The sequence below is a fragment of the Octopus bimaculoides genome, chromosome 23, assembly GCF_046866305.1.
Source record: "Octopus bimaculoides isolate indiv1 chromosome 23, ASM4686630v1, whole genome shotgun sequence".
Taxonomy (NCBI): domain Eukaryota; kingdom Metazoa; phylum Mollusca; class Cephalopoda; order Octopoda; family Octopodidae; genus Octopus; species Octopus bimaculoides.
The window spans coordinates 38,688,281-38,760,369 of record NC_142950.1 but is presented as its reverse complement, the minus strand read 5'-3'; the positions used below and the strand labels follow the sequence as shown (position 1 = coordinate 38,760,369).

The following is a 72,089-nucleotide window of genomic DNA, read 5'->3' as shown; positions in this document are numbered from 1 at the left end:
AACCACATGGTTCTGGGTTCAGTCTCACTGCGTGCCACCTTGAGCAAGTGTCTTCTGCTATAGTCTCAAGCCGACCAAAGCCTTGTGAGTGGTTTTGGTGGCTGGAAACTGAAAGAAGCCCATCGAATATATATGTGTGTGTGTCTCCTCATGTCTGTGTGTCTGTCTCCCATCACTGCTTGATAACTGGTGTTGGTGTTTATGCTCCTATAACCTAGCAGTTCAGCAAAGCAGACCAAAATAAGTGCTGGATTCGATTCATTCGACTAAAACAGAATTTTTCAAGGCCATCACTTAGGGGCCGGTGTCGGTTTTTTGACATCCCTATAATGTAGTGGTTTTGTAAAAGGAGATTTATAAAAAAAAGAAAGAAACACCTCCTGTGTTCATAATGTCTACATACATACACACTCACACAAACATGTATATGGGCATACACACACAAACATATATGTGCATGTACGTACTCATATGTATACACATATCCACACTCCAAACACTATTATGACAACTTACTGATTGTCCTCCAAGTAAATGCATAAACTACGGTTTAAGCAACATATTACCTGCCTCTGGACGCCCTCTTCCCATGACGGTACCCATACAGGTGATCCCCAGGAGTGCCTCCGGATTTAAACATCGCCTGGTTGCTTGGATGCTTCAGACTACCCCTGAAGGATCGAGGCAAACCTACCACTTACCTATATATATATATATACATATATATATATGTACATACATACATACATGTTTGAGCATGTATTGTACACGCCAGTAATCTAAAAATGTATTCCAACAGACAAAGTAACTCTCATGGAAGTAGGCAACCAAAATATAATGCTTTCAAAAACTAAACCTTTTCCAGGTGTCTTTGGACAAACTTAATCTTCTTGAGACGAAGAGACTCTTAAGGAATGAAGAGACTCTTAAGGAACTGAGAGAGATGAACACGAATTTGAGACTTTTGATTAGCAACACTGATGAACTCACTCGCTCCACACAAGAGGAAAAGAAGAGAAAGAACAATCCCTGCAACAGCTCAATCAACATTTGTCCAAATTATGCACCACTCTTCATTCTTTACCACATAATAATTGCTTAAATGAAAATCCACCTAAAGATGATACACAAGATAGAAGCCCATCCCCCTCCACTAGCAACTAAAAACCGCATTATACACATATAGAATGAAAAACTTAAAGCCAGAAAGGTTACTTTCTGGAACATGATCAAAAACAAGCACAAGGCAGAAATTTATGAACACTGGTTAAATTCTGCCTCATAAACTCCAAATTAAACGTATTCCAAACGAACAGGACCAACAAAGACAATTATGGGAGAAACTAACACTTGGAAAACATGAAGACAGAAATAGAACTGCTTAAGCTTAGAGCCCTGAGCAATGAAGAAAAATTGAAGGACATAGATGAGGAAATCTACAACGAATTAAAGAAACATTGAGATGGTCAACGCTTGGAAAGTGTCTTTAAACTGTGGCAAACAACTTATGAAGCTGAAGAAACAAACTCGCTACAAGGCTGGCAAAGACAAAGCAATTTGTTTATTAACTACGAAACACAGTTCATCGTAGAATAGGCATCGGATAAGCCCTTGCTGAAGGAAAATAAAGCAAAAACATACACAGAAATGAACCCAAGCTTATCGAAAACAAACCAGGGACGGACAAGGGGATACAATTGCACCTCTCTTACATCCCCAAATAACTTAGAAACAACAATCAGGAATTCAGCCGACAACAGAGAATCTGGACGGAATCTTCTTGGCATCCTACAAAGAAATCAAAGATTCCATGGAAACGTCGAGACGAAGCAAAACTTTTGCGAACCAATCCACCCCCCCATCATCTCACAATAAATGGAAGAATTTACCTTCGAGACTTGGTTACTTCGATCAGAGAGGGTGGGTCGATTCTGGATTGTCGAATGCTTTTCATAGACTTCGTTTAAATATATCTTGCTAGACATCAATCCGTCCCTTGTCACACTCAATCAGTAAAGCTAGCTGCGTGTCTTTAGCCGCAGGTATACGTACGAAATGTATGGGGGTTTTTTTCTCATGTTCCTTTCTTTCTTTTACTTGTTTCATTCATTAGACTGCGGCCATGCTGGAGCAGCGCCTTAAAGTTTTTTTTATATAATATATACTAGCCTCCCTCTTTCACACGATGCTACACACAGCATATATGTTTGTATATATATATATATACACCAGCTGCCTTAACTCGTACAAGTCAGTGGATCAGTGGGTATAAGCAGGTGTGAAATGGGCTAAAAAGCTTGGTTCATCTGTCACATGGGTCCTCTCGCAACATTTATACTGTCCACTTAGGATACACCGACCTAACCTCTGGCCAGAACCTAACGCCAATTTCCCTGAACTCTTGCGGGGTCACCATGTCTGTCCCAAGCGAAAACCCGAAAGCAAAAGTCATACGCACTAGTTGTCCTTCTGCTCACATGTCTGTCTTACTTGCAAGGCCCCTTGACCGTTCATACGTCATCACTTACCTTATACTTCCAGCCTATCCCACCATCTTTGTCATATATTATGTGTAGTAAGAGGCTTGCTTCCCAACCACATGGTTCTGGGTTCAGTCTCACTGCGTGCCACCTTGAGCAAGTGTCTTCTGCTATAGTCTCAAGCCGATCAAAGCCTTGTGAGTGGTTTTGGTGGATGGAAACTGAAAGAAGCCCATCGAATATATATATGTGTGTGTGTGTCTCCTCATGTCTGTGTGTCTGTCTCCCATCACTGCTTGATAACTGGTGTTGGTGTTTATGCTCCTATAACCTAGCAGTTCAGCAAAGCAGACCAAAATAAGTGCTGGATTCGATTCATTCGACTAAAACAGAATTTTTCAAGGCCATCACTTAGGGGCCGGTGTCGGTTTTTTGACATCCCTATAATGTAGTGGTTTTGTAAAAGGAGATTTATAAAAAAAAGAAAGAAACACCTCCTGTGTTCATAATGTCTACATACATACACACTCACACAAACATGTATATGGGCATACACACACAAACATATATGTGCATGTACGTACTCATATGTATACACATATCCACACTCCAAACACTATTATGACAACTTACTGATTGTCCTCCAAGTAAATGCATAAACTACGGTTTAAGCAACATATTACCTGCCTCTGGACGCCCTCTTCCCATGACGGTACCCATACAGGTGATCCCCAGGAGTGCCTCCGGATTTAAACATCCCCTGGTTGCTTGGATGCTTCAGACTACCCCTGAAGGATCGAGGCAAACCTACCACTTACCTATATATATATATATATATATATATATATATATATATATATATATATATATATATATACATACATACATGTTTGAGCATGTATTGTACACGCCAGTAATCTAAAAATGTATTCCAACAGACAAGGTAACTCTCATGGAAGTAGGCAACCGAAATATAATGCTTTCAAAAACTAAACCTTTTCCAGGTGTCTTTGGACAAACTTAATCTTCTTGAGACGAAGAGACTCTTAAGGAATGAAGAGACTCTTAAGGAACTGAGAGAGATGAACACGAATTTGAGACTTTTGATTAGCAACACTGATGAACTCACTCGCTCCACACAAGAGGAAAAGAAGAGAAAGAACAATCCCTGCAACAGCTCAATCAACATTTGTCCAAATTATGCACCACTCTTCATTCTTTACCACATAATAATTGCTTAAATGAAAATCCACCTAAAGATGATACACAAGATAGAAGCCCATCCCCCTCCACTATCAATTAAAAACCGCATTATACACATATAGAATGAAAAACTTAAAGCCAGAAAGGTTACTTTCTGGAACATGATCAAAAACAAGCACAAGGCAGAAATTTATGAACACTGGTTAAATTCTGCCTCATAAACTCCAAATTAAACGTATTCCAAACGAACAGGACCAACAAAGACAATTATGGGAGAAACTAACACTTGGAAAACATGAAGACAGAAATAGAACTGCTTAAGCTTAGAGCGCTGAGCAATGAAGAAAAATTGAAGAACATAGATGAGGAAATCTACAACGAATTAAAGAAACATTGAGATGGTCAACGCTTGGAAAGTGTCTTTAAACTGCGGCAAACAACTTGTGAAGCTGAAGAAACAAACTCGCTACAAGGCTGGCAAAGACAAAGCAATTTGTTTATTAACTACGAAACACAGTTCATCGTAGAATAGGCATCGGATAAGCCCTTGCTGAAGGAAAATAAACCAAAAACATACACAGAAATGAACCCAGGCTTATCGAACACAAACCAGAGACGGACAAGGGGAGGCAACTCCACCGACCTTACATCCCCAAATAACTTAGAAACAACAATCAGGAATTCAGCCGACAACAGAGAATCTGGACGGAATCTTCTTGGCATCCTACAAAGAAATCAAAGGTTCCATGGAAACGTCGAGACGAAGCAAAACTTTTGCGAACCAATCCACCCCCCATCATCTCACAATAAATGGAAGAATTTACCTTCGAGACTTGGTTACTTCGATCAGAGAGGGTGGGTCGATTCTGGATTGTCGAATGCTTTTCATGGACTTCGTTTAAATATATCTTGCTAGACATCAATCCGTCCCTTGTCACACTCAATCAGTAAAGCTAGCTGCGTGTCTTTAGCCGCAGGTATACGTACGAAATGTATGGGGGTTTTTTTCTCATGTTCCTTTCTTTCTTACACTTGTTTCATTCATTAGACTGCGGCCATGCTGGAGCAGCGCCTTAAAGTTTGTTTTATATAATATATACTAGCCTCCCTCTTTCACACGATGCTACACACAGCATATATGTTTGTATATATATATATACACCAGCTGCCTTAACTCGTACAAGTCAGTGGATCAGTGGGTATAAGCAGGTGTGTGAAATGGGCTAAAAAGCTTGGTTCATCTGTCACATGGGTCCTCTCGCAACATTTATACTGTCCACTTAGGATACACCGACATAACCTCTGGCCAGAACCTAACGCCAATTTCCCTGAACTCTTGCGGGGTCACCATGTCTGTCCCAAGCGAAAGCCCGAAAGCAAAAGTCATACGCACTAGTTGTCCTTCTGCTCACATGTCTGTCTTACTTGCAAGGCCCCTTGACCGTTCATACGTCATCACTTACCTTATACTTCCAGCCTATCCCACCATCTTTGTCATATATTATGTGTAGTAAGAGGCTTGCTTCCCAACCACATGGTTCTGGGTTCAGTCTCACTGCGTGCCACCTTGAGCAAGTGTCTTCTGCTATAGTCTCAAGCCGACCAAAGCCTTGTGAGTGGTTTTGGTGGATGGAAACTGAAAGAAGCCCATCGAATATATATATGTGTGTGTGTGTCTCCTCATATCTGTGTGTCTGTCTCCCATCACTGCTTGATAACTGGTGTTGGTGTTTATGCTCCTATAACCTAGCAGTTCAGCAAAGCAGACCAAAATAAGTGCTGGATTCGATTCATTTGACTAAAACAGAATTTTTCAAGGCCATCACTTAGGGGCCGGTGTCGGTTTTTTGACATCCCTATAATGTAGTGGTTTTGTAAAAGGAGATTTATAAAAAAAAGAAAGAAACACCTCCTGTGTTCATAATGTCTACATACATACACACTCACACAAACATGTATATGGGCATACACACACAAACATATATGTGCATGTACGTACTCATATGTATACACATATCCACACTCCAAACACTATTATGACAACTTACTGATTGTCCTCCAAGTAAATGCATAAACTACGGTTTAAGCAACATATTACCTGCCTCTGGACGCCCTCTTCCCATGACGGTACCCATACAGGTGATCCCCAGGAGTGCCTCCGGATTTAAACATCCCCTGGTTGCTTGGATGCTTCAGTCTACCCCTGAAGGATCGAGGCAAACCTACCACTTACCTATATATATATATATATATATATATATATATATATATACATATATATATATGTATGTATATATATGTATGTATACATATGTATGTATATATATATATATATATATACATACATACATACATGTGTGAGCATGTATTGTACACGCCAGTAATCTAAAAATGTATTCCAACAGACAAGGTAACTCTCATGGAACTAGGCAACCGAAATATAATGCTTTCAAAAACTAAACCTTTTCCAGGTGTCTTTGGACAAACTTAATCTTCTTGAGACGCAGAGACTCTTAAGGAATGAAGAGACTCTTAAGGAACTGAGAGAGATGAACACGAATTTGAGACTTTTGATTAGCAACACTGATGAACTCACTCGCTCCACACAAGAGGAAAAGAAGAGAAAGAACAATCCCTGCAACAGCTCAATCAACATTTGTCCAAATTATGCACCACTCTTCATTCTTTACCACATAATAATTGCTTAAATGAAAATCCACCTAAAGATGATACACAAGATAGAAGCCCATCCCCCTCCACTATCAATTAAAAACCGCATTATACACATATAGAATGAAAAACTTAAAGCCAGAAAGGTTACTTTCTGGAACATCATCAAAAACAAGCACAAGGCAGAAATTTATGAACACTGGTTAAATTCTGCCTCATAAACTCCAAATTAAACGTATTCCAAACGAACAGGACCAACAAAGACAATTATGGGTGAAACTAACACTTGGAAAACATGAAGACAGAAATAGAACTGCTTAAGCTTAGAGCGCTGAGCAATGAAGAAAAATTGAAGAACATAGATGAGGAAATCTACAACGAATTAAAGAAACATTGAGATGGTCAACGCTTGGAAAGTGTCTTTAAACTGCGGCAAACAACTTGTGAAGCTGAAGAAACAAACTCGCTACAAGGCTGGCAAAGATAAAGCAATTTGTTTATTAACTACGAAACACAGTTCATCGTAGAATAGGCATCGGATAAGCCCTTGCTGAAGGAAAATAAACCAAAAACATACACAGAAATGAACCCAGGCTTATCGAACACAAACCAGAGACGGACAAGGGGAGGCAACTCCACCGACCTTACATCCCCAAATAACTTAGAAACAACAATCAGGAATTCAGCCGACAACAGAGAATCTGGACGGAATCTTCTTGGCATCCTACAAAGAAATCAAAGGTTCCATGGAAACGTCGAGACGAAGCAAAACTTTTGCGAACCAATCCACCCCCCATCATCTCACAATAAATGGAAGAATTTACCTTCGAGACTTGGTTACTTCGATCAGAGAGGGTGGGTCGATTCTGGATTGTCGAATGCTTTTCATGGACTTCGTTTAAATATATCTTGCTAGACATCAATCCGTCCCTTGTCACACTCAATCAGTAAAGCTAGCTGAGTGTCTTTAGCCGCAGGTATACGTACGAAATGTATGGGGTCTTTTTTCTCATGTTCCTTTCTTTCTTACACTTGTTTCATTCATTAGACTGCGGCCATGCTGGAGCAGCGCCTTAAAGTTTTTTTTATATAATATATACTAGCCTCCCTCTTTCACACGATGCTACACACAGCATATATGTTTGTATATATATATATATACACCAGCTGCCTTAACTCGTACAAGTCAGTGGATCAGTGGGTATAAGCAGGTGTGTGAAATGGGCTAAAAAGCTTGGTTCATCTGTCACATGGGTCCTCTCGCAACATTTATACTGTCCACTTAGGATACACCGACATAACCTCTGGCCAGAACCTAACGCCAATTTCCCTGAACTCTTGCGGGGTCACCATGTCTGTCCCAAGCGAAAGCCCGAAAGCAAAAGTCATACGCACTAGTTGTCCTTCTGCTCACATGTCTGTCTTACTTGCAAGGCCCCTTGACCGTTCATACGTCATCACTTCCCTTATACTTCCAGCCTATCCCACCATCTTTGTCATATATTATGTGTAGTAAGAGGCTTGCTTCCCAACCACATGGTTCTGGGTTCAGTCTCACTGCGTGCCACCTTGAGCAAGTGTCTTCTGCTATAGTCTCAAGCCGACCAAAGCCTTGTGAGTGGTTTTGGTGGATGGAAACTGAAAGAAGCCCATCGAATATATATATGTGTGTGTGTGTCTCCTCATGTCTGTGTGTCTGTCTCCCATCACTGCTTGATAACTGGTGTTGGTGTTTATGCTCCTATAACCTAGCAGTTCAGCAAAGCAGACCAAAATAAGTGCTGGATTCGATTCATTCGACTAAAACAGAATTTTTCAAGGCCATCACTTAGGGGCCGGTGTCAGTTTTTTGACATCCCTATAATGTAGTGGTTTTGTAAAAGGAGATTTATAAAAAAAAGAAAGAAACACCTCCTGTGTTCATAATGTCTACATACATACACACTCACACAAACATGTATATGGGCATACACACACAAACATATATGTGCATGTACGTACTCATATGTATACACATATCCACACTCCAAACACTATTATGACAACTTACTGATTGTCCTATCTATATACATATATAAATAATGCTATATTTACCTAATATTGAGGTTTCATTCTTTTGTTGTCACTTTATTATTATCATTATATATATATATATATATATATATATATATATATATATATATATATATATATATATATATATATATATGATCTTTTTTAAAATGGGGGCCACATTTTTCATTAATGTTTTACGTAGTGTTTTTGGTACCGAAAGACTTTCAAACTTCGTATACTTATCTATTTTGTGTTATAGAACAGAAAAATATTTTTGTATTCGAATTTATTTCATGTAAAAAATTGTCTTATTTCGATAATTTCAACCAATCACTGACGTCCATTCAGCCGATATACATTAAGTGCCGACTACATAAACAAACGATTCTTCGTTTTATTTGCTTTTTTCATTTTAAATTTGCGTTTAACCCTAACCCTAACCCTAACCGTAGGGTTAGGGTTAGAGTTAGGGTTAAGGTTAGAGTTAGGGTTAGGGTTAGGGTTAATTGTTTCAGAATCGTTTCTTTATGTAGTCGGCGCTTAATGTATATCGGCTGAATGGACGTCAGTGATTGGTTGAAATTACAGAAATACGACAACTTTAACATGGAATAATTTATGGATTTCTTTTTTTTTTTAAGAAGATTAAGAGAAAAAGATGTTTTATATGACACATTCTACCAGTGTTCCAAGTTTCAAAGTGTTTCGTTAATGAAAAATGTGGCCCCCGTTTTAAAAAAGATCCGTTATCCTTGTATTAGTGTCATATATATTTGTATATATGTATGTGTGTGTGTATATATGTGTATATATGTATAGGTGTAGTGATGGATAAGCGTATATGTGTGTATACCTTAAGATTATACGTATGTGTGTGAGTGACAATATGATTGTGTGTACTTGTATATATGTATAAGCAAGGTTATATATGTGCATATATGCATACATTCGTTGTATCTATTCACCGTTAGACGGTGGTGAGAGGGACAAACTCACACAGACACACATATATGTGTGTGCGTGTTTACATACGTGTAGATGCATATGTGTGTGTGTATATACAACCTTCAACAAAGTAAGTCGCGTATACAACTTGAACTGACGCACATATCCGTACATAAACATACGTTCACATGAACACAAACACACACACACACGTATCTCTATCCGTCTATATGTCTGTACTTACACCCGTGCAGTTGGCACATGTGAAATTGCATTGTTGTTATGTAGTCATCATTACGTATAAGCTACACAGCAAATGTACGTAAAGGGAAGCAAGCAGACCATGTTGATATATAATAACAACGTAATGTTAGTATTAGTTATGTTAAAGCAATGGGCATATATACACAAATGTGCCCCACCAATTTGCACGTACACAGATGATTACGCGATATAAGTATATGTGTGTGCCTCTCTCTCTGTGTGTATATATATATATATATATATATATATATATATATATATATATATATGGGAGAATATACAAAAAATAACAACAATATGAACATTATATATACATTCACGTTAAATATACAGATACTTAAATCGTCAAATATATTTACATATTTCTACAAAATGATATATCTAAAGTTTGATGATAAAACTACATTAAAAAAAAAATTGTGCTCCTAGCGAGTTTCGACCTCAGAATCTCTGTCTAACTTCAATGTTGATCTTCAAGGTCGTACCCACTCAAATCTATTTAATCGAAAGTATAGGTATATGTATATACACACAAGTGCATGAAATATATCTCTATATACGTAAATGGTCAACTGTCATGTTTACATATATATATGTAGATATAATATATTTAAAGATTCACGGTAGAAAGACACAAAAAAATTGTGCCCCGGGTGAGTTTCGAAGTCACAACCTCCGCAAAACTTCCGTCTTGTGGTTTGAAACACAAGAAAGGTACTGTCGTTAACGTATCGAGTGTACATAGCTAAGTGCATAGCTAATTTTCCAGAGTGCTTTGCGACCCGTAACATCCACTTAGCTATGTACTCTCGATACGTCGACCACATTAACCTCGTCGTGAAATGTAATAATAATACAGATACACATACAGATACGAACACTCCCCCAAATGAGGAACAGGTGATGACAGCTATACAACACATGGCTGATCCTATCCATAGCAGCAATAGATCGGCTACCGTAGACTACCGCTCTAAACACCCCAGTAACAGTTACCCGTCCTAGATACTGAGCTCTGGAGAGAAAATACAAGAATTGACGGAACTGTTCAACCCTGTCTACTCCACTCACACTACTCTAAACCTGTGGCTGATCCACGGGTAACCCGTAGTGACTCTGCGATGTCAAGTACTGCCAAGGTCAACATCCTCGTAGCAGCCTTAGTTGGTGTAATGAGGAAAGTATCGCCACTATGCCAACCACAACAACAACACATCCAGCACCATATATTCCGAATGCAACGTTCCGGATACACACAGCATTATAGAATCAGGGTGTACAATGGAGCGAAAACAAAATTCGAACGCATCCTAAGAGATGCTGAAAACGGTATATGGCCCCTGTACCGCAACAAGTTCTGGAATAGGTTAGAGGGGGAGGCCAACAAAAGAAATAAGAACGATACTTCGTATGATAACAAGAAGTTTCACAGTGTAATGTTTGTTGATGATACACCTAAGAACGTATTAAGTAAGGCATTCAAGAAAATCCTGCACACAACTGGCCTTAAGATCAAAGTTGTAGAAAAGACAGGTAGGACTATCAAATCTGTATTATGTAGATCATATCCGTTTGATAGAATCATCTGTCAAAATAATTGTGCAGTATGTCCTACAAACCCACACGTGAACTGCAAAACCAAGAACACTGTATACCAGATCAAGTGTCAAGAAGGAGACTTCTAGGAGTATCAATGATAGGTTCAAAGAACACCTGAGACTTCTAGGTGTATCAATGATAGGTTCAAAGAACACCTGGACAACTACATTGAAAAGAAACCAAACTCCATCTTCTACCAGCATGCTGTAGACTGCCACAAGGGCTCGTTAGGGAGACTTAATTTAAATATCTTATCCACACATCCCACTGATGCAATGCTGAGACAAGTCACTGAAGCTGTCTGTATACAGGAATACAAACCCTCTCTCAACCGTAAATGCGAGTGGGGTGACATCCAGATTCCACTCGGGAGTACACCTCTATAATCACCCTCCTCTCTCTTTTACATGTGGAATTTCATTCCCTACATACATGTTGAGATGCATAATACATACATATATGTAGTTATATATAACCGTATGAGCGTATATAGTTTGATATGTATGTACGTATGTGCAGATGCATATGTGTGTGCACGTGTGTGTATGTGTTGCGCGTTGTGTATATGACTATGTGCGTATGAACATGTGTAGATATGAGTATGTGTAGATACATCTATGTGTGGCATGTTTATGTGTGTTAAAAAAAAAGGTTATAATAAAATAACAATATTAAAAAAATGTATATTTGAATTTTAACCGTTATCCTTGTATTAGTGTCATATATATTTGTATATGTGTATGTGTGTGTGCATATATGTGTATATATCTATAGGTGTAGTGATGGATAAGCATATATGTGTGTATACCTTTAGATTATACGTATATTTGTGAGCGTGTGTGAGTGACAATATGATTGTGTGTACTTGTATATATGTATAAGCAAGGTTATATATGTGCATATAAGCAAGGTTATATATGTGCATATATGCATACATTCGTTGTATCCATTCAAGAAAAGAACCAATTTTCAAGAACTCATCGATGAAAATCCACTATCACATATAGAAAAATTAATAATATATTTCTACATATCTTTTCTCTTTTACTTGTTTCAATCATTTCACTGCGGCCATGCTGGAGCACCACCTTTAGCTGAGCACAACGACCCCAGGACTTATTCTATCGGTCTCTTTTGCCAAACCACTAAGTTACGGGGACGTAAACACACCAGCATCGGTTGTCCAGCAATGCTAGGGGCACAAACACAAACATAAACACACATATATATATATATATATATAGATACATAGATACGACGGGCTTCTTTCAGTTTCCGTCTACCAAATTGACTCACAAGGCTTTGGTCGGCCCGAGGCTATAGTTGAAGTCACTTGCCCAAGGTACTATGCAGTGAGACTGAACCCAGAACCATATGGTTGGTAAGCAAGCTACTTACCACACAGCCACCCCTTCGCCTATTCACATAGCCACCCCGGCACCATATATATGTTTCTTTATGTTTCTTTATATTTTAAAGTTTATTTTCATTATTATTCTAATTCTTCATTCTTTTGGGTTTTATATACTTCTAATTACCATTTACATACATTTACATATATACACACATACTTTTATCTTCTAGACAAGTGGTATAGACAAATAGAATAAAAAATCTCTCTACTTAAATTGTAATTATCCCATGGATGACCAATAACTCCAGGGATATCATATTTCAAGTTTAATGGAGCCTGACACTATCTGTCAGACACACCTCATGTATGTCTGTCTATTCATACATACATACATACATATCTACATACATACCCACACTCATTTAATCATACATACATGCATTCATACATACATATATATGTATATATATATATATATATATATATATATATATATATATATATACATACATACATACATATGTACATACATACATATATATATATATACATACATATGTATATATATATGTATAGATGTATGTACGAGTGGATTTGGTAGACGGAAACTGAAAGAAGCCCGTCGTATATATCTATGTATGTGTGTATGAGTGTCTGTGTTTGTCCCCCAAACATCACATAACAACCGATGCTGGTGTGTTTATGTCCCCGTAACTTAGCGGTTCGGCAAAAAGAGACCGATAGAATAAGTACTAGGCTTCCAAAGAATAAATCCTGGGGTCGATTTGCTCGACTAAAAGTGGTGTTACAGCATGGCCACAGTCAAAAGACTGAAACAAGTAAAAGAGTAAAAGAGTATACATGTATATATATATATATATATATGTATGTATATATATATATATATATATATATATATATATATATATATACATATATATATATATATACAGAATCCTTTCTCTTTTGTTTTTATTTTACATTTCCAATTTATATATATATATATATATATATATATATATATATATATATATATATATCATCATCATCGTTTAACGTCCGCTTTCCATGCTAGCATGGGTTGGACAATTTGACTGAGGACTGGTGAAACCAGATGGCTACACCAGGTTCCAATCTGATTTGGCAGAGTTTCTACACCTTCATGCCCTTCCTAACGCCACCCACTCAGAGAGTGTAGTGGGTGTTTTTTACTTGCCACCGGCCCGAAGGCCAGTCATGTTGTACTGGCAACGGCCATGCTCAAAATGGTGTATTTTATGTGCCACCCGCACAAGAGCCAGTCCAGGGGCACTGGCAACGATCTCGCTCGAAAGTCCTTACATATGCCGCAGGCACAAGTGCCAGAAAGGCGACGCTGGGCACAGGTGCCATCACAATTTCGCTTTCGCTTGCCCCAATAAGTCTTCGCAAGCTGAGTTTTGTGTCTAATGAAGGAGACGAGATTGGCATGGGTGCCAGCCATCAAATTTTACTCGATTTCGATTTCGATTTCACTTGCCTCAACCGGTCTTCGCAAGTGGAGTTTAGTGTCCAATGAAGGAAGGTACGCATAAGTGGACTGGCTGAGGCCTTAGATTTAGGTCTCATTTGGCTTGCCGAGTCTTCTCACGCACAGCATATTTCCAAAGGTCTCTGTCAGAAGTCATCCCTCGGTGAGGCCCAATGTTCGAAGGTTGTGCCTCACCACCTCATCCCAGGTCTTCCTGGGCCTACCTCTTCCCTCCTATTCTAGTAGGGGATGAGGCATGATCGCACAAAACATTCACCTTAGCCCTCATCCCTGTCTTTCACTGCTAAACCCAACATTAAACCATGATCAACACTCGCAACAAACCTTCATCTTCAGTACTGATCCTGTTTAATCTCTACCCTCCCCATCGCCACAAAGCCTAACCCCTAGTTCAAACTTTGATCTCTTACCTAACTATTCTCTCTAAAAACCGTTCACAAATCCCCAAGCTAACCCTAATATAGTCTAAAGTCTGAACCCCAATCCTAACAACAAACCCTCAACAAAATAAGAAAAACAGCAAATACTCAACAAAATAAGAAAAACTACTTACCTTTGGCAATTTGCCAACTATAACAGAAAACATGATATGCAAACAACGAGCAAAATATCAACCAACAACATTTGAACGTCAGATTTTTTTTTAAAGTCAGATTATAATTTTTTTTTTTTAAAGTCAAATTTTTTATTTTTAAAGTCAGATTGTTTTTTTTTTAAAGTCAGATTTTTTTTTTTTTTAACCCTTTCGTTACTAACCCGGCCGTAGCCGGACGAAAAGATTTTTGGTTCATAAGACTAACCCGGCCATAGCCGGCCGAGCATACCCATTGTTATTTAAATGTATATTTGAACCCAAATCTCGTTAATACAGTCGTTAAAACACCTGATTTCACTTTGCAAACAGTTGAGTTATTGTCTCCCACATTGTTTGGCCTGATATTTGAACTCAGTGAATTTTGGAAGATTTCTTTCCACATTTTTTGCGGCGTTGATTTTTTTCAACTTTGAAGATGGAGAGGAGTTTCATGCTATCAAGCAGTGATTCCGAATTTGAAGGTTTTTCAGCAGAAGATATGGAGATATCGAAGAAAAGAATGAATGAGCTACAAAAGCACGTGGTGAACGATAAGGAATCGGATATTTCTGGATCCGAAACCGAAATCAGCGATTCTGAAAGCGGCGACGGTGACAGCGAGGATGATTTTACACCAGAATGGAGTAAAAATTAAAACAAACGTTTTTATTAACAATTTTTGTGAGGAAACAGGGTCTAGCCATAGTCTTTCTCAGGAAGCGAAACCTTTAGACTTCCTTTTCATGCTTGTTTCAACTGATTACTGCGGAAACAAACCGTTACGAAGAATGTAAACAAACCGGGAAAAAAAAAGATAGCTTGCGGTTTCCTGCAACTGTAGATGAAATACGGGCATTTTTTGCCATAAATATTATCATGGATATTAGACAGTTACCCAGAATAACAAATTACTGGAGCGATCAGGAACCTTTTGGCGATGAATATATTTCCAGTATTATGAACGAGTACGATTCGTGAAGCTGAACCAATATATACATGTGAGAGACACTAGCAGTACCCCCCCCCCCAGTACGTGGAGAACTGTGAGACAAAACTTATGCAATAGAATTGATTAAGAACCCTTTCTTTAATTATGTTCCAAATATCACATTAATATGTTGATAAATAAAAAAGTTACAGGTGTTTAATGAGACTAGTTTAAATTCATGATTATTTTAGAATTTAATTGAAACTCATGAGGGGTGTATTTTGGGGCCAGAAATATAGTAACGAAAGGGTTAAAGTCAGATTATTATTTTTTTTTAAAGTCAGATTGTTTTTTTTTTTTTGTTTCTTATGTCGAATCATGAAATAGAAAAACTACTTACCTTTGGCAATTTGCCAACTATAACAGAAAACATGATATGCAAACAACGAGCAAAATATCAACCAACAACATTTGAACGTCAGATTTTTTTGATTTTTTTAATGTGTTGAATCATGAAATACACTTGTTTACTAAATACAGTTGTCCTTGTATTCACACAGTATTCTTTATCGAAACTTATCAACCACATAAGGTTCTTACCACATTGTCTTAGAATGAAATTACTATGTACAGGGGGACCCAAAAGTAGGTTCGCAGTTCTTCAACAATCTCTTTTGCATTCATATATTAACAGTTTAGATCTTAATTATAAAACAATATGAAACCATTATTCTATGCCAATTTAGTTAATTGTAAGGTAGAAGGCATGTAAATAGCACCTTTTGAGCGGGATCGTTACCAGCGTCGCCTTCCTGGCATCTGTGCCTGCGACACACGTGAAAGTGCATTGCATCCACAAGTCATCAAGCTAATCATTATCATGCGAAATGAAGTTGATGTTTTTATTTATAATAGAAACAAATTAATTATTGCAATGAAAATAAGAAATACAGTTAATGTGTATGTGTAACCATCATCATCATTTAACATTCGTTTTTCAGGCTGTCATGGGTTGGACTATTTCACATGATCTGAGACGAATTACTACACTTAGCTCTAATGTGTGTTTTGACATGGTTTCTCTATGTCTGAGAAACAGTTTCGGTAACACTGACACGAGTAAAATTACCAAGTAAATTTCAAGGCAGAGTAGATTGCTAGTAGTGAGAGAGGTGGCTTCATCCTCAGCTGTAGTATGATAGAGGGACAGGTAGAGGTGTGTTGCTGCAGAGAAAGCACATGGCTACCCCGCATCTAATTATCACATTTTCGTTGCTAAAGTGAAACTAAGAAACAGAAAACTGTGTAAGCCAAGGAACAACTGTATTTTATGAAAACATTGCAAAAGGAATTAAACTGAAACAGATATCAACAGGACACATACAACCCGTGCTAGTATGGAGAAAATGATGATTACTTATTTATTATTATTATTATAACAACAACAACAACCACAATGATAGTAACACCCTACACTCTGCCTTCTACAACCCTAACCCTAACCCTAACAACTAATCTTATGACATGACAAGGATCTCCCCCACAGACTTACCCTTCAACAAAAGGGTATGTATCCCACCCCAAATCGACAGTGAAACAGAAGCAAAGATCTCCTTAGCTAGAAATAGACTCCGACATATCTTAGACTAATACAAAAATCCACTAAAAAACATAGTGAGGAGGGGACCCACCAAATCAGCTCCTCTGTTGACAGAGGCCTACATAAACTGAGACAGCGAATTAGGAACAGGGAATTAGTGTGCCTCCCTACGGACAAGTCTGGCAGACTGTCAATAGACAGCCGTCAGAACTATGTCCAAACCATGCAACAACACATCAGTAACATGAGAGAAGTTACACAAGAACATGAAAAAGTGGAAATAAATCCTCAACGCACACATGGGAATGTGGTGCAACATACTCCAACCTACAAAAAGGACAGCACACAATTTCCAAGCTACCAACAACGACATTCCTACACTATACGGGTTATGCAAAGACCACAAACCCTACATAAACCCTGTCATGGGACCTCCAACCAGACCAGTTTGTGGAGCAAATATCTCCAGCAACTGTACACTGTCCTACTTCCTCTCACAAGTATTACGACCTCTCATAGAGATGTCTCCAGATGTCTGTGTGAGCATGGAAGATCTCCTCAGTAGAATCAGTACTTGCAACTACTCCAACGACCTCACAGGTTGTGTAGTGGGTAGTATGGATGTGATTTCACTCTACTCATCTATAGACATAGATTTTGCTGTGGGGATATGCATTCAGGTGATCTGTGAGAGTGAAGTGGAGTTCCGCAAGGTCAACACAAGGGAACTGGGCCTCCTCCTCAGACTAAGCTACGACAGTAACTATTTGGATGACCATGACCTCAGTAGATTCTGCCCCACCAGGCCACAGAGGGGAAGACCACCCATCATCACTTCAGCAGTGAAAAAGAAGCACCACTCAACACTGGAGTGGCTGGACTGCACCCACCCAAAACCTGAGAACAACAATTAGGTGAAGGAAATGATGGCTCATGCAATAGGGGCCAGTATAAAAACCACCTTGAATAACCACATAGTAAAGTTCAACAAAAAACTATACATGCAGGTTCAAGGTGCAGCCATCGGCGTTGGTGTAGCTGGAGATGTGGCCGGCCTCTTCATGACCTGTTGGGACAGAAAACTCAAACATATGTTAGCAGAACGGTCCACAACTCTTCTACTTTACAGCAGATATGTAGATGACATTAATATCATAGTTAGAACCAACTTTTATTTATATTCGATGTAATTGTTCCTTTTTGGAATGGCATTGTTAGGGAGGTGTGAGTGGCCAGATCTGGCCAGTTTGAACCTAAAACAGAATAGTTGGGCCTCAACGGGCCCTGCCTTATTTAACATTGTCCTAAAACTGATCAAAGAGGAAAAGGATCCTATCAGCTTTTTCAAGGAATACCAGATGAGCCACCCATACCTGGGTACAACTCACTCAACAAGAAATCCCCACATGAGTGGACCACGATACCGCAAAACTTGGCTTTAAAAGGATTTAGATAATCCTATCAGGTGGTGCTATTAAATTGGACATGGCCTGGACCAATCTTTGGTTGAAACATATCAAAGTTTTATCTAAGATATACATATGTACATATGCATCATCATCATCATCATCATGGGTTGGATGGTTTGACTGAGGACTGGCAAGCCAGCAGGCTGTACCAGGTTTCATTCTGATCTGGTAAGGTTTCTACAGCTGGATGCCCTTCCAAATGCCAACCACTACAAGAGTGAAGTGGGTGCTTTTACGTGGGCCAGTCAGGCAGCACTAGCAACAACCATGCTCAAATGGTGCTTTTTACATGCCACTGTATATACATATATACATGTATATATGTATGTATGTATGTGTTTGCATCGTAGAGGCCTGTGGCTTAGTGGTTGCAGTGTGTCCTGTGCTCAATTGCAAGGCTGTGAGTTCCCGGTGGTGGTGTTGTGTCCTGCCATTCAGCTGGCAGAAAGGAGTTGTACATGGGATTCAAAAAGGGCCATTCTTGTCCCATTCTCAGTCACACTGAACCTCCATGAGAACTATGTTAAGGATTATGCAATGTCTGTGGAGTGCTCAGCCACTTGTATGCTAATTTCACAAGCAAGTCGTTCCATTGATCAGATCATTGAGCACTCATCGTCATAACTGACGGGAAAGCCTGTTAGTTACATATGCATACGTACACACACACACACACACACACATATATACACACATAAATACATTCATACATATAAATGGGAGAATTTACGAAAAAAACAACAACAGACGAGGACAGGTGATGTAAACAACAAAAGGATGTATTAGTTTAACGCTCGGGAATAGAGAAAGTCTTTGACGTTTCGAGCTGGCTCTTGTGCAGGTGGCACGTAAAATACACCATTCTGAGCGTGGCCGTTGCCAGTACCGCCTGACTGTCCTTCGTGCTGGTGGCACGTAAAAAGCCCCCACTACACACTCGGAGTGGTTGGCGTTAGGAAGGGCATCCAGCTGTAGAAACTCTGCCAAATCAGATTGGAGCCTGGTGTAGCCATCCGGTTTCACCAGTCCTCAGTCAAATTGTCCAACCCATGCTAGCATGGAAAGCGGACGTTAAACGACAATGATGATGATGATGGTATATATATATATATATATATATATATATATATATATATATATATATATGTATCCTATGAGATTAAAAGCATTCATTAAAGTTAGTCTCATGTTCCACCTGATGTACATCTGTGTGCGTGTGTTCAAAGATGTTTAATTTTATTCAAACCAACAACAAACAGCTAATTATTCACCCACACACAGTCTCATAGACTCTATTATACATTAATCTATATTTATCACTTGTCAACTACTTTTACGCGATAGTTTCAGGTTTTTATCCAAGTGGTCGGAAACACAGACTTTTTTAAACGGTCTTTGTCCCAGCTTTTAAAACAAACGACAAAATGCTTTTATATCACATGATTAGGAACATCGTTGATGCTCTGCTTGTTGCTTAGGAAACGGATAATTAAAACTTCATTCAATGTCTACAATTCAAAGCAAACTGACTTTTGCTCAGGGCAGTGGGCAACCAGCCTCCTCCAGTGGGTTCCATTCAGCTTCTATTGTCACACATCCATTCTACATAATGCTGAGGAATTTCAACCATGTTTCGTAGTCTGATACCACAACAGCTCCTTTATAGGATCCAGTTAGCTCAAGACATTATCAGGAGGATCCACGTCCGGTTTCGGCCCCTACTCCCCTACCGTTTTGACGGGGCGCCTCCCCCCCTTTTGGAGGTGTCTTCAGCTCCGGTGTTGGGTGCATGTCTTCTTTCTTCTATTCCCTGGCCTCTTCAATGCAGCATCAACAAGTGTCAGCGTCCGACTGATTATCTTGTCAAATTCCCCTTTTTATACCTGCTGCTAGGCTCCAGCAGGCTGCCCCAGCAAGTTGTCACGTGACAGTGTCTAAATTTCCCGTTGCTAGGGTCCAGTAGGCAGCCCCAGCAAGTCTTCGGGTCATCTTGAAATGGCCACCACCGGGTAGCATGGGATCTTTGGCCTCCCTTTTTTCACACTCGTTATCAGGTAGTACTCAAGCCATGGTTGTTTTCAAGTCCTGCTGATTGGTTAGGTACAGAATGGAGCCAGCCAGATGGAATCCCTTGCAATGGTCACAACCTCGCTCTTCTCAGAATCTCTTTGTTTCTGACCTGATCTGCCAGTGTGCTCTCAACATCTTTCTCAGATACATTTCATTGAATACAATTAGTTTTCTATTCCTCTTCGTTGTCTTCTTCCAAATCTTTTTCTTTCAACATGGACTCCAAATTGAAACTCACTCCAGCTTCTTCATTAACTTCCACCCATAATCTTTCAGTCTCGTAACACTCTCGTTATGTTTCTCTTCACTGGTTGTCATTAATATAGATTTTTTATTTCATTCCACGTTTCAAGTTTTGTCTTTAGTGCAGGGTTTTTGGGGGGTTTTTTGTGCTAAGTTATGAGGGTAGGGTGGAACAAACCAACAGCTGTTGTTATCTAGTAGGAGAGACAGACACAAAGGCGCACACATACATACATACATACATACATACATACATACATACATTCAGTCAATATGAGAATAAAAAACTCTTATAGGGATGGTTCTATCTAAGTTACATAATAATAATAATATATATATATATACACACATATATATGTATGTAAATGTGTGTGTATATATACATGTATATATATATATATATATATATATATATATATATATATATATATATACATGTGGTGGTGGAACAAGGATGTAGACGGGGCTATTAGACATAAGAAACAGGCTTGGAAGGACTGGAAGAACGGTGGTAGCAGGGAATTGTACCAATCTGCCAGAAGGGAAGCTAGGCGACAGGTTTATTTAGCCAGAGGGGAAGCAGATAAGAAAAGATTTGCCAATGTTCTGCGCCGTGAGGACCAAAGACTCGAGGTATTTCGTGTTGCAAGACAGTGTAGGAGAGAGAATAGTGATGTTGTAGGAGAGAAATGTGTTCGCATGGATGACGGTACGCTTGCACTAAATGAGGCTGCAAAGAAAGAGGTCTGGAGATGCCACTACGATAGATTGCTTAATAAAGAGAATGAATGGGAGAAAGAGAGCCTGCCGTATGTCGACCCAACAGAGGGACCAGCTATCCGAGTTGACAGTACCAGGGTAGATAAAGCAATCAAGAGTATGAAGACAGGGAAAGCCCCCGGCCCATCAGGTATCACTGCAGAGATGCTCAAAATATCTGGCAGTGTTGCCTACAGCCTAGTCACCCGTATTACGAACCAGGTGATACACGAAGGAGTCATACCCAATGACTGGTGTAGCAGCACCATAGTCAACTGCTACAAAGGTAAAGGTGATGCTTTAGACACTAATAATTACAGAGGCATCAAGCTGTTAGATCAGGTTATGAAAGTTACGGAGGGGGTCATAGCCAAACTAATTAGGGAGCGAATCAATTTAGATGAGATGCAGTTTGGGTTCGTGCCAGGTAAAAGCACCACTGATGCCATATTTCTAGTGAGACAGCTGCAGGAGAAATATCTAGCCAAGGATAAACCTCTGTACCTGGCCTTTGTTGACATGGAGAAAGCCTTTGACAGCGTCCCCCGATCCCTGATCTGGTGGTCAATGAGGAAACTTGGGATAGAAGAATGGTTAGTGAGAGCTGTGCGAGCTATGTACAGAGATGCTGTCAGTAAGGTGAAGGTTGGAAATGAGTACAGTAATGAATTCCGGGTAGAGGTAGGGGTCCACCAAGGTTCCGTCCTCAGCCCCCTCCTATTTATCATAGTCCTCCAGGTGATCACAGAGGAATTCAAGACAGGTTGCCCCTGGGAGCTCCTCTATGCTGATGACCTTGCACTAATTGCGCAGTCACTATCAGAACTAGAGGAGAAGTTTAAGGTGTGGAAGCAAGGACTAGAATCGAAGGGCCTTAGAGTCAACCTAGCAAAAACCAAAATCCTAATAAGTAGGAAGGTAGATAAAACACAAACCCCTTCAGGTAGATGGCCCTGCTCAGTATGCAGTAAAGGAGTAGGCAGTAACTCTATAAGATGTACCCGGTGCAAGCTATGGACACATAAGAGGTGCAGCAATATCAAAGGCAGATTAACTACAAAGTTAGTCTTTGTATGTGGCAGATGTTCAGGTGCAATAAACACTGTGAACAAACAGGAAACAACTTCTATCTCATTCCAGGGAGAAAAACTAGAGGTAGTTGATAGCTTCCGCTATCTGGGTGACCAAGTTAGTAGTGAGGGTGGGTGCGCTGAACGTGTAACTGCTAGAATAAGAATAGCCTGGGCCAAGTTTAGAGAGCTCTTACCTCTGCTGGCGACAAAGGGACTCTCACTCAGGGTAAAAGGCAGACTGTATAACGCATGTGTACGAACAGCCATGCTACATGGCAGTGAAACATGGGCTGTGACTGCTGAGGACATGCGTAAGCTCGCAAGGAATGAAGCCAGTATGCTCCGCTGGATGTGTAATGTAAATGTGCATACCCATCAGAGTGTAAGTATCTTGAGAGAAAAGCTGAACATAAGAAGCGTCAGTAGTGGTGTGCAAGAGAGACGATTGCGCTGGTTTGGACATGTGGTGAGAATGAATGAGGATAGCTGCGTGAAAAAGTGTCACTCCCTAACAGTTGAGGGAACCCGTGGAAGAGGTAGGCCCAGGAAGACCTGGGCTGAGGTGGTGAGGCAAGACCTTCGAACATTGGGCCTCACCGAGGCGATGACTACTGACCGAGACCTTTGGAAATGTGCTGTGCGTGAGAAGACCCAGCAAGCCAAGTGAGATCGTTGCCAGTGCCCCTGGACTGGCTCTTGTGCGGGTGGCACATGAGATGCACCATTTTGAGTGTGACCGTTGCCAGTACCACCTGACTGGCCTTGTAGGGTTTTCGTGCGAGATCGTTGCCAGTGCCCCTGGACTGGCTCTTGTACGGGTGGCACATAAAAGACACCATTTCGAGCATGGCCGTTTTCGTGCGGGTGACACGTAAAAGAACCCACTACACTCTCTGAGTGGTTGGCGTTAGGAAGGGCATCCAGCTGTAGAAACTCTGCCAAATTAGATTGGAGCCTGGTGTAGCCATCCGGTTGCACCAGTCCTCAGTCAAATCGTCCAACCCATGCTAGCATGGAAAGCGGACGTTAAACGATGATGATGATGATGATGATGATATATATGGTGAAGGCACATGGCTTACTGGTTAGAGTGTTGAGCTTACAATCATACGGTCAACGATTCGATCCTTAATGGTGCGTTGTATCCTTGAGCAAGACACTCTATTTTGCATTGCCCCAGTCCACTCAGCCAGCAAAAAAGAGTCGTACTTGTATTTCAAAGGACCAATCCTGTCCCATTCTGTGCGACACTGAATTCTCCTGAGAACTATGTTAAGGGTGCAGGTGTGTAGGGCACTGATCCAATTGAAGGAGGTTGTTCCGTCAATCAGATCAACCGGAACACTTGTTGTTGTAAACAAAGGAGTGCTTGTTTATATACGTATGTGTATATATGCCTGTGCGCTCCATGGAAATGTTGTATTCGTTTAGCCCCAGGCTAAACCAGCCTGAGCAGAGCTTTAGTCATAAGGGTTCCATCTTTGACCCCCCCCCCATTTCTTCTTCTATCAACAAGCCCATGATGCTATGTGTTCTTCTTTTCATCATGTGACAGGGGAAATTTGACTGCTATTTTTAGCAAGTAAAAAGAACTCACATCAGGTCAGAGCTTCCTCAGCTTTTAAGACTTGGTTTTGTGTGTGTTTCTGCCTTTCTGGCTGCTTGGGTAGGTGTGTGTGTGTGTGTGAGGGAGTGAGTATATGTTATTGTGTTTGCTGGGCATTCCTTAGCCCCCACTCCCACCTCACCAGCCACCCAATACTTACCCCCCCCCCACCCCATATGAACTCCTTGTCGGTGGTGTGTGTGTGTGTCTGGGTCTGTCCCACCATCGGAATGGGGTGGCAAGGGGGGGGGGGGCGTCTATGTGGGTTACCCTGCCTCAACTTCCTTCCCAGTCTCACTTGAAACATGATCCCCCCACACCACCACCACCACATAACTGTCCCCCCTCCCCGTATCATGTAGAACACATATACACACATACATACACGCGCACGCAGTCACTGACTCAGTTTCTTTGGCTGTTTGTTTGCATCAGCCCACATCAAGGTGTAAAAGTGCATGGGTATACATATATATATATATATATATTATTAATTCATCAATAATATATTTAGAAAATCAATATTTAGTATTTCAAAAGATATATATCCAACATAACATGGTAGCATAATAAATTTAAAAGTTTAAAACATAAAAATAAACATAATATTCATGCTTATTTACACATAAATTTTTATACGCATATATATTTAAACATATATTTATCTATTTTTAGATTTTTATATGTATCGATATTTATATTCCATATTTTTATTTTTATGTTTTAAACTTTTAAATTTATTATGCTACCATGTTATGTTGGATATATATCTTTTGAAATACTAAATATTGATTTCCTAAATATATTATTGATGAATTAATAATATAAAATCACATATATACACATTTATTTGCTCAAGATAATTGAGCACTCAACATAAGTTCAATTATATATTCTTTTAGAATATTACTCATAAAAGTTATATATATACATATATCATGTAACCTCGTGGGCATCGGTACCATTTTCCTCTTTCTCCGTTCTTCCATTCTCCGAACTTTCCATCTTTCCGACGAAGGGCTACGCCCGAAACGTCATACACTCTCTCTTTCCTTTCCTGAGCGTCCAATAATACTATCCATATCACGTCCTCACTTTGTTGTTTTTTTGTTTTTTTGTTATTGTGTTTTTGAACTATATATATATATATATATATATATATATACACACAGACATATACACTGCTATATATATATATATATATATAAATATATATATATACACACGCACACAGATGCATATATACACACACACATGTAACTATTTGGACTTTGAGTATATGCCTATTCTTATGTCAGTCAAAGCACATTCACCGTTTCAGGCTACCTGATGTCATCCTCCACAGAAACTCTACAATTTTCACTGGATTTATGTCAGGAAACCCACAATGTTTGTTGTGTTTATTGTTGATAAAAGAAACAGAAGATGGATTTAGAATCTTTTATTCAACATGACAATCGTTTCAGCACATCCTTCAATCTGTCCCACCCACATCAGTGAAACTGAGTTCTACAAGTGCTGTGTGTCCCACCTACACTTAACAAGAAAACTTCTTACACAATGAACCAAACTACATCTCTTTCTCACGCATTATGATTACCTCTCACTCCCCAATCTTGTCGTCCTCTTGGCCCAGGGCCACTGTATCCTTACTCTCTGCTTGCCCCCGACCTGTGTATTCTACCCACATGCCTTCTCTCACTCTAGTATTGCCATCTGCTAGCCCCCCCCCCCAACCTGGATGTTCCACCAACACATAACAAGAACATTTTGGCCTCACCCTACCTCGACAAACCAATCCACGTCTCTTCTCTTTCTCGCAATTCCTCCTTCACTCCACAATCTCCTACAAATCATGCTTACTTGCTAATGGGAGCTTTGGCTCCCTAAATATCGGAGACAGAGGGGATAGTCACAACTGGATTGCCTGTGATCATACTTCTGCTTACTCAGGGTTTAGCTGGAGCAAAATGACAACATAAGCACACAATATCTGCCCGCCACCCCATCACCCTGCCTCTCCTCACTGCTCCTGACACAAATCAGCCCACATGTGGGAACTGGTCTTCATTTAGAAATAGCAGACAAATCTCCCTCAAAATCACACCACATTGCTGTCTTCAAAAAACACGAGATCATGTTGGATGGTCAAGGATGGAAACCCTTTGATCATAAGTCAAGACTCTGACTGCAGCTGAAACCAGGCACAGGAAAATGAGAGCTGTTGTATGGTTGCTCTATCTGCTGAAAATAACAGCTAAATGATCCTCACCTCACTTCTGAACTTCTTCAATAAAGAAAGGAGGACACCTGAAGTCATGCACTTCTAAATATGAGATGGTCATGGTTGAGGCATCTGTGGTCATAGACCTTCTCCACCGAGGCTGGCCTAGGGTTAAACAACGAAAAACCAACAGTGACACTTATAGAACAGGATGTCTCCATCACCACCAGGCACCAGATAAACACACACACACACACACACACTGACCTCCCCCACCGTGTTGTGGGTGAACAGTTTTCTGTTGCCATGGAAATGTTGACATGAATAATAACAACATGGTGGTGGTGGTAGTTTAGTCCCAGGTCAATCTAGTCACAGCAGACACTCCAACTGTGACCATCTTGCCTTTCCCCTAAAATTTTGTTTATACAATGTAACTATTTCTAAAATGGGAGCCATTTCAGGGAGATTTGGCTGCTATTTCTCCCAGCTCTAGCTACCATGTAGATGCCTCCCACATTGGTCCATACATAAGAGAGGAGTAGGGTGTGATTTGAGGGAGATTTAGCTGCTATTTCTAATAATGTAGTTAGTAGTCGCGGATCTCCCTCATTGGTTTGTGGTGGAAAGTGGTGGTGGTGAAAGTAGGAGTTGCAGCTTAGGTGATAGTAGCAGTGGTTATGAAGTGAGTAGCGAGTAGGGCGGTGGCAGTGGTGGTGGTGGTGGTGGTAGTTCTGGTGGCAATTTTGTGATGGTATATGTTGCAGCACTTGTAGTGGTGTTGGTAGTGGTGACAGTGGTGGCTGAGGTGGTAGTGGTGGTGGTGGTGGTGTTGTGATATCTGGGGTTTTTTTTTTTTTAGGAAGTCTTCCAGGCTGTGTGTGTATTGACTAACATGTATGTGGGAGTTAATGTCATTGCATGTCACTATACATGTATGCATGTACTGTGTGTGTATGCATGAATGCAAGATATATATAGGTATGTGTATGAATGTGTGTGTGTGTGTGTGTACATGTGAATGTATGAGTAACTCTATATATGTATCTGTGTATGCTTGTATGAATGCAATGTATGTATATAAGTGTGTGAGTGTGTTTGTGTATGCGTCTATGTATGTATAAATATATTTCATTAAATAATCAACGAAAGACAAAGAAAACAACATTGACACCAAACAGGGACAACACCCCACCACCACTGCCGCCACCACCACCACCAACAACAACAAAAACAACAAGGACAGTAAAAGTGTGTGTACATGTTTGCACTCAAAGTGCACCATCTGTTTGCAACTGGTGGCCGCCCCAAATGCCAATGATTGTATTGTTATGGAAATCTGTGGGTGTTGTGATTGTTTAGCCCTAGGCCAACCCTGATACGGCTGTTCAATGAACAAAGGTGTTCCACTCACGACCAACCTGTGGATTTAAAGTAAACGTACAGGGCTACATTATATCAGGTCGTTAAAAATGAAATGATCCGATTTTGAACTGAAAGTTTATTTTAATTTATCTCAACGAAAAGCAATGCAGTTAATCAAAGAATGCACCTAAATCATCAACACAATTTTGCCATTTTATCAATAACTTATTTATGCTGGTAGCAAAGAATTCTGGAAAGCAACATATAAGTATATGCATATATACACACATACATGTACATGCCTACTTATATATGTATATATATACATGCATATATTGGTACAGGGAATCAAAGAAATGTGAACAAAAAGAGAACCAAGAACATAAAAAGATCACAAACAATGAACATCAAAAGAAACAAACAGAGAAACGAAACAGGCAACATAAAGAACATTCCCTTCATCAGTTGCCCCCTGTTTTATATACTCCGCATTTCAAAGGCAGGGACCAGATGAGACTTCGTTAAAACAGTCCTTCCCGCAGAAGGTTAAAGTGGTAACAAAACAGAACAACAAGAACAAAACAGTAAAAACAAACGGTGAGGACTGTTGAGACTTAACGAGCTGATGTAGTGAACGCTGGAGTAACGAGCTTTGAGAAGAGACAGGTAAAAGCACATGGACTTGCATGGCTTCCAATTAACAGCCAGGGACCCTCACTAATTGGGAAGGATACTACGTAAAATGAGAGACCACTTGAGACCTGCAGCAAAACAAACTTTCGAAAGTCGACGGGGCCAACTTCCAGTCTGAATCTTGCTGAAGAGGACCATCTTTGGGAACTGGCTACTTGGTATCTGAATCACATGGCCAACCCAGTAGAATAGGATTCCTTCCAGTTTCCATCTACAAAATTCATGTCTAAGGCATTGATTGGTCTGACAGTATAGTATAAAAGACTTAGCCAAGGTACCACACGGTGGGACTGAACCCAAAACCAACTGGCTACAAAGGGGTCTTCCTGACCACACAGCTTTGCCTTCTTGTAATAAATTTTTCGACGAATGTAAAAGAATCCCTTTTTTTGGGAAATGGTGGATTTCGAAGCACAAACGTGAAGCTAATAAATAGAAACATGGAAACTATTTGGAGAGTAAAAATCAAAGAGGCTGCCAGTGAGACTCAAACCCACATCTTTGAACATGACAGATGTTCTACCATTGGACCAAAGCATTTTAGAAACTGATTTGTTTTTTTTTTGGGGTCCAAAATAGTTTTCTCAACTCAGTATTTACAAGGCCTTATTTATAGCTTCCTCTGTGTACTTCAAGACACTTTGAGGAAAAAAAAGCCGTGTATGAGGGGAGAGGGTGTGAGGGAGTGAATATATCTATGTATATATATATATACGAGATTATATCATGCATACGTGTGTGTATATATATATATATGCACCACCCACGTCAACACGACAACAGTGAAATGTTATATCCCCCCACCCCCACCCCCATTGCACCCCCCTCCTCTCTCTTGGGTGTCCTAAGAAAATAGTCTGCTGTTTTACTTCCTTCACACAGAGCCTCTTGGGGGCGATTCATTGTGTTCTACTTAACACCACCACCACCACCACCACAACCATCGCATTCACCATCATCATCATCATCATCACTGTCACCAGCATTACTGCTATCATCGTCATGACCACCACCACTACTACTACCACCATCATTGTCATCATCATCATCATCACCACTACCACCACTACTACCACTATCATCACCATCATCATCATCAAAAATTGGTGAGTAACTTTTATGTGGTACCTTACTTTACAAGAAATAGCAGCTAACTCTCCCTGAAATCACTGCTTAGCTGTCTTAAAGTTGGAAAGACCCATTAAATTATATATTCCAAGATACACTAGGGCTGAATTAAAACCAAACAAAATCAAGATAATCATAGTTGTAACACCCACCATCATAGGTCTACTGGATCAGTATTGCCCTAGGGTTAAACAACATGGCAGACCCTCTTATCATGCTCAAGATCACAGTCAACACACAAAAACAAGGAACTACATTCACACAACGTTGCAGGACCCTCCCTGGATTGGCTGTATCTCTACTACGTAATCCCTTAAGTATTCAGGGACAGTTCTGCAGCCCTTCCCCTTAACAATGATTGCCCTATACACCACCACCACCACACCACCACCACAAGAATCTCCTGGGATATTCAAATACTTTCCTCATCTAAAATATAAGAGAGTAAGGTGTGATTCGAGGAAGATTTGGCTGCTACTTCTAACAGGTGTAGCCACCATGCAGAGGTCTCCATCATTGGCTCATACATACATACATATATATATATATATATATATATATATATATATATATATATATATATATTTAAAAATTTAAGGAATGGAGAAAACGCATGTTATAATTGCATACTTTATTCCTACATATGTTTCAAAGGATTACAACCTGTGTGATCCATAGGGATCTGTGATATTAAAATTGTAACCTTCTCTTCAGGGAATGCATGGGAATCATCTTAAACGTAAGACTTTATGACCGATTATGAAAACAATAGATGGATAAGGTTATGACTTGATTCATTTGAAAAAAACCGTTAGAGAATTGGACGCTACCGGATAGTGGGTTGGACAACACATACATGTAACTGTGTGAAAACATACATGCATACATAAAGACATATACACATATACATACATATATATACACATATATATATGTGTATATATATATATATATATATATATATATATATATATATACACACACACACGTATACACACATACGTCCACATTTACACATATGCACATACGTACCCATGCCTATACAAATATACCCATATGTGTGCATGTCCCCATACACACATATATACATATATATATATACACATGTATAAATAGAAATAGACACATACATATACTCATACATATACATCTACGCCTATAACCGAATAAACAGATACGCATATACATATACATACATGTATACAAACACATACGTAAACACACGCAAGCACATACATACATACATACATACAAATACATATATATAAAAGAAAAAGAACTCAAGTGATTTCATATATACATACATACACATACACATACATACACATACACATACATATATATATATATATATATATATATATACACACATACATACATACATATACATACATATATATACACACAAACACACATACATGCATACATACATATATACACACACATACATACAGATATATGTATATACATACAGAACCTAATAACTCATACATATGGATTTATACAAATACATACACAATTATATATACATATACATAGATATGTACACATATACACACATATATACTTACAAACATACGTACACACACCCACACAAGTATACATATATACATACATACACACAGATACACTCACACACACACATATGTATACACCCATACATAAAAACATGGTACATAGCAGCAAAACACACACACACACACACTCAGACATGCACACACAAGGAGACAGAGGTACATACATACATATATACACATATACATAAAAACACACACAAACACAGGAATATGCAGAATACATACATGCATACATGTATGCATACACACCCATACATACATATATACATATGCACACACACACAGACATACATACACACACATGAATGCATACATACACACACACTGAGACACACACATGCATAAATAACGGACAGAGTCAAGACTATTGATAAGTTTGCAAGACGCAACGAAAGTTTTAGGAAAATAAAAATAAGAAATAAGTGGAAATGTTACCGGTGAGTGTTAAATTTGAAGGCACAATAAGAAAATGACTCTCCCCAGACACAACAGAAGATGCTTCAACACACGAAATGACATAAAAAAGTCTTGCGAAACAAATCCAAAAAAACGAAATATATATATATAATTACATGTATATATATATATATATATATATATATATATATATATATATATATATATATATATATATATGTATATATATGTATACACACATATGTATTTATTGTGTGTGTGTCATCATCATCATCATTTAGCATCCATTGTCCATGCTGGTATGGGTTGGATGGTTTGACTGGGTTGGCACACTGGAAGGCTGCACCAGGCTCCTCTCTGATTTGGCATGGTTTTCTATAGCTGGATGCCCTTACATGCCAATTTGTACTGTACCAGTATCTGCCACAACTGCGGTTTTGCTCAGCTTGATGGGTCTTCTCAGTCATTGCCTCCATGAGGCCCAACACTTGAAAGGGACTCAGTCACTTTGCCTCCATGCAACCCATGTATATATATTATATATATACAACAAATCCATTTCAGCACAATCTTCTTTGTTTGCACGAGCCCTTCTTCTAACAAGCACCAGGATTGGGATTTTCTGCTGTTGTGTGGGAGCCTGATTGGTGAAATCAACTGAAATACTTCTCTAATATTGTAATGTACTAACATATGTGCATGGGCACCACATAAAAAGGAACTCAGTTCACTCTGTAAAGTGGCTGGCATTAGTTAGGAAGGGCATTCAGTCATAGAAACCATACAAAACAGACAGTAGAGCTGCTCTGAAGAGTGCAGGGTTACATAATTGGACTGTTATCTAACAACCTATTAAGCCCCAAGTGCAAAACCGACTGGTAAGGATGGCCACAATGGATACATAGTACTATAATACTGTACACTTCAATCAATATATATATGTATATATATACACACGCTTTCCCAAGGTGCTATGCAGTGGGACTGAACTTGAAGCCATGAGATTACAAAATTAGTTTCTTTCCCACACAGCCATGTCTCTGTCTGTATGATAAATTTATTAAGTTTTCTTTTTTGTATATCACTACCTTAAGAATATAAAGGGTTGCTATTTTTAGTACAGTGCCTATAGCAGAGCTTCAAGTAGATAGTGGAGAACTGTTCCACCCCAGTCCAATATCACAGGACCATATGTTTATTGTGTCTACAGTGAATCTGTTTATGACACAGATGGGGGTTTGCCTTATTGAAATTAGCTTAAAAAAAAAAAAAAGGGTGGGGTTTTTCTCTCAAAGTATTCTGTTTCCCTATTTTTATTCACAACCCATGGGTGATTTATCTGAAACTCCCCTTTTCACCCTCCTTCAAAACTTTTTTTCACAACAAATCCAGATACAATTGTAATCTACTCCATTTGTAAAAGAATTTTATCTTCAAATATTCATGTTTGTTGCATGCAGCTATGAGGAAACAAAGTTACGGTGTTGGGGTACACTTCTGTTGGACATTAATACAACCTTGAAACGTGTATCTCACAGTGAATTAAGACTGAATTGTGAAGTTGAAATCTTCAATTATAAAAGCCTCTTGAAAAGCACATGATAATTAAAATACATTAAAAGAGACCAACAGAAGTACTAGGCTTGCAAAGAATAAGTCCCGGGGTCCATTTCTTTGACTAAATGGTGGTGCTCCAGCGTGGCCACAATCAAAATGATTGAAACAAGTAAAAGAATATATTGCTAAGGCATTGAGATCCAAATAACCTGGTGTGAAACTGAATATACACCAGAATGACACATTAGTCAAGTAGGGAGCAGTAATAAGAAAAGGAATGACAAAGGAAGGAGCAATCATCCTAGAAAGTTCAGAAGATGATCGTTTATTCCTTTCTCATCTCTTCTCTTCTACATACATGTACACACACACACACACACAACACACACACACACACACATGCACAAACACACATATAACTACAGACACATGCAAATTTAGGGATTGGAACAGGTGAAAATCCCAGTAACATATGTCTCCCAGCTAGCAGAACCTTATTCTCTTGAGATATTTTGACAACAATGTAACCTTCATTTAACTAAGGTGTATTCACCCTTATCAGTAGCTAGTGGAGTACCCCTCGTTAGGCTAATTACTATTTCTGAGGTTCTGCTGGTGATTTTATCTCCTCTGTTCCCTAATTTTCGAAAACATTTACAATCTTCTTTGACAATAAACCACTAATGTTCTTCAAAGTTGCTTTTTATACTTTCTACTATGGACTGCTTAAAGCTTACTCACTTCCTACACCTTGATCCTGAGATCTTGCACTTAAATATATACACACATATATATTTACATATATCAATATCTCTCTATCTATCAATCTAATACAACAGCAAGACTCTCATCGGCAAGACTATTTAAGCAGGAGAATTAAGACATTCGCTCTCTTTCTTCTTTCCCATTTCCTCTCACGCTTTTACATAGTGTTGGTGTATTTGTTGATTGTGTGAGGAGGGGTCGACTGTCTTGTGCTTTCTCTCCGCCTTAAGCAGGATCAGCAATGCCAACAGTAAGGAACATGTTCTATTCAGACCTTAGGGGGTCCGAATTGTCCTCTTCGGAGGAGTGGCTCGTACGAGCAGTTGATAGAATGGACAAGTGTTTAAGGAAGAAGAAAGATTTGCTGAAGTGACAGAAGTCACAAAAAAGGAGGTGGACCTGACAAACATGGAGAAATATGAGATGGCACGTAGGATCGGTGGTGATGCTAAGTTGTCCCTACTCCAGAAAGTATTGGAAAATATGGGTAAGAAAACAGTAAATATATAAGGTGTACTCAGTGGAAGAAAGGAACATTGAAAACGTTGAGGCAGAGGAAGCAGATTTGGAACAATTGTGGTTCAAGAAGGCAGGAAAGGCAAAAGAATATGCTGTAACCACAGTAACCTACATATCTTGGAAGAAGGACTTCCAGGATTAGGGTGGAGAGAATCCCACCAGAAACAGATGTGGCTTGGGTTGTGGCGGCTGTTCTTCTCGGAAGTAAAGAAGAAATAGCCGTCCTGCAGGCCACGAAAACAGAAAATTCTGTATGGAAAGAGCAAACATTGGACCTGATCATATTGGGTATTGGCAGAACCACTGAAAATATGGTGGAAACGGTGACCATTGGAGATGTAGTGTTGAGAGTGGGGGTGGGGGTGGAGGGCAGAACCCCTCGTTGCTTTAAATGTTGCTAAAAAAGGCCTCTGCAGAAGCAGAGAAGTCAGGAAGAAGATAGAAAGGGGCCGGAGAAGGTGCAACAGGAAGAAAAGAGAAACAAAGAACAGTGGATGGTAGCTGAAGGAAGAGGAAGAAAGGACAGATTGAATTAGAACCCCAAGCCATACACCCCGTCCCACCCCACCCCACCCACCTTCTCAGACACCCCCTCCACCCATTCCCCTCCGATACAAAGCAAGAGAAAAAAAAACAAATACAAAAAAACACAAGGCTCAACAGGCTCCCCCTCCTCCCACTGGAAATTGTTTCGCGCGTGTTTGAAAGGCGTAGACCAAGAAAGGATCCAGAAGAGAACAAAATGGAGGACTGCAAGATTTGTGCATGTCGATGGATGGACAAACACTGAGGTGTCCGAAAGCCAAAAAAACGACGAAATATTGAGATTCAGGAGGGGTTATAAGTGTTGGAAGGTGAAATGTGATTTAAAGACGATATCAGACAATATAAAGTACGACGAACTGACCCAGAGATACTCCACAGCCATTACAAGCCTTCAATTCCATTACAACTTTCTCTCTCTCTCTCTCTCCCGAGCTATAGAAAGACAAATACACACGTTATATACCTACAGACATCTATATAAACACACATGTAATAATAAACAGACACGTTTCCGAAGAAACCTTTCACTAAAAAACACATTTTCGAAGGTGAGGGGCGTGACTGCATCCGCACCCTTTTTCTTTAAACATGTTTTATAAATGACATTTGGCAGAAATACGTTTGAAAACAATAATAAACGACTGCTGAAATTATAAAAATTAGTAGTAACGAAGTCTGAACAAAAGCAAAAGCATGTTAGTGTTTTGTTTTGTCTTTATTGAAACAAGCGAAAGCCAATTAAAAGGAAATCTCTTTGCCTTACCTTGTTCGAAAATGTCTGCGATTCAGCAGAAGACATCAACTGTGAAATGGTTTTTTTCTTCTTTTGCAATTTCTGGCGCAGAATTTTTCAGCGAATAACTTGTATTTTTCGATTTTCTGGAGATAGAATTACAGAATAAAGGTGAATTTTGTGGTTTATGCTTTGTCGGGTGTTGAACGAGAGAAATGTTGAAATTTACCTTTTTTTCACACATTCGAATTCACCGCCATTAATATGCGCACACACCTGCTATTGCGCACGCGCACGCGAGTCGTGACTAGTCGATCCTACAATAACAATCTATTGCCAATGCATGTATGCACAAAACATGCAGGACGGTTTGTTTTGGTTTTTTTGAACAAAGTAAATAAAACACATTGTAAACAAAACGCAAACACCCTCATACATGTTTTGTGCGTGACGCGCGCTGGAGAGTCGTAGGATCCACTAGTCACGTCTCGCATGCGCGGATGCGCTCCCTGGATCCAATCTTCTTGAATCGTACCTTGATAAAATGTTTTCATTTCAAAATAAAACCAACAAAAATAATCTCCCATAATCTTTACCTCCGCTGATTTTTACATACCCCGATGACCGACCTAAGAAATTTGGGGAACGATTTACCGTCTGGTGAATGGAACCGAGTATATGCAGATTCCAATAGCTTGCCAAATTGTCAGTCATAAATTTTCTGCAAGAACGTTTTGTCTGATAACATTCTCCAACATCTCTGCACTCCTATCGGGTAGACGTTGAAGAAATCCTTTTTCTGGTTGTGGTGTTATAACATCCAACAACCCAAGTTTTGCGACACATTCGTCGTCCATTGTTCTTCTTTTTGAAGAACAAACTTTCATGGAACTCCACTCTATGGTCCGGACCAGCAATTGGAGTTTTGTCCGGCACCAGTTTTTTGCCAAACAAACATCTCTACAGAACTGGTGCCACTGAACGGCAGTTCTTATATCAATGCAATTTATTCTTGCAGATATCGTGACAGTTAATTCGAAAATGAAAAATAAAATTAAACACTAAAAAAAAAAAAAAATTCCATATAATGGCAGCTTGGAGTTTTCTCCAAAGGTTCCTTTCCTGATGGAAAGAGGAATTGTATCTTTTTTACTTTTAGCTCACTTTCTTTTGACAAAATCCCGTCAATAGAACGACTAGAATTTTGAAAATTCATTGAACAGCCATGCTACATGGCAGTGAAACATGGGCTGTAACTGCTGAGGACATGCGTAAGCTCGCAAGGAATGAAGCCAGTATGCTCCGCTGGATGTGTAATGTCAGTGTGCATACCCGTCAGGGTGTAAGTATCTTGAGAGAAAAGCTGAACATAAGAAGCATTAGTTGTGGTGTGCAAGAGAGACGATTGCGCTGGTATGGACATGTGGTGAGAATGGATGAGGATAGCTGCGTGAAAAAGTGCCACACCCTAACAGTTGAGGGAACCCGTGGAAGAGGTAGGCCCAGGAAGACCTGGGCTGAAGTGGTGAGGCAAGACCTTCGAACATTGGGCCTCACCGAGGCGATGACTACTGACCGAGACCTTTGGAAATGTGCTGTGCGTGAGAAGACCCGGCAAGCCAAGTGAGATCGCTGCCAGTGCCCCTGGACTGGCTCTTGTGCGGGTGGCACATAAAAGACACCATTTTGAGCGTGGCCGTTGCCAGTACCGCCTGACTGGCCTTCATAGGATTTTCGAGCGAGATCGTTGCCAGTGCCCCTGGACTGGCTCTTGTACGGGTGGCACATAAAAGACACCATTTTGAGCGTGGCCATTGCCAGAACCGCCTGACTGGCCTTCGTGCAGGTGACACGTAAAAGCACCCACTACACTCTCTGAGTGGTTGGCGTTAGGAAGGGCATCCAGCTGTAGAAACTCTGCCAAATTAGATTGGAGCCTGGTGTTGCCATCCGGTTTTACCAGTCCTCAGTCAAATCGTCCAACCCATGCTAGCATGGAAAGCGGACGTTAAACGATGGTGATGATGATGATGATGATGTATGAGCCAATGAAGGAGGCCTCTACATGGTAGCTAGACCTGCTAGAAATAGCAACCAAATCTCCCTCAAAATCACACCCTACTCTCTTATCTATGTATATATGTATGTATGAGCCAATAAGGGAGGCTTCTACATGATAGCTAGACCTGCTAGAAATAGCAACCAAATCTCCCTCAAAATCACACCCTACTCTCTTATCTATGTATATATGTATGTATGAGCTAATGAGGGAGACCTCTACATGGTAGCTGGACCTGCTAGAAATAGCAGCCAAATCTCCCTCAAATCACACCCTACTCTCTTATCTATGTATATATGTAAGTATGAGCCAATGAGGGAGGCCTCTACATGGTAGCTGGACCTGCTAGAAATAGCAGCCAAATCTCCCTCAAATCACACCCTACACTCTTACCTATGTATATATGTATGTATGAGCCAATGAGGAAGACCTCTACATGGTAGCTGGACCTGCTAGAAATAGCAGCCAAATCTCCCTCAAATCACACCCTACTCTCTTATCTATATATATATATGTATGTATGTATGTATGAGCCAATGAGGGAGACCACTACATGGTGGCTAGACTCAGGATATGCTGTGTCATGTGGTTCTGGATTTGTTAATGACAGGATGGTCATGGCTGTGATACTTTTGATCATGGATTTTGCTCAATCTGGACTAACCTGAGGTTAAACAACACCAACAACAACAGCCACCACACTCCCCCCTTAATCCTTCAGCATCCTCACAACATCAGAAAAGAGGATGGTGTTCAACCACATTCCCATCTGGCAAACAAAACACTTCACAACCACTTGAAGACAGAACCACAGCGCAGAATGAGGGCAAACCAAAGTGTCAAGTGATCCAACACCATCTAAAAATGCTGTTGGTCAATTAGGATTGTTCCGATCACTGGAACAGCCTGCTCGTGAAATTAACAAGCAAGTGGCTAAGTGCACCACAGACATTTTTTACTGTTTTCTATATGCTTCAGCCATTTGACTGTAGTCATGCTGGAGCATCGCCTTAAAGGGTGTTAGTCGAAGAAATCAACCTCAGAACTTATTCTATCGCTCTCTTTTGTTGAACCACTAGGTTACAGGGACACAAACACACCAGCATTGGCTGTCAAGGAATGGTGGGGGGACAAACACAAAGACACACATATATGTGATGGGCTTCTTCCAGTTTCTTTCTACCAAATCCACTCACAAGGATTTGCTTAACCTGAGACTATAGTAGAAGACAAGATGCGACTGATATGCATACGATAGATGTAGTTCTCAGGGAAATCCAACACAGAACACAGAACATGATAAGCTGGTCCACTGAATTACAGGTATGACTCATTTCTGCCAGCTGAGTGAGCTGAAGTAAAGTGTGGGAACCAAACCCACACCCTTACGATTATGAGCTGAATCTCCTAACCAGGAGCCACACACCTATAAAATAACAACATAACAGGATAATCAACCGACATCTAATCCGTTGTCCCCCAGACATTGCCAGGCAACTATTTCAACCCTGGATAAATCACCAAGAAAACTGGTTCCAAAATAACAGACTGCCAAACCCTATCTGATTTCTTAGCAGCAAACCCCATGGAACATCAGACAACTGACCCCGCTCCACTTAAACCCACAGAGATATCTCACATGCAAGAGACAAAACTACCAGGAGATACGTACAAGTGCAGGTGTGTAGCTTAGTGGTTAGAGGGCTTAGACGATTACAATTAAACACACGTATATTATCATTTATTAAATTGCATTCAATTTGCCATGCATTATTCGTTTCATTATCCATCATCTTTTCCTTCAATTTTCAAGTACGTTGAAGACCCTTTATTTGTCATTGCTTCAATCGACGTGAACAAAGTGTCTGGCAAAAAGTTCTGCTGAGATCGAAAGGAAACTTTATCCACAAAACACACAGAGAATGTGCAGCAATGAAGGCCAAACAGCGGTGGACGAACATAATCCCTTAAAGACTGACACTTTCAAAGGTGGCTCTGCATGTGTGTGTGTGTGTGTGTGTGTGTGTGTGTGTGTCTGTGTGTGTGTGTGTGTGTGTGTGTGTAACAGAGTTTTGTTGAGTTGAAGTGGGATTTAAAGGGTGTAAACGAAGAGGCTACCAAGCGCAAGTTGAACCAAGACGGAACTAACTACAACTGTAGCTATTAAGACTGAACACTATACTATACATTACACAATGTAGTCCTAGATACACTCTGTCTGAATAACAGAAGGGATGGTCATTGCTGGAACATTTTTGATTGTAGAGCTGCCCGGATCAGGACTGACCTGGGATTAAACAACAACAACTGGCCTATACGTTTTGGCTCGAACTGCTAGAAGTAGTAACCAAATCTCGATTAAAATCCCACACAACTACTTCAAGCAGAGACGTAGAAATAGGATGGGATGGTCACGGCCAGAGTGACTTTGAGCACGAACCTGCTCAGTCAGGTTTGACCCTGGGTTAAATAACAACACGCACACTATAATACAAAAGTAGCCTATACGCCTCTTTTTTCGAACCGACAAGTTACAGGGGCATAATCGCATCAACATTATTTATACGGCGATGGTGGGGTGACATACAGACACACAAATACATACATTCGTATATACATGCGTGCGTGTTTGTGTGCTTACATATGTACCTACCTACGTCTCTCTCTCTCTCTCTCTCCACACACACATATATACATATATATATATAGAGATATATATATATATATATATACATATGTGATAATATACGGTAAAACCATATAACCGGAGGAGAGCTTACTTTCCAAGTAGAGAAGTGGGTAAATATAAATAGACCTCGTAACGATACCAGCTACCAAATGGTTTCACGGCGAATTGGGGCCCCAAGTGACCTTTGTAAAGTCATTGGGGAGATTCCCGAGCCGATTATCGAGGTCTATTTAGAATTTATATATATATCGTATATTTATAAAGAGGGCAAATTTAGCCATTTCTCCGTAGATTGAAAAAAAAGATGAACAACTGTAATCGATTTCCGAACATTATTGGGTTCTCATCAAACATGAAAAATAGAATTTATATTGAGTCAGTCTCAATAAGTATAGATTTATTGATCGGAGAAAGTTACATAGTGACTGAAGGTTCGAGAGTTTCGTGCAGAGGCACTTATCAAACTAATTAAATCAACGTTTTCTATATAAACGAAAAAGCAGGACAGTATCGGAAACAGATATGACGCAGATACTATTTTATATATAGGCAGGAAGACTTTTGGTTAATAATATGACAGAATTAAGGCAAGATAAAAAATGAAAGCCGTCAATATATAAGGTATTCTGCCTAAACTACGTCTTTAAGATACGATTTGTTAGTAGTAACGCAAAAAGGAAACTATTTCCTAAGGAACTCAAGCAGATAGAGAGGAATAAAGACAAAAGGAAAGTAAAGATTTAATGAAAAGGTGAATCAGGTTGGAGTTGAAAAAAAAGGCACTTACCCAGGCAGTGGTCAAGCAAATAATGGTATGGAGTATTAAATGGTCGTTTTGTATTGAAAGAATTTTGAAGGGGTTTTATTTTTAGACTGGGGTCAAACGGTTGAATCCAGTCAACCGTGTTTTAAGTCTTTAGCAACACCAATTACAAAGAACTTGGGAGTGGTACTAAAAGATGGAGAGAAGTATTGACAGACAGAAACTAGGTGGGAGCTGTCTTCAAGAATTCAAGTAATGCTATATATTCAAAATTAACCATACATGCTGGTTTTGTTGTTGTTATTGTTGCTGCTACTGTTGTTATTGTCAATTAAGTTTTGGTATTTTGACGCTATTTGCCTTCAGTTCAGAAGTTAGTGGTTCTAAACTCCCTAAGGAATTTTATGCCAGCTTCATTACTTTTATTTATTTATATGTTTATTTTTTTTCTTTGTTTTGAAACGAGATCGAACTTAAGCATTTTATACCGATAGATTTTAAACACTTTTTTTCTGCAACTGGTAAGATTTTGTAGGGGATGCAAATTTTGATCTTGCAACCCCTGAAAATTCTAGGGGGTGTGGGTGCACCCGCTGCACCCCCTATTCCCGGCCCTTGTATATATGCCTGTTTATATTTATATATATATACACACATACATATATATAGCGTGTATGTGCTTCATAGAAGCCCACAAATTTATATATATATATAAAAGAAGAGGCGGGGAGCAGTAAATTTGAGTAAAATCTATTTAAGATTTAGTTGTTAAGTTAAATAAATGAGGGAAAGTGCGAGAGTTCCGTGAATGGATTTCGTCAAAGTTTGACGAGTCTGAATTACGAAACTCTTGAGTAACTTACGTAACCCTTCATAGATAGGTGTGTGTGTGTGTAGATACACAGACAGAACGTAGACCGTTAGACAGACAGATAGATTTCTTTATTAGCTACACAGGGCCGTATACAGAGGGGAAAATACAATGTAGAACTTTTCTATTCGAAAGAAAGAAAGGAAAAAAAAACGATTAAAAAAGTTTGGGGCGTGTAAACAGCAAAATAAAGTGGAGTAAAAAGGTAAAACAAATTAAGTTTATCTGTGGAAAGAGGAGTCTGCGAAAAAGACCACGGTGACCTCAGGCAAGGAACCGAAACCAGTGCCCTAAGGACAGCTTCTAAGTAACGATGGTCAACCTTATCGAAAGCTTTCGATTGATTCAAACTGATCGGTGCCCCCAACCATGCACGATTCCTTAACTACCCTGTCTATGATGTAACGCATCAGATGGAAGTTGTCATGGATACTCCTGTCCGGCACAGCGCATGTTTGCGTCTCAACGATAAGCTCCAACCTCTCGGCTAGCACCGTGGCCAAAATTTTCAAATCTGCGTTGAGCAGAGTGATGGGCTGAAAATGATCTATAACAATCTCCTTGTTTGGATCTTTCTTTAACGCTACCACCGCTCCCCACCTCACAAAACTGCGGATACTCCCATTTTGATGCCAGTGACAGTAGACTGCAGCCAAAATGCCTCCAAACAAGTCTGGAATATGACAATAAGGCTCGTAAGGCAGACCGTCCAAGCCCAGCCTGTCATTGCACCACATACACTCCAAGCCATGCAGGTAGGCACTAAAGTCCACCCTGCATTCTGACCCACCAGTTGTCCCGTACAGTCGGGCAAATTACTGTTGAAAGGCCTCACACATCCTTTCGGGCTCGAGTAATTCGCGCTCCTGTTCATCTGTCAGAGACCGAATGGTGGCTTTGTTGCCTTGTTGCGCCTCTGCCACTTGGACCTCTCAGGTGGCTCCAACTCCTTCGTTTCCCAGAGCACTCATCCTAGCTCTGACAACATATCCTTCGTGTTTGGCGTTGAAATGTTGGTCATGGGCCAACCTCACTGCCAACACATTGGACATGATGCCACATGTATGTGCCTCTTCTAATTTCTTAACTAGGTCTCCCTCTATTCTATTTCGATCTATCACCAGAGCCTTTTTATACCTAACCGAGTCTATTTTAATTGCTTTCTTTAGGGCATACCACCATCTATTGTTGATGCTGGTGCCCGTCAACGCCCTCTTAACTAGTGTGCTAATCCGGTCTCTGTAAGCCTGGCACGCCGTGAATAACGCATCTAGTTTCCAGTAACTGGGACCCTGCCTATGACTCTTATCTAAGTCAAACATACAAGTCACAAATTTATGACCTGTGTAGCTGACTATATGAAACTGTGGACAACCTACACTATCCCTATCCATTGTCCTGTAGAACACTATCTAAATACGATCAGGATGGCCCGATGCGATTGGTCCATGTCCACTTTAGTGCATTCAAGTGGTCCAGTCGGTACCTATCAGACAGTTGGAAATGTCTGAGTGGGTCTTTGAAGCATTTACATCCCCTTCTATTTCTATCTCTACCCACGTAGTCTAGTTGCATGTCCAAGGTAGCGTTCCAATCCCCCATTGAAAGTAAAAGTCGAGATGTTCCCAGGAAAACCTCTAGACGTCGAAAGAAATCCAGCTGACCTGTTAAGGACGGTGCATAAATTGTTATCGGTCGAAAAGCACACCCATTACTACCATTGACATCCAAAACGACCAGCCTACCCTCCGGGTCTAGGAATATTGCTCTTACTTTGAGGTCCAGACTCTTCCTAAAAGCACCATGGTACCACCTCCTCCCATTCTTGGCAGACACAGAGAAAAACAAACGTCAAATTGTCTGCTGAACATGTGTTGAGGAGACCGTGGGTTGTGGAGTCTGGTCTCACTGATGGCTATATGTCTATTCTGTGACTCGGTCTCATTTAACAGACAGCCTTGTTTCCATGGGGACCCCAAGCCAAGCACATTTATACAACCTATTCTAAGCATGTTCCTATCGAAAGTTGTGTTTTACAAACAAAAGGAAAAGAATGAGAGAGAGAGAGAGAGAGAGAGAAAGTCACTGTTTGAAGGTTGGTTGTTCCCCTCCTCAAAATCATTTCTCAGAATGTTTTTTGTCCATTTTTTTTCCTGTTAATTACTTTTGAAATCTTCCTCCTGCATCAAGGTAGAGAGATTTCAGTATGTTTTGTGTCACGTGAAGGAGTTTTTTTTTGTGTTGTGCATGGGTGATTGTTTGTTTTCACATTCACTTCTGTTGGTGTATTACATTAGGTCTGAATTGTTTGTGTTTATTGCTATCAACTTTCGTGGGGCCATTTGGTATTCGTGTGTTTGTAGTGTTGCTGTCAATCTTTTTTATTTTGTGTGGGAGTTTTGCTCTTCTGAGCGGTGAACCCTCCCTGCTTTGTTTGATTTTATGTCTCTTCTTTTCTTTCCCCTTTTTCTTCTCTCTCCCCCCTCTCCATGGCCATTTGCCATTCTTCTTTTAATTTTTACCGTTGTCACCCGATAACCAAGGTAAGTGGGAATCCTTAGAAATCCCCTGCAATCCAAACACTTTTTGTCGAGTGTCCCTTTGCCCGTTCTTCCGTATCAAATCGAACCTCGATCTAGGCAAATCTTTACACTCTTGCAATATATGTTTTGAATGCTCATTATGGCCTGTACACATTTCCCAACTGTTTCTTAAGTGGCCCCTTCTAATATTTTATTTTTTATGTTCAGGGTTTTGTAAATAATGGGGTTTTTTTGGGGTGGGGATGTCTTACAAAATGCTGTGTGAGGTGTTCAGTTTAATGGTTTTGTCTTCTTTATGTAATAATTGTTTACATTGTAGAAGTTCTTCCTTTGAGAAGGACTTTAAATATTTCTTTTGCTTTAAAACAGAAGCAAAATCATTTAGTTTGTCCGTGACATTGTTTGTTGTTCGGTGATGGCAGTTTTCAGGACGGAAGTGAGAGTAGTGGTGAGAGGAGAAGTGATAGTCGGGGTTGCCCTGCTGCTCGTTGTTTCATTAGTGTCTTCGTTGTTTCTGCCTCCCCTTCCCACTTGTATCAGTATGCGTATTGTTGTTCAAATGTGCGTGCGTGCGTGCGTGAGTGCATCAGTGTCTTCGTTGTTTCTGCCTCCCCTTCCCACTTGTATCAGTATGTGTATTGTCCTTATTCAAAAGGGTGAGTGTGACAGTGTCTCAATGTGTTGAGTGTTATTTGAAGTCTGCCTCGTCGGCGGCAATGGTGGAAATCCCAATTTTAATTTAAAGACCGAAACACTTGGCAGTCTTAGAAAGGCTGTCCATTTTTCTAGACAGATGAAAAACATTTTTGTGAAATGTTTTAAAATTCGAAAATTCACCCTTTAAAGGGTGAAAGCCTCGCTTGAGGCCAGGCAAAAGTTGTTGGGCAGCTTTTTAACAGAGAAAAATGACTTCAGCTTACGGAAGTCAACGTAACAAACAGCCGACAGATAGACAGACAGATGGGTGTACTGACGAACAGTCAGACAGATAGATAGGGGGATGGACTGACAGACAGCTAGGCAGATATACATATATATATATATGTAATCTTTACTCTCTTTTACCTATTTCAGTCATTTAACTGCGGCCATGCTGGAGCACTGCCTTGTAGGCGAGCAAATCGACCCCAGGACTTATTATTTGTAAGCCTAGTACTTATCCTATCAGTCTCTTTTTGCCGAACCGCTAAGTTACGGGGACGTAAACACACCAGCATCGGTTGTCAAACGATGTTGGGGGACAAACACAGACACACGAACATACACACACACACACACACACACACACACACACACATATATATATATATATATATACATACATATATATACGACGGGCTTCTTTCAGTTTCCGTCTACCAAATCCACTCACATGGCTTTGGTGGGCTCGAGGCTATAGTAGAAGACACTTGCACAAGGTGCCACGCAGAGGGAATGAACCCGGAACCGTGTGGTTGGTAAGCAAGCTAATGGGTTCATTTGTGGTTTGATTCTACAGTTGGATGCCCTTCTTGCCGCCAATCAGTTTGTAAGGTGTATGTGTGTGCGTGTATATATATATGTATATATGTAACAATAATAATTTGTGTAGTTACCAGTCGTAAAGGGTAAGGTTTGATTAGGGACACAATATTATGAAATGTCGGAGTCAGCGGTTTTGATGATAAAAATTTGTTGTTATACTGGCAAGTTGTAGGATGTGAAAGATGAACAATGCTTGAAGTTTTAAGGAAGTTTTTGTTTACCATTATGTTACAATACATTGCCTCGACGGACAGGTTCTGAAAGATCCAAAAGCATGCAAAGTAAAGTTTGTGTTTGTGTCCTCTTTCATTGTTTAGTAGTAACTACAGAGAGAGATCTTGCACTAAATGAGGCTGCAAAGAAAGAGGTCTGGAGATGCCACTACGATAGATTGCTTAATAAAGAGAATGAATGGGAGAAAGAGAGCCTGCCGTATGTCGACCCAACAGAGGGACCAGCTATCCGAGTTGATAGTACCAGATTAGATAAATAAAGCAATTAAGAGTATGAAGACAGGGAAAGCCCCCGGTCCATCAGGAATCACTGCAGAGATGCTCAAAATATCTGGCAGTGTTGGCTACAGCCTAGTCACCCGTATTACGAACCAGGTGATACACGAAGGAGTCATACCCAATGACTGGTGTAGCAGCACCATAGTCAACTGCTACAAAGGTAAAGGTGACGCTTTAGATACAAATAACTACAGAGGCATCAAGCTGTTAGATCAGGTTATGAAAGTTATGGAGTGGGTCATAGCCCAACAAATTAGGGAGCGAATCCATTTAGATGAGATGCAGTTTTGGGTTCGTGCCAGGTAAAAGCACCACTGATGCCATATTTCTAGTAAGACAGCTGCAGGAGAAATACCTAGCCAAGGATAAACCTCTGTACCTGGCTTTCGTTGACATGGAGAAAGCCTTTGACAGGGTCCCCTGATCCCTTATCTGGTGGTCAATGCGGAAACTTGGGATAGAAGAATGGTTAGTGAGAGCTGTGCGAGCCATGTACAGAGATGCTGCCAGTAAGGTGAGGGTTGGAAATGAGTACAGTAATGAATTCCGGGTAGAGGTAGGGGTCCACCAAGGGTCCGTCCTCAGCCCCCTCCTATTTATCATAGTCCTCCAGGTGATCACAGAGGAATTCAAGACAGGTTGCCCCTGGGAGCTCCTCTATGCTGATGGCCTTGCACTAATTGCGGAGTCACTATCAGAACTAGAGGAGAAGTTTCAGGTGTGGAAGCAAGGACTAGAATCGAAGGGCCTTAGAGTCAACCTAGCTAAAACCAAAATCCTAGTAAGTAGGAAGGTAGATGAAACACAAACTCCTTCAGATAGATGGCCCTGCTCAGTATGTAGAAAAGGAGTAGGTAGTAACTCTATAAGATGTACCAGGTGCAAGCTATGGACACATAAGAGGTGCAGCAATATCAAAGGCAGGTTAACTAGGAAGTTAGTTTTTGTATGTGGCAGATGTTCAGGTGCAATAAACACTGTAAACAAACAAGAAACAACTTCTATCTCATTCCAGGGAGAAAAACTAGAGGTAGTTGATAGCTTCCGCTATCTGGGTGACCAAGTTAATAGTGGGGGTGGGTGCGCTGAAAGTGTAGCTGGTAGAATAAGAAAAGCCTGGGCAAAGTTTAGAGAGCTCTTACCTCTGCTGGCGACAAAGGGACTCTCACTCAGAGTAAAAGGCACACTGTATGACGCATGTGTACGAACAGCCATGCTACAAGGCAGTGAAACATGGGCTGTAACTGCTGAGGACATGTGTAAGCTCGCAAGGAATGAAGCCAGTATGCTCCGTTGGATGTGTAATGTCAGTGTGCATACCCATCAGAGTGTAAGTATCTTGAGAGAAAAGCTGAACATAAGAAGTATCAGTTGTAGTGTGCAAGAGAGACGATTGCGCTGGTATGGACATGTGGTGAGGATGGATGAGGATAGCTGCGTGATAAAGTGCCACACCCTAACAGTTGAGGGAACCCGTGGAAGAGGTAGGCCCAGGAAGACCTGGGCTGAGGTGGTGAGGCAAGACCTTCGAACATTGGGCCTCACTGAGGCGATGACTACTGACCGAGACCTTTGGAAATGTGCTGTGCGTGAGAAGACCCGGCAAGCCAAGTGAGATCATTGCCAGTGCCCCCTGGACTGGCTCTTGTGCGGGTGGCACATAAGATGCACCATTTTGAGTGTGGCCGTTGCCAGTACCGCCTGACTGGCCTTCGTGCGGGTGACACGTAAAAGCACCCACTACACTCTCTGAGTGGTTGGGGTTAGGAAGGGCATCCAGCTGTAGAAACTCTGCCAAATTAGATTGGATCCTGGTGTTGCCATCCGGTTTCACCAGTCCTCAGTCAAATAGTCCAACCCATGCTAGCATGGAAAGCGGACGTTAAACGATGATGATGATGATGATGATTATATATATATATATACGACGGGCTTCTTTCAGTTTCCGTCTACCAAATCCACTCACAAGGCTTTGGTGGGCCTGAGGCTATAGTAGAAGACACTTGCCCAAGATGCCACGCAGAGGGAATGAACCCGGAACCGTGTGGTTGGTAAGCAAGCTAATGGGTTCATTTGTGGTTTTATTCTACAGTTGGATGCCCTTCTTGCCGCCAATCAGTTTGTAAGGTGTATGTGTGTGCGTGTATATATATACATGTATATATGTAACGATAATAATTTGTGTAGTTACCAGTCGTAAAGGGTAAGGTTTGATTAGGGACACAATATTATGAAATGTCAGAGTTTGTTGTTATAATGGCAAGTTGTAGGATGTGAAAGATGAACAATGCTTGAAGTTTTAAGGAAGTGTTTGTTTACCATTACGTTACAATACCTTGCCTCGACGGACAGGTTCTGATAGATCCAAAAGCATGCGAAGTAAAGTTTGTGTTTGTGTCCTATTTCAATGTTTAGTAGTAACTACAGAGAGAGATAGAATGATGTTGTAAGAGAAGAGAATTAGAGCTCGTAGGGTTGTGGGACGTTGTCTCACAGTTGCTGACAGTAAACTTCATTTTTCCCTCTGGCCAAGGTTCTAGCTGGTCAGCCAGACTTTGTTCTCACTGAGTCGGTTGGATGGTTTGACTGAGGGCTGGCAAGCCAGGAGGCTGCACCAGGCTCCAATCTGATCTGGCAAGGTTTCTACGGCTGGATGCCCTTTCTAACATGAACCACTATGAGAGTGTAGTGGGTGCTTTTTATATTCCACTGGCACAGGAGCCAGTCAGGCGGCACTGGCAACGACCACGCTAGAATGCTTTTTCCTTGCCACTGGCATGGAAACAGTCAGGCAACACTGGCATCAACGACACATGAAGGGTTCTTTTTACGTGTGTGTGTGTATATATATATATATAATGTAACAAAAGAAAAAAAAATTATATGGAGTGTAAAACATCCAGTTCACAGGTACAGCAGTTGAATACCACAGACATAGGAGTATAAATTACAAATAATAAATTAAATAGAAAAATACAATTGACAATCTAACAATTTATTTACATTATAATATAAAAATTTTTGAAAAAGACAAAGCCAACAATTTGTTTTGACTTATATACAATATTTGATTGATAAACAATACATATCTCTGTACATAAGCCACTTGAGTACAATATTTCAAAAAGACACATGAAATTCTATGTTCAAGGAATGCTAAATCACAAAATATTGGTTCGAAATCCGTATGTTTAAGAGTATTTGCATTGAGAATTCAAATACATAAAAAAAAAACAAAGTTAAAACAGATAAAAAAAACAATTATGATGTAGATCAATATTTATTATATAAATATGCCTCTACATATCCGAAAGAAAGAATTTCCAGTATATCAACTATTTATTTATTTGTGCTATTTTCAATTATATTTCTGATTACCATAAGAAAACAAATGTAAATTATGAATAATAATAATATATAATAACTCTTTCTCATTTACTTCTATCAGCACAAAGTGATTCTTTCTCATAGGAAGTTTAAGAGGTGTCCAATGGGAAAGCATAGTTGTGTTTGAATTAGGGTATGACTTGACATTTAAAAGTGATATTAGGTATAGTGTGGATTATATATACAGGCGAAGGCGTGGCTGTGTGGTAAGAAGCTTGCTTATCAATCACATGGTTCCAGGTTCAGTCCCACTGCGTGGCAACTTGGGTAAGTGCTTTCTACTATAGCTTCAGGCTGACTAAAGCCTTATGTGGGGATCTGGTAGGCAGAAACTGAAAGAAGCCCATTATGTATGAGTGTGTTTGTCCCCCTACTATCACTTGACAGCCAATGTTGGTGTGTTTACATCCCAGTGACTTAGCATTTCAACAAAAGAGGTCAATAGAATAAGTCCTGGGGGTTGATTTGTTCAACTAAAGGAGGTGCTCCAGTATGGCCGCAGTCTAATGACTGAAACAAAGTAAAAGATGAGACTTCAAGAACATACTTACCACAGTTTCCACGGCAACATGTTCCACATCGAAGCCTGACTCTGCATGACACCGGAATGGTAAAGTGAAGACCTTGACAGTGGAAACGAACTCCTGATTAATCAAGCATGACAGGTCCAACTTCAGCTGTAGCTGCTCCAGACTGGGAGGGGAGCCTGGTTCAGTTTCATCATGTGGCACAAGAACTGCAACAGGGAGGTTGGGTTGCTGTGGCTTGGCCTGGAGGAGGGTCGATAGTCGGATTTGAGCATCGAGCCAGTACCTCTGTGAATGAGAGAAAGAGAGAGAAAAGTAGACACGAGTGTGTGTGTGTGTGTGTGTGTGTGTGGTTGGTTCAACTTTACAGAAAACAAATAGACAAAGACAGGTGTAGGAACAACAAGCAAGTGTATTAGTTTAACATTTGGGAAGAATGGATAGGCCTTTTACATTTTGAATATATGCACTTTGACAGAAAGGATTAAGAGGTAAAAAAGGAGAATGAAAAAAAGGAGAGAGAAAATAAATAAATGTGTAGGGATTTTATATATATATATATATATATATATATATATATATATATATATGTTGTTGTACTTGGGGATGGTCATGTTGCTAGTTTAGCCAATAAAAACACACGCACTGTATATTTGGTGTTAATCTGCTTCAGCTTTATATTACATTAATCTTATGAGATACACATAACAAAGAAGAAAACAAAGGACCACTGATTAGGTCAGAGAAGTGTGACGAAAGAACTCTGGCCGAAATAAGATTAATGTAATATAAAGCTGAAGCAAATTAACACCAAATATACAGTGCGTGTGTTTTTATTGGCTAAACTGGCAATATGACCATCCCCAAGTACAACAACATCTCTTTCAACACACGATTTCACGTCAAAAATCTTGCAAAACAAATATATATATATATATATATATATATATATATATATATATATATATATATATATATATATACACACACACACACACACACACATACATATCATATATATATATATTAGTTTATGTATATATCAATATTATTTCAGTTTTAAAAAAAACCTTTGATAATGTAAATATGATAATAGTTACCAGAGGTAGCAAAATTACACTAGAAACCAAGATATCCACAAATAAACATATGAAAGCAAGACAAATACGAAATGATGAGGTAACTTACGAGCTAAGATGCTACATGGTCAGTGACCGTTAGAACGTTTGTTTACATAGAGATATAAAGGGATCAATGATACTATTCCATGGGCTTTAGGAATAAGAACCCTTGTTTACATAGAGATATAAAGGGAGGAGGTTGTAAACGTGATGCTAAAGGTTTAAATTGAATGAATGATTGAAATGTGGGGAGGAAATTTGCTGAGTGAAAAAGATGGAGGAAGGGAGATAACTAAGGGAAACCTCAAATTAAACATATACTATATAAGGAAAACGAATTACATATTTATATGAAGTGAAGAAAGTGAAGAAAGTGATTTTGTCCCTAATATTATTATATATATATATATGTATACGTACACATACACACATATATAAAAGACACAGGTTGTGTGCCATCAAAACTCACCGTTGTCGTGTGCCCCTTGTGCTGTGGCATCTACAAACTCCGTAACGGGCCAAGAGTAGCTGGTCAATACGGAGTCGGTAACGCAGTCAATCAAGTGTCGAAGGATGGAGTTGTAGAAGTCAATGATGACATCTGGGGGCTGAGAGGGGAGAGAGAGAGAGAGAGAGAGAGAGGCTTTCGATGAGACATTCAGGACACACAAACGTTCAGAGAAAAACAGAAAGATGGATTTAGAGGTGAACTGGTTCACACATTAACATATAGACACACACAAGCAACTACACAGGTTACCAAGACACACATACACACACAATTGACAGGCCACATACATAGATATAGGCAAACACACACACACACACATACAGAATAACACCTAAAGTCACACATACTTTCACAAACATAGATGCATATATACACACTGAGAGTTTCACACACACACACACACACACACACAAATACATACAGACACAATCATACAGTCACACACATTTCCTTATACATTCACCCACACAATCACTCCCATGAACACACACACATACTATCACCCACATACACAGCCCTAAACATACCCAGTCATCCCCCCCCCCACACACACACACTCACTGCCCTAATTAAAGAGTCCTTACCTGGTGCAGGTAACCCTCGGCAGAGCGCAGTCCCCTGTTATACAGCAGGGGACCATAAAACTGAGAAGCTAGGAAGTCCTCAATGAAATCCTTCAGGTATTTCTTCTCCAGATTTGGTTGACAGGGGCGGTGGGTGGCCAACCACCTGAGACAGTTGGAGAGCTGCAAAGGAACAGAGGGGGGCATGGTGTAGCTAGGACTACAATATCAAATGTATAGTAGTTAGTATTAGTGGCTATAATTGTTATTTGGCCTCGGCTCAGTCATGTATGTTTCCAACCTTCAAGCGAGAGACTTAGCTGCTCTTTCCAGCACCAGGTAGAAGGACACTGCTATGCCAGCTACCGACCATGTAGAGGCACACTTGATCACCAACGCCGTCCCCTCCACACATCGTTACCATAACAATTTACCTGCTGTTGCCATGTTTCTTTGCATTCAGTTTGTTTTTTTTTTAAGGGGAAAAGAAATTCATTCACCCAAGAAAGGTGGGGTTTTTTTATCTCGTGGGAGAAGGAGAGCAGTACAGTGGTGGTGGTCATATATGTGAGGGATTTGGTGGGAGCCAATAATGATGATGATGATTAAACTTCTCAGTCATTTGTTAATTAGTAAACAGTTTGATATATAAACAGATACTAGACATATATATATACAGGCGAAGGCGTGGCTGTGTGGTAAGAAGGTTTCTTATCAATCACATGGTTCCAGGTAAGTGCTTTCTACTATAGCTTCAGGCTGACTAAAGCCTTATGTGGGGATCTGGTAGGCAGAAACTGAAAGAAGCCCATTATGTATATGTTTGTCCTCCTACTATCACTTGACAGCCAATGTTGGTGTGTTTACATCCCAGTGACTTAGCATTTCGACAAAAGAGGTCAATAGAATAAGTCCTGGGGGTTGATTTGTTCAACTAAAGGAGGTGCTCCAGTATGGCCGCAGTCTAATGACTGAAACAAAGTAAAAGATGAGACTTCAAAAACATACTTACCAGAGTTTCCACGGCAACATGTTCCACATCGAAGCCTGACTCTTCATGAAACCGGAATGGTAAAGTGAAGACCTTGACGGTGGAAACGAGCACCTGATTAATCAAGCATGACAGGTCCAACTTCAGCTGTAGCTGCTCCAGACCGGGAGGGGAGCCTGGTTCAGTTTCATCATGGGGCACAAGAACTGCAACAGGGAGGTTGGGTTGCTGTGGCTTGGCCTGGAGGAGGGTCGATAGTCGGATTTGAGCATCGAGCCAGTACCTCTGTGAATGAGAGAAAGAGAGAAAAGTAGACACGAGTGTGTGTGTGAGAGTGTGTGTGTGTGTGTGCGTGCGTGAGAGTGTGTGTGTGTGGTTCAACTTTACAGAAAACAAATAGACAAAGACAGGTGTAGGAACAACAAGCAAGTGTATTAGTTTGACATTTGGGAAGAATGGAAAAGCCGTTTATACGAAACTGCGGCAGTATGTGCGTCGCTGCTGCAATAAGTACGTACTTGCGGCTGAAACAACAAACCTGTACACGTAGGTACGAAACAATTGCGACAAAAATAAGCTCCACAACGTAAATCTGTACCCGGCGACGCAACAGCATGCCTAGCGCCGCAAAAACCTGCCCAAAGCCGCAAATACATATTCCAAGCCATAAATACTAGCCGATGCCCGTTTATACGAAACTGCGGCAGTATGTGCGTCGCTGCTGCAATGAGTACGTACTTTCGGCTGTAACAACAAACCTGAACACGTAAATACGAAACAGTGGCGACAAAATTAAGTTCCACAACTTAAATCTGTACCCGCCGACGCAGCAGCGTGCCTAGTGGCACAAAAACGTGCCCAAAGCCGCGACTACGTATTCCAAGCCGTATAAACCATCCGATGCCCGTTTATACGAAACTGCGGCAGTATGTGCGTCGCTGCTGCAACAAGTACGTACTTGCGGCTGTAACAACAAACCTGAACACGTAAGTACGAAACAATGGCGACAAAAATAAGCTCCACAACGTAAATGTGTACCAGCCGACGCAACAGCGTGCCTAGTGGCGCAAAAACGTGCCCAAAGCCGCGACTACGTATTCCCAGCCGTAAATATCAACCAATGCCCGTTTATACGAAACTGCGGCATTACGTGCGTCGCTGCTGCAATAAGTACGTATTTGCGGTTGTAACAACAAACCTGAACACGTAAATACGAAACAATTGCGACAAAATTAAGCTCCACAACGTAAATCTGTACCCGCCGACGCAACAGCATGCCTAGTAGCGCAAAAACGTGCCCAAAGCCGCGACTACGTATTCCAAGGCGTATATACCAGCCGATGCCCGTTTATACGAAACTGCGGCATTATGTGCGTCGCTGCTGCTATAAGTACGTACTTTCGGCTGAAACAACAAACCTGAACACGTAAGTACGAAACAATTGCGACAAAAATAAGCTCCACAGCGTAAATGTGTACCAGCCGACGCAACAGCGTGCCTAGCGCCGCAAAAACGTGCCCAAAGCCGCGACTATGTATTCCAAGCCGTAAATTCCAGCCGATGCCCGTTTATACGAAACTGCGGCATTATGTGCGTCGCTGTAGCTGTAAGTACGTATCTGCGGCTGAAACAACAAACCTGAACTCGTAAGTACGAAACGATGGCGACAAAAATAAGCTCCACAACGTAAATCTGTACCCGGCGACGCAACAACGTTCCTAGTGGCGCAAAAATATGCCCAAAGCCGGAAATACCTATTCCAAGCCATAAATACTTGGCGATGCCCGTTTATACGAAACTGCGCAGTATGTGCGTCGCTGCTGCTATAAATACGTACTTGCGGCTGTAACAACAAACCTCAACACGTAAATAGGAAAACGTGCCGACAAAATTAAGCTCCACATAGTAAATTTGTACCCGGCGACACAACAACGTGCCTAGTGGCGCAAAAGCGTGCCCAAAGCCTCGACTACGTATTCCAATCCGTAAATACCTGCCGATGCCCGTTTATACGAAACTGCTGCAGTATGTGCGTCGCTGCTGCTATAAGTATGTACTTGCGGCTGTAACAACAAACCTGAACATCTAAATACGAAACAGTGGCAAGAAAATTAAGCACTACAACGTAAATCTGTACCCGCCGACGCAACAGCGTGCCTAGAGGCGCAAAAATGTGCCCAAAGCCGCGACTACGTATTCCAGGCCGTAAATACCAGCCGATGCCTGTTTATACGAAACTGCGCAGTATGTGCATCGCTGCTGCTATAAGTACGTACTTGCGGCTGTAACAACAAACCTGAACACGTAATTACAAAGACGTTGCGACAAAATTAAGCTCCACAACGTAGATCTGTACCCTCCGACGGAACAGCGTGCCTAGTGGCGCAAAAACGTGCCCAAACACGCGACTAGGTATTCCAAGCCATAAATACCAGCCGGTGCATGTTTATACGAAACTGCGGCATTATGTGCGTTGCTGCTTCTATAAGTACGTACTTGCGGTTCTAACAACGAACCTGAACACTTAAATACTAAACAGTGGCGACAAAATTAGGCTCCACAACTTAAATCTGTATTGCCGTCGCAACAGCGTGCCTAGTGGCGCAAAAACGTGCCTAAAGACGCGTATTCCAAGCCGTAAATACCAGCCGATGCCCGTTTATACGAAATTGCGGCAGTATATTCATACGTACGTACGTATATACGTACGTACGTTCGTTCGTTCGTTCGTTCTTTTCTTCGTTCGTTTGTTCGTTCATTTCGTTCGTTTGCTCATTCGTACATACGTACGTTCGTTTGTTCGTTCGTGTGTACGTACCTTCGTTCGTTCGTTCGTTCGTACGTACGTACGTATGTGCGTACATTCCGTCGTTCGTTCGTTCCTCTCTTACGTATGTACGTACGTACGTACGTTCGTTCATTCGTTCGTTCTAACCTACGAACGTACGTACGTTTGTTCGTTCGTTCCTTCGTTCTTACGTACGTACTTTCGTTCGTTCGTTCGTGCGTGCGTTCGTTTGTTCGTTTTTACGTACGTACTACGTACTTACATACGTTCGTTCGTTCGTTCGTACGTACGTACGTTCGTTCGTTCATCCGTTCGTTTCACTCGTTCGTTTGTTCCTCCTTCCGGACGTACTTACATCTATACTTTCATTTGTTTGTTCGTTCATTCTTTCCTTCGTTCGTACGTACTTTCGTTCGTTCGATCATTCCTTCGTTCGATCGTTCCTTCCTTCGGACGTACGTACATTCGTCCATTCGTTCTTTCGTGTGGTCATTAGTTCGTCGTTCGTACGTTCTTACGTACGTACGTATTTACTTTCGTTCGTTCGATCGTTCGTCCGTTTATACGTACGTAAGTTCTTTCGTTCGTTCGTATAAACGGACGAACGATCGAACGAACGAAAGTAAATACGTACGTACGTAAGAACGTACGAACGAGCGAACGAACGAAAGAATAAACGAACGAACGTTCGTACGTACGTATGTAACTACGAACGAACGAACGAATGAACGAATGTACGTACATACGATGTTCTTTCGTTCGCTCATTCTTTCGTTCGTTCGTTCGTTCTTACCTACGTTCATGCGGTCGTTCTTACGTACGTATGTAGGTACGTACTTGCGTTCGTTCGTTCGTTCGTATTTTCTTTCGTTCGTTCGTTCGTTCGTTTGTTCGTTCTTTCTTTCGTTCGTGCGTACTTACTTGCGTACGTATGCACGTACTTTCATTCGTTCTATCGTTCGCTTGTTCGTTCTATCATATTTACGTTCGTACATACATTCGATCGTTTCTTCTTTCGTCGGTTCGTACGTACGTACCTGAGTTCGTTCGTTCGTAGGTACGTGCGTACGTACATTCATTCGTTCGTACGTACGTACGTACATAACTACGTACTGATGTACATACGTACGTTCGTTCGTTTGTTCATTCCTTCTTTCCTTCGTTCGTTCGTTCGTTCATTTGTTCGTGCGTTTGTACGTACGTATGTTCGTTCGTTCACTCTTTTGTTCTTTCGTTCGTCTGTTCGGTCGTTCGTTTGTTCGTTTGTTCCTTTGTTCCTTCTTTCGTTCGTTCCATTGTTTCGTTCGTTCTTATGTACGAAATATGTACATACGTACGTTCGTTCTTTCGTACCTACCTACGTTCGGACTTGCTGTCGTTCGTTCGTACATATGTACGTACGTTCTTTCGTTCGTTCGTTCGTTCATTCATTCTTTCGTTCGTTCGTTCATTCGTTCTTACTTACTTCCGTACTTTCGTTCGTTCGTTTGTTCGTTCTCTCCTTCGTACGTACGTTGATTCATTTGTTTGGACGTACGTACGTTTGTACGTACGAACGTACGTTCGACCTTTCGTTCGTTCGTTCGTTCGTTAGTTAGGTCGTTCGTTTGTACGTACGTACGTACGTTCGTTCTTTCTTTCGTTCGTTCGTTTGTACATACGTACATTCATTCGTTCGTACGTTCGTTAGTACGTTCGTATGTTCGTACGTACGCACGTATATACGTACGTTCGTTCGTTTTTTCGTTCCTTTGCTCATTCGTACATACGTACGTTTGTTTGTTCGTTCGTATGTACGTACCTTAGTTCGTTCGTTCGTACGTACGGACGTATGTGCGTACATTCCGTCGTTCGTTCGTTCGTTCTTTCTTACGTATGTACGTACGTACGTATTACGTTCGTTCGTTCGTTCGTTCTAACCTGCGTACTACGAACGTACGTACATACGTATTTACGTTCGTTCGTTCCTTCATTCGTTCGTTTGTACATACGTACATTCATTCGTTCGTTCGTACGTTTGTTTGTTCGTTTTTACGTACGTACTACGAACGTACATACGTTCGTTCGTTCGTTCGTACGTCCGTCCGTCCGTTCGTTTCACTCATTCGTTCGTTCGTACGTCCGTCCGTCCGTTCGTTTCACTCATTCGTTCGTTCCTTCATCCGGACGTACGTACATTTATACGTTCATTCGTTTGTTCGTTGATTCTTTCCTTCGTTCGTACGTACTTTTGTTCGTTTGTTTGATCGTTCCTTCGTTCGATCGTTTCTTCGTTCGGACGTACGTACATTCGTTCATTCGTTCGTTCGTTCGTTCTTACGTACTTACGTGCGTTCGTACATTCGTACGTACGTACGTTCGTTCGTTCGTACGTACGCACGTTCATTCATTCATTCGTTCCTTTGTTCGTTCGTACGTACGTTCGTCATTCGTTCGTTCGTTCTTTTGTTCATTCGTTCTTTTGTTCGTTCGTTCGTTCTTTCGTTCGTTCGTTAGATCTACGTACGTACATTAGTTCGTTAGTTAGGTCGTTCGTTTGTTCGTTCGTTCGTTCATTCGTACGTACGTACGCTTTTTTCGTTAATTCTTTCGTTCGATCGTTCGTTCGTTGTTTCGTTCGTACGTTCGTTCTTTCCTTCCTATGTTCATTCTTTCGTTCGTTCGTTTGTTCGTTCATTCGTTCAATCGATCGTTCGTTCTTTCGTACGTACGTACATTCGTTCGTTAGTTTGTTCATTCGTACGTACGTTCTTTTGTTCGTCCGTACGTACGTACCTACGTTTGTTCGTTAATTCGATTGTTCGATCGTTCGTTCGTTTGTTCGATCGTTCATTCGTTCGCACGTTCGTTCGTACGTATGTATGTAATTACGTTCGTTTGTTCGTTCGTACGTACTTACGTTCTTTATTTCCTTCGTTCGTTCGATCGTTCGTTCATTCGTTCGCACGTATGTACTTACGTACGTATGTACGTACGCTCGTTCTTTCGGTCGTTCATTCGTTCGTACGTACGTATGTACTACGTTCAAGCGTTAGTTCATTCTTTCGTTTGTCAAATTGTTCGATCGTTCGTACGTACGTACGTACGTAATTTCGTTCGTTCGTACTTTCATACGTACGTTCGTCCGTTTTTTCGTTTATTCGTTCGTCCGTTCCTTCGTTTCATTCGCTCGTTCGTTCGTTAGCACGTACGCTAATTCGTTCGTTTGTACGTACGTACGTTCGTTTGTTTGTTCGATTGTTCGTACCTACCGATGTATGTACGTAAGTTCGTTCGTCCGTTCGTTCGTACGTACGTTCGTTCGTACGTACGTTCGTACGTATGTACGTTCATTCGTTCGTTCGTACATTCGTTCCTTCGTACGTTCGTTCATTCGTACACACGTACGTACGTTCATTCACTCATTCGGTCGTTTGCTCGTTCGTTCGTTCATTCGTTCGTTTGTACTTACGTACGTTCGTTTGTTCGTTCGTTCATTCGTACGCACGTACGTACGTTTTTTCACTCATTCGTTCGTTTGCTCGCTCGTTCATTCGTTCGTACGCACGTTCGTCATTCGTACGTACGTACATTCGTTCGTTTGCTCGTACGTACGTACGTTCGTTGGTTCCTTCGTTCGGTCGGGCGTTCGTACGTACGTACGCACGTACGTCCGTTCGTTCGTTCGCTCGTTCTTTTGTTTGTTCGTTCCTTCGTTCGATCGAACGTACGTATGTACTACGTTCTATCGTTTGTTCATTCGATCGTACGTACGTATGTACTACATATGTACTACGTTCAATCTTTATTCCGTTCGTTCGTTTTTATTCATTCGTTCGATCGTTCGGACGTACGTACGTTCGTTCGTTCTTTCGTCCGTTCGTTCGTTCTTTCGTCCGTTCGTACGTACGTACGTTGTTCGTTCGTTCGTTCGTTTGTTCGTTCTTTCTTTCGTTCGTTTGTTCGTGCGTACTTACGTACTTATGCACATACGTTCATTTGTTCTATCGTTCGCTTGTTCGTTCTATCGTTCGCTTGTTCGTTCTATCGTACGTACGTTCGGACGTACGTTCGATCGTTTCTTCGTTCGTTGGTTCGTACGCACGTACGTGTGTTCGTTCGTTCGTTGGAAGGTACTATGTACGTACGTTCATTCGTTCGTACGCTCGTACGGTCGTTGGTAACTACGTACGTTCGTATGTACTACGTTCAAGCGTTAGTTCATTCTTTCGTTTGTCAAATTGTTCGATCGTTCGTACGTACGTATGTAAGTTCGTTCGTTCGTACTTTCGTACGTACGTACGTTGTTCTTGCTTTCGTTCATTCGTACGTACGTTCGTTCGTTCGTTCGTTCGTTGGTACGTACGTAAGTTAGTTCGTTCGTTCGCTCGTTCTTTTGTTCGTTCGTTCTTTATTTCAATCGAACGTACGTACGTAATTACCTTCGTTCGTTCGTACGTACGTATGTCCTTCATTTCCTTCTTTTTTCGATCGTTCGTTCGTTCGTTCATACGTATGTACCTTCTTTCATTCGTACGTATGTACGTACGTTCGTTCTATCGTTCGTTCATTCAATCGTACGTACGTATGTACTACGTTCAATCTTTATTTCGTTCGTTCGTCTGTTCATTCGTTCTATCGTTTGTACGTACGTACGTTCGTTCGTCCTTTTGTCCGTTCGTACATACGTACGTTGTTCGTTCGTTCGTTCGTTTGTTCGTTCTTTCTTTCGTTCGTTCGTTCGTTCATGCGTACTTACTTACGTTCATTTTTTCTATCGTTCGCTTGTTCGTTTTATTGTACGTACGTTCGGACGTACGTTCGTTCATTCGTTCGTACGTACATACGTACGTACATTCATTCGTTCGTACGTACGTACGTAACTACGTACTGATGTACATACTAACGTTCGTTTGTTCATTCGTTCTTTCTTTCGTTCGTTAGTTCGTTCGTTTTACGTTCTTTCGCTTGTAGGTACGTAGTTACGTTCTTTCGTATGTAGGTATGTTCGTTCGTTACTTTGTTCGTTCGCCCATTCGTTCATTCATTTGTTTGTTCATTCGTTCGTTCGATCGTTTGTTCGTTCGTACGTTTGTACTTACGTAAGTTCGTTCATTCGTTCGTTCTTTCGATCCTTCATTCTTTCGTTTGTTCGTTCTTTCGTTCGTTCGTATGTACGTACATTCTTTCGTTCGTCCGTTCGTACTTACATACGTACGTACGTACGTTCGTTCGTTCGTTCGTACGTCCGTTTATACGTACGTACGTTTCTTCGTTTGGTCGTTCTTTCGTTCGTTTGTTCATTCGTTCTTACGTACGTGCGTGCGTACGTACATTTGTTCGTTCGTGCGGTCGTTCTTACGTACGTATGTAGGTAGTACGTTCGTTCGTTCGTTCGTTTTTTCTTTCGTTCGTTCGTTCGTTCGTTCGTGTGTTCGTTTATCTTTCGTTCGTTCGTTCGCTCATACGTACGTACGTACTTACGTTCGTTTATTCGTTCGTATGTACGTACTTTCGTTCCTTCGTTCGCTCCTTCGTTCGTTCGTACGAACGTATGTGCGTATATTCCGTCGTTCGTTCGTTCGTTCTTTCTTTGTTACGTACGTACATTCGTTTGTTTGCTCGTTTGTTTGTTCTGTCGTCTGTACGTACGTACATACGTACGTACGTTCGTTCATTCGCTCATTCTTACCTACGTACTACGAACGTACGTACGTTTGTTCGTTCGTACATACGCACATACGTACGTACGTACAGACGTACATTCGTGTCGTTCGTTCGTACGTACGTTCGTTCGTTTGTACGTGCGTACGTTCGTTTCTACATACGTACGTTCGTTCGTTCATTTCGCTCGTTCGTTTGCCCTTTCGCACCTTCGTTCTTTTGTTTGTTATTTCGTTCGCTCATTCGTACTTTCGTTTGTTTGTTCGTTCCTTCCTTCCTCCAGATGTACGTACGTAATAACGTTCATTCTTTTTTTCGTTCATTTGTTCGTTCGTTCGTACGTACTTACGTCCGTTCTTTCGTTCTGACGTACGTACGTTCGTTGGATATTTCGTACCTACTTACATACGTACGTACGTACGTTCGTTCATTCATTCGTTCGTTAGTTCGTTCTTTCGTTCGTTAGTTTGTTCGATCGTTCGTTCGTACCTAGTACGTACAGACGTTCGTACTTTCGTTCGTTCGTTCATTCGTTCGTTCGTTCTTACGTACGTATTTCGTTCGTTCATTCGTACGTACGTACGTACCTTCGTTCGTTCGTTTTTTCTTACGTACGTTCGTTCGTTCATTCATTCGTTCGTACGTACGTCCGTTCGTTTGGTCAGTCGTTTGTTCGGTCGTTCGTACCTATGTACGGCGGGAAGTTATGTTCGTTCGTTCGATCGTTCATCCGTTCGTACATACGTAAGTTCGTTCGTTCGTTTGTACGTGCATGCGTTCGTTCGTTCGTATGTACGTACGTACCTTAATTTGTTCGTTAGATTGTTTGTTCGCGCGTTCGATCTTTCATTCGTTTATTTCGCTCGTTCGGTCGTTCGGTCGTTCGTTCGTTCTTATGTACGTACGTTCGTTCTTTCGTTCGTTCGTTCTTTCGTACGTTCGTTCTTTCGTTCGTTCATTCGTTCGTTCGTAGGCACATACGTACATATGTACGTTCTTTTGTTAGTTCTTTCGTTCGATTGTTCTTTCCTTCGTACGTTCATTCGTTCGTTCGGACGTACGTATGTACGTACGTACGTACTTTCGGTCGTTCATACGCACGTACTTAGGTTTGTTCGTTCGTTCATTTGTTCGTTCGTTAGTACGTTCGTTCAAAATTTCGTGCCTACGTACATACGTATGTACGTTTGTTTGTTCGTTCGTTCATTCGTTCGATCGTTCGTTCGTAAGTACGTTCGACATTTCGTTCGTTCGTTCGTTTGTTAGGTCGTTCGTTTGTACGTACGTACGTTCTTTCGTTCGTACGTTCGTTCGTTCGTTCTTTCGCTCGTTCATTCGTACGTATGTACGTACGTACATAGGTTCGTTCGTTCGTTCATTCGTTTGTTCGTTCGCTCCTTCGTACGTACGTTCGTTCGTTCGTTCTTATGTACTTACCTTCGTTCGTTCGTACGTACGGACGGACGGACGCACTACGAACGTACGTACTTTCGTTCGTTCGTACGTAAGTTCGTTCGTTCGTGTCGCTCGTTCGTTCGTTCGTTTTTACGAACGTACGTGCGTTCTTACATTCGTACGTACGTACGTACGTGAGCTCGTTCTTCCGGTCGTACGATTGTAATTACCTACGTTCGTTCTTTCGTTCGTTCCGTCGTTCTTTCGATGGCTCGTTCGTTCGTTCGTACGTACGTGCACACGTACGTACGTACATACGTACGTACGAACGAAGGAACAAACGAACGTACCAACGTACGAACGAACGGACGAACGTGCGTACGTAAGTAGGTAGGAAATAACGAAAGAACGTACGAATGTACGTAAGAACGAACGAACGAACGAACAAACGAATAAACGTACTACGTAATTACGACGGAACGAACGTACGTACGAAGGAACGAACGTACGTACGAAGGAACGAACGAACGTACATACGTATTACGTAGGCAGGAAAGAACGAAAGAAAGTACGTATGAACGAACGAACGTACGTACATTCGAACGAACAAAACACGAATAAACGTACGTACGTACATACTTACGACCGAACGAAGGTTCGTAGGAAGGAAAGAACGAACAAACGTACGAATGAAGGAACGAACGTACTTACGTACGGACGAACGAATGAATTTACGTACGTACGTTCGTTCTTTCGTTCGTTCGTTCTTTCGTACGTTCGTTCTTTCGTTCGTTCATTCGTTCGTTCGTAGGCACATACGTACATACGTACGTTCTTTTGTTAGTTCTTTCGTTCGATTGTTCTTTCCTTCGTACGTTCATTCGTTCGTTCGGACGTACGTATGTACGTACGTACGTACTTTCGGTCGTTCATACGCACGTACTTACGTTTGTTCGTTCGTTCATTTGTTCGTTCGTTAGTACGTTCGTTCAATATTTCGTGCCTACGTACATACGTATGTACGTTTGTTTGTTCGTTCGTTCATTCGTTCGACATTTCGTTCGTTCGTTCGTTTGTTAGGTCGTTCGTTTGTACGTACGTACGTTCTTTCGTTCGTACGTTCGTTCGTTCGTTCTTTCGCTCGTTCATTCGTACGTATGTACGTACGTACATAGGTTCGTTCGTTCGTTCATTCGTTTGTTCGTTCTTTCGTTCGCTCCTTCGTACGTACGTACGTACGTTCGTTCGTTCTTATGTACTTACCTTCGTTCGTTCGTACGTACGGACGGACGGACGTACTACGAACGTACGTACTTTCGTTCGTTCGTACGTAAGTTCGTTCGTTCGTGTCGCTCGTTCGTTCGTGTCGCTCGTTCGTTCGTTCCTTCGTCCGGACGTACGTACGTCTAAACGTTCATTCGTTTGTTCTTTCATTCGTTCCTTCTTTCGTACATACTTACGTTCGTTCGTTCGGTCGTACGTACTTTCGTTCGATATTTCGTGCCTACGTAGATACGTTCGTCCATTCGTTCGTTCGTTTGGTCGTTCGTTCGTTCGTTCGTTCGTTTTTACGAACGTACGTGCGTTCTTACATTCGTACGTACGTACGTACGTGAGGTCGTTCTTCCGGTCGTACGATTGTAATTACCTACGTTCGTTCTTTCGTTCGTTCGTTCGTTCGTTCTTACGTACCTACATACGTTCTTTCGTTCGTTCCGTCGTTCTTTCGATGGCTCGTTCGTTCGTTCGTACGTACGTGCACACGTACGTACGTACGTTCGTTTATTCGTTCGATCTTTCTTTCGTACGTACGTAGGAACGACCGAACGAACGTACGTACAACTGGAAGAACGAACCAACGAACGAACGAAAGATCGAACGAACATACGTAAGAACGAACGAACGAACGAATAAAAGAACGAACGAACATACGTAAGAACGAACGAACGAACGAATAAAAGAACGAACGAACGTATGAACAAAAGAACGATTGAACGAACGAACGTACAATCGAAAGTACGTACGTACATACGTACGTACGAACGAAGGAACGTACGAACGTACGAACGAACGGACGAACGTGCGTACGTAAGTAGGTAGGAAATAACGAAAGAACGTACGAATGTACGTAAGAACGAACGAACGAACGAACAAACGAATAAACGTACTACGTAATTACGACGGAACGAACGTACGTACGAAGGAACGAACGAACGTACATACGTATTACGTAGGCAGGAAAGAACGAAAGAAAGTACGTATGAACGAACGAACGTACGTACATTCGAACGAACAAAAAACGAATAAACGTACGTACGTACTTACGACCGAACGAAGGTTCGTAGGAAGGAAAGAACGAACAAACGTACGAATGAAGGAACGAACGTACTTACGTTCGTACGTACGGACGAACGAATGAATTTACGTACGTACGTACGTATGAACGATCGAACGAACGTACGTACGTATGTACGAACTAATGAAAGGACGAAAGTACGTACGTAAGTACGAACGATTCAACGAACGAACGAACGTACGCAATTAAGAAATAACGAAAGAACGTACGTACGTACGAACAAACGAACGTACAAACGAACGAACGTACGACCGAACGAACGTACGTATGAACGAACGAACGAACGTACGTACGAACGAATGAACGTAAATATATACATACGTACGTACGAACGAAAGAACTTTCGTACGTACGTACGTACGTATGAACGATCGAACGAACGTACGTATGCAGGTAAGAAATAAAGAAAGAACGTAAGTAGGTACGAACAAACGTACGTACGTAGGCAGGAAATAACGAAAGAAGTACGAACGAAAGTACGTATTACGTAGGGAGGAATTAACGGTAGATCGTACGTACGTACGAACGAAGAAACGAAAGAACGTACGTACGTACGTGAGTACGAACGAACAATCGAACAAACGTACGTATTACGTAGGCAGGAAATAACGAAAGAACGTACGTACGAACGAACGTAAGTATGAACAAACGAATTAAGGAACGATGGTACGTACGTACGTACGTAAGAATGAACGAAAGAACGAGCGAACGAAAGAACGAACGAACTTGCGTATGTACGTTGTTACTTTCGTACGAACAAACGAACGAACGAGCGTACATACGTACGTACGAACGACCGAACGAACGTACGTACGAATGGACGAACGAATTGACGAACGAACGAAAAAATGAAAGATCGAACGAACATACGAACGAACGAACAAACGAACGAACGTACGAACGAAAGAACGATTGAACGAACGAACGTACAATCGAACGAACGTACAATCGAACGTACGTACGTATATACGTACGTACGAACGAACGAAGGAACAAACGAACGTACGAACGATTGAACGTGCGTACGTACCTAGGAAATAACGAAAGAACGTACGAGCGAAAGAACGAATGAATGAACGTACGAACGAACGAATGAACGATCGAACAAACATACGAACGAACGGAACGAACAAACGAATAAACGTACGTGCGTAATTACGATGAACGAACGAACATACGTACGTAGGAATGAACGAACGAATGAACGTACGTATTACGTAGGCAGGAAATAACGAAATAACGTACGTACCTAAGAACGAACGTACGTACGTAAAAACGAACGAGCGTACGTATGAACGAACAAACGTGCATACGTACAAACAAACGAACGAACGTACGTGCGAAGGAGGGAAAGAACAAACGTACATACGTACGTATAAACGACCGAACGAACGCACGTACGTAAGTACGAACGAATGTACATATATACGTACGTTGGTACGAACGAACGTACGTAGGAACGAAGGTACGAACGAATGAACGTACGTACGAACGCACAATTGAACGAATTAATGATCAAACGTACTTACGTAAATAAGAACGACCGAATTAACGAACGATCGTACGTACGTACGTACGAATGAACGAAAGAACGTACGAACGTACGTACGTACGTGCTAACGAACGAACAAACGAACGTACGTACGTACAAAAGAACAATCGAACGAATTAAAGAACGAACGTACTTACGAAAGTACGAACGAACGAATTAACGAACGATCATACGTACGTACGAATGAGCGAAAGAACGAACGAACGAACGTACGTACATAAGTAGTTACGGTCGTACGAACGAAAGACCACACGTGCGTACAAACGGACGAACGTACAAACGGACGAACGTACGATCGAAAGAACGATTGAACGAACGAACGTACAATCGAACGTACGTACGTACATACGTGCATAGTACGTACGAACGAACGAACGTACGTACGTACGAATAGACGACCGAACTAACGAACGAACGAAAAAACAAACGATCGAACGAACATACGTACGAAAGAACGATTGAACGAACGAACGTACAATCGAACGTACGTACGAACGAACGAAGGAACAAACGAACGTACGAACGAACGATCGAACGTTTGTACGAACGTACGTAGGAAATAACGAAAGAACGTATGAACGAACGAATGAATGAACGAACGTACGAACGAACGAATGAACAAACATTCGTACGTACATAAGAATGAAGGAACGAACAAAAGAATAAACGTACGTACGTAATTACGACCGAATGCACGAACGAAGGAACGAACAAACGTATGTACGTATTACGTAGGCACGAAATAACGAAAGAACGTACGTACGTACGAACGTACAAACGTACGTACGAACGGACGAACGTACGTATGATCGAACGAACGTACGTACGTACGAAGAAACAAACAAACGAATAAACGTACGTACATACTTACGAACGAACGTACGAACGAACGTACGAACGAAGGAATGAACGAACAAACGAACATACGTACGTACGTAAGAAAGGACGATCGAACGAACGAAGGAATAAACGTACGTACGTAATTACGACCGAACGAACGAACGTACGTACGAAGGAACGAACGAACGAACGTACGTATTACGTAGGCAGGAAATAACGAAAGAACGTACGTACCTAAGAACGAACGTACGTACGTAAAAACGAACGAACGTATGTATGAACAAACAAACGTGCGTACGAACAAACGAACGAACGTACGTACGAAGGAAAGAACGGACATACGAACGTACGTACGTACGAACAAACGAACGTTCTTACGTACGTACGGACGGACGAACGAACGAACGAACGTACGTAGGAACGAACGTACAAACATACGTACAAACATACGTGTGTACGTACGTTCGTACCAACAAACGAACGAACGAACGTACATACGTACGTAGGAACGACCGAACGAACGTACGTACGAATGGACGAACAAACGAATGAACGTACGAACGAAAGAACGATTGAACGAACGAACGTACGTACGTACGTACGTACATACGTATGTACGAACGAAGGAACAAACGAACGTATGAACGAGTGGACGTGCGTACGCACGTAGGTAGGAAATAACGAAAGAACGTACGAGCGAAAGAACGAATGAATGAACGAACGTACGAACGAAGGAATGAACGAACAAACATACGTACGTAAGTACGAACGAACTAACGAATGAACTTACGTACGTACGAACTAAATATCGTACGTACGTAATTACGTATGTACGATCGAACGAACGAACGAACGAACGTACGTACGTAAGTACGTAGGAACGAACGAACGAACGAAAGAACGAACGTAGGAACGTACGTTCGTACGAACAAAATAACGAACGAACGTACTTACATACGTACGCACGAACGACCGAACGAACGAACGAACGAACGTACGTTCTTGCACATTGTTGCGGCAAAAGGTACATTCTTCGCCGGGCACGTATGTACAGGCCGTATGTACGAGCCGTATGTACGGGCCTGGGGCCGTAAGTACGTGCTCGGCGCCGCAAGAAAGTGCCCGGTACTCCAAGAACGTGCCCGGCGCTGCAACAACCTGGCCAGCACCACAAGAACGTGCCTGGATCCACAAGAACGTGCCTGGGGCCGCAAGAACATGCCTGGAAATGTAAAAACGTGTCTGGCCCCGCAAGAACATGCTTTGGGCCGCAAGTATGTGCCTGTCTCCGCAAGAACCTGCCCATGGCTGCAACAATGTTCGTGGGCCGCAAGAACGTAGCTGGTTCTGCAAGAACGTGCCCAGGGCATAACTACGTTCCCGGGGCCGTTACTACGTGCCTGGAGCAGTAACTACGTGCCTGTGGCCGCAAGTACGCTTCCGGGGCCGTAAATACGTGCCCGGCGCTGCAATAACGTTCCCATCGCCGCAAGAACGTTCCCGGCACCACAAGAACACACCCGGAGCTTCAAGAATGTACCCGGTACCGCAAGAACGGGCCCGGCGCCGCAAGAACGTGCCTGGCGCCGCAAGAACATGTCCGGCGTCTCAAAAACGTGGCTCAAGTCAAAACTACGTGCCTGTGGCCGCAAGTACGTGCCTAGGGCCACAGGAACGTGCCTAGGGCCACAGGAACGTGCCTGGGGCCGTAAATATGTGACCGGGGCTGGAAGTACGTTCCTGGTGCCGTGAGTACGTGCCAGGCGCTGCAAGAATGTGCTCGGCGCCGCAAAAACTTTTCCGTCGCCGCAAGAACGTTTCCGGCGCCACAAGAACACACCCGGTGCCGCAAGAACGTAACCGGCGCCGCAAGAACGTGTCCGGCGTCGCAAAAACGTGGCTGGCGTCAAAAGTACGTGCCCGGCGCCGCAAGGACATAGCTGGCGCCGCAAGAACATGTCCGGCGAGGCAAGAAGGTGCCCAGCGCCGCAAGAATGTACCTGGGGCTACAAGAACGTGCCTGGATCCGCATGAACGTGCCCGGGGCCGCAAGAAGATGCCTGGGTCCACAAGAACGTGCCTGGTGCTTTCTTGCAGAAAAAAGTCCAATTGTCCTTTATTAGGATTTTGTTGCACCTGTAAACGTAGTGTACAGATGTATCATTAGTACTAGAACAGAGAATTATATTTATATAGGATGTAGTATTAACGTGAAACAGAGAATATATAACCGTAGGTCCTCGTTTAGACTTAGACATAAGGCAAATAGTACGACATTGGCAAGTAAAATTTGGGAGTTAAAAGATAATGGTATTAATTTTAGCCTTAAATGGGAAATTATAAGAAAAGCTCAACCTTATAGAAATAGTAGATATGGATGTGAATTATGTTCTATGGAAATATATGAAATTTTTAAACTTAGAAATAATCCTAATCTAACCAATAATAGATTAGACCTTAGGGTATCATGTGTACATTGCTCTACTCGCACTTTTAAATTTTTTTAAAAATAGTTTTTATAAAGTAGCTAAAGTTATCAAATTATAGTATTTTAAATTCTACCATGGTCATCTAGGACTATCAATTAGCACATATTTTTAAATTGGAAATTGAACCTTTATAACATATATTCCTGATCTCTCACCTTAACATTTAATCTACTTGTGATAAATATGATTTCAACTTTACTCCATAGAAGATATTTTTTCACACCACTTCTGCTATTGCTGCTAGTTTTCTCAATGTGCATCTTAACCCTATCTAGCTTATAAGAATAGGAAATTCTCATAAGTTTTTACTTTATTTAATGCTTGACTTTAAAAGTATCATTATTGTTGCTGTTATTACATTATTCCAGGGCTTACAGCAATAGTGTCTTGTTTTATTTTGTATTTTTAACTTAAATAATTATAATCCTTATGCCCTAAATTAATCGAATCCTTATTCAATTAATATTCTTTAATTAGCCCAGGTTAACCTTGAAACAAATTCATGAATAATGAAACTTTTAATCAATCAGTTCCTGTATTGAATATCCTTGTTATTTCCTAATATCTTTTTTCTTTTTTCAATCCCTTAAACCTTAGTAAACCCATTATTATGAACTAATATAAATCCTATACTAATTTTTTCTTCACATAAAAATAAAGCTTACCTATGTGTCTCCTAAATAGTATTATTATATATATCAGCTAAAATTTTTTTTAAAATAATTCAAAATAGTTTTCATGAACCTAATATACTTAATACCCTTAGACTTTACACCCTATCTATAGCCCCTGAATTCAATACTGACATTACTTCATGATTTTTGTATAAACTAATTACATCTCATTTTATTTTATTAACATACCTCTTATTGTGAAAATATTGGTTAAACTAATATTGATATCTGTAAAACTATACTGATACTCTATTCAGACTAAAGAAAAAAAACCTGTTTGACCCATATACCTAGGGTTTTAATTCCTCAACATTTTGATAGTAGTAAAATGACCTGGTGTCACT

General features: G+C 41.0%; 1 protein-coding gene across 3 annotated transcripts; it reads right to left on the bottom strand.

Moving 5' to 3' along the window:
* Positions 1-32,029: 32,029 nt before the first annotated feature.
* On the bottom strand, positions 32,030-54,405 carry LOC149131365 (germinal-center associated nuclear protein-like). 3 transcript variants are annotated; one of them, XM_089340042.1, is made up of 5 exons: positions 54,030-54,405; positions 53,039-53,200; positions 52,413-52,551; positions 50,847-51,110; positions 35,539-36,093 (listed from the first exon to the last, which is right to left on the bottom strand). In XM_089340042.1, exons 3-5 carry the CDS (start codon positions 52,440-52,442, stop codon positions 36,013-36,015), a joined length of 375 nt encoding a protein of 124 aa, XP_089196168.1. In that variant the 5' UTR covers positions 52,443-52,551; positions 53,039-53,200; positions 54,030-54,405; the 3' UTR covers positions 35,539-36,012. The 3 variants fall into 3 exon arrangements, 2 of the variants coding, with proteins under 2 accessions (XP_089196168.1, XP_089196169.1); XR_016238040.1 differs by lacking the exons at positions 52,413-52,551; positions 53,039-53,200; positions 54,030-54,405 and adding an exon at positions 52,011-52,384 and having other exon boundaries at positions 32,030-36,093; XM_089340043.1 differs by lacking the exons at positions 53,039-53,200; positions 54,030-54,405 and having other exon boundaries at positions 52,413-52,916.
* Positions 54,406-72,089: the final 17,684 nt, after the last annotated feature.

What these genes read in the sequence shown, in the direction of transcription:
- LOC149131365 (XM_089340042.1), bottom strand. Translation starts at nt 52,442, where the DNA reads ATGCCACAGCACAAGGGGCACACGACAACG. An exon ending in ACAAGGGGCACACGACAACG is followed by an intron (nt 51,111 to 52,412) that starts GTGAGTTTTGAT and finishes TCTCATTCACAG; the next exon opens with AGGTACTGGCTCGATGCTCA. An exon ending in ATGTTGCCGTGGAAACTGTG is followed by an intron (nt 36,094 to 50,846) that starts GTAAGTATGTTC and finishes TTCTATCTCCAG; the next exon opens with AAAATCGAAAAATACAAGTT.